The following is a 71,277-nucleotide window of genomic DNA, read 5'->3' as shown; positions in this document are numbered from 1 at the left end:
ATTCTGATGAAAAACAATTACTACAACTAATGATACATTTAATTAACACAATTTTTTTCCTGTAATTGTTGTACCCGTTGAATGTTAATCATATTTAAAGGGAATAACTATGAAATAAAGCTTTTTTTTTTTTTTCCTGCTACTAGAAAAGGTGGAACTGTATTAAATGGTAAAGAGCTGAGGGGTAGGAAATACACCAAGAGCTAATGGCAGAGTCTAAAAATTGTCATTTTTCAACTTATTTAAATGATGCTGCATGAAAAGAAGAAATGTTTTTACACTGGATCTTTCTCACTTAGAATGAGAAGCTTTTTGGAATAGAAGATGTTTACATGTCTGTTGCTTGTCATCTCTCCTATATCTTAAATATTTTAATATTGGAAGAGAGTAGTGTTTGGCCTAGTGGGTTTCTGCTAGTCCATGGAATGCCCTAAAACTACTGAATCAGTCTTTGTTTTTGATGATGTTTCATGTTGTTTTCTTGAAAATAAATTAATATATTGTTTTCCACCTTTGGGGTTGTTGTGTATATTTATTTGATGATTGGTTAATATCCACTAAAGAGCATGTTTAACAAGGTAATTCTAGCATTTAGAAAAATACAAATAAGCACATTTATAGATATACATATACCTGTCTAAAAAAATGTCCATCCACTGAAAAATAATTAAACTTTCACTTTTGGGGATGTTGGGGAGAGTTTTTAGAGTGATAGGGAAGAGGATATAATGGAAGATCGATTTCAGTTAAATTGGGTACAACTATTTTAAAATTTCAGTTGAGAATAAGTTATTTTATAGTTGCTTGCTTTATTCATTTTTTTAAATCAAGATAGAATTTAGAAAAAAGTGTCATGTTACTAGTATCATAATTACTTGATTAATTATCAAATGCCAAAGTTTTTGAGAAGCTATCAGTTCTGTTTTGCTAAAGAAATATTGCCTCTACTAGACAAATGGAAACTGATAGAAATCCTAAGGAAAATAACTCAAAGGACATCTTCTGCACCATTTTTTAAAATAAAACGTATTTTAAAACCAAAGTGAAAAACATTTCAAACAAAAATAATAAAAAATATGTAGTCATAAAAATAGAAAAAGAATACAGAAGAATATAGAATAAAAAGTGAATACAGAAGGGTATAAAATAAAAAAATGAATTCCTTTCTCCAGAGATAGCCACTTATTTGGTGTATATTTCTAAGTGCCTTTTCAAGCGTTGATATATATATACACACATACATATATCCTACTGCAGAGCTGTCCAATAGAATTTCTGCAATGTTGAAAATGTTCTATATCTGTGCTGTACAAAAATGGTAACCAGCTATTGAGCACTTGAACTATGATGGTATGACTGAAGAAATGTTACTTATTTTTAATTTTATTTAGCTTTAATTAATTTAAATTTAAATAGCCACATGTGACTAGTGGCTATTGTACAGCACAGTTATAGGTACACATCCATTATGCACATGTGCTTGGGTACACAGTAGAAATAAAAAGACACTGGCTTTTTTTTTTTAATGATTTGATTATATAGACATATAATAGAAATTATATCTTTTTGCAACTTGCTTTTTTGGGGATCTTTAAAATTAAACTTAATTTTCAAATAGTTTTACAGAAAAATTTCAGATAGTACCAAAAGTTCCCATATACCCCACACTGAGTTTCCCCTATAATTAACAGATTATGTTAGTATGGTACATTTGTTAGTGGTCCAATTATCATTATTATCCAATATTCACACTTTATTTAGATTTCCTTAATTTTTATTTAATGTTCACCCCCTCTTCCCCAGGATCCCATCCAGAATACCACATTACATTTAGTCATCATATCTCCACATATCTCTGGGCTGTGACTGTCGGACTTTCCTTGTTTTTGATGACTTGACAATTTTGAGGGGCACTGGTCAAGTATTTTGCAAAGTGCCCCTATTTGGTTTTGTCTGTTGTTTTTCTCAAGATTAGATTGAATTTGGGGGTTTGGAGGAGGAAGACCACAGAGGTAAAGTGCCATTTTCATAATATCATATCAAGAGTACATACTGTCAATATGACTTACCACAGTTAATGCTGACCTTGATCCCCTGTCTTAAGAGGTGTTTATCAGGGTTCTCTACTGTAAAGTTACTCTTTTATCCCCTTTCTTTTCAGTATTCTTTGGAAGGAAGTCACTATTCACAGCCCACATCTAAAGAGTGAGGGATTACACTACCCTTATTTAGAGGAGAGTATCTACATAAATTACTTGGAATTCTTTTATACAGATTTGTCTCTTTTCCCCAATTTATTTATTTATTCAATCATTTATATCAACATGGATTCATGAATATTTATTTTATATTTTGGGTTATAATCCAATACTATTTTTTTCTCAATGTTCCAGGCCTTGGGTAGCTTTCAGTTGGCTCCTGAGTTCCTTTGACATACCCCCATCACCATGGGGCTTTTTCTCAAACATTTTCTTACTTTCTCACACTACAAGATGCTCTCTTGCTGTTTTCCTATTCAGTTTTGAGAATAAATGACAAGTACAGTAGTCACGGCCTGAGAAGTACATGGTAATCTGAGGCTTAGACCTTCAGGTAGAGTTTGGTTCACTTCACCAAGTAAGCCGTCTGCACTAGCAGAGGTGCTAATGAAGGATAAGAATCTGAAATGAAGAAGAGGAGACACTGAGTGCCAGTTATGGCATTGAGACTACCTGCAATGATAGAAGATACAGGTCATTTTACTAATCTTCCCTTCATAAGTTTTCCCCAAGAAAAGACCCCAGATCTTGGAGGAGCTGCTTCCTAAACTTAAAGGAAGAAATAGATCAAGCTTCTCAAATATGGATGCTGCACTGCACAAATGGGATCTCCCCAGGACTGAAGCCATCAGCCTTCTCTGAGAATTTACCCTTACTCTCACCCAAGGTCACATCCCATCTGGGGTCAGCCTGCATGCAATGCCTGGATGAGGTAAGGCTATAAAGGAATTTGTACAGAATTTATATTGATAAATTTGGGGGGTAATTAAACCTCAATAACATTGAGCTGTTAATATGTCTATTTATTCAGGTCCTCTTTTATGTCCTTTATTAATATAGTTTTTCTTGCATAAGTCTTGTATGTGTCATGTTATGTTTATTATCATGTATACAGAGTTCTTTGTGCTGATTGGGAATGGAATTTTTAAAGACTATTTCTATTTTACTATTGATAATGTAAAGGAAAACAATTAATTTTGATCCCGTATGTGGATTTTATTAAACTTTTTCATGATTTCTAATAGTTTCTCAATGTGTTACATCTCATATTTTCTGGTACTTATCTATAACAGTTTTGCCTTTTCCTTCTCAATATTAAATCACCTGTCTTGTTTCTTTTTCTTGTCTTCTTACATGGGCATAAATTTGCACTACAATTTTATTTTATTTATTTATTTTTTAAACGCCTATAGCACCTGGTATTCGAAGGTGGACTCTCATCCAAGTACTAACCAGGCCCGACCCTGCTTAGCTTCCAAGATCAGATGAGATAGAGTACGTTCGGGGTGGCATGGCCATAGACTACACTATAATTTTAAATAGTAGCAGTGATAGCAGTTATCTTTGAGTCCTCGACACTACAGGGCATGTTTAACTCTTCTGCACGGTGTTAGAAGTTTAATGTAGATGTCTTACCTTTTACTGAGGTAAGAATCAAAATACCAGAAAATGAACATAAATCAAAATATATGATCCTTTTTTTTTTTAATATTTGTTATCTTTTTTGTTGTTGCTTGATGGAATAATGGATGATTTAGTTTGTAAATTTTTTCTTTATAACTGTTACTTCAGAAGGTGAAAGGAAAATGTCTCATTTCTAATCTTCTTAAACAGTAAGAATGTACTATAGCAGTCCATGTCAAGTGGGAAACTGGAGTAGAGATGCATTTGAACAGACTATGCAAACATTTGGGAGTTTGGGAAGACTAATGCCCGAGCTGGAAGTTTTCTAATGTAATTGCTCCCTCTTCTGGTCAGGATGGCTTAGGGATTAAGTGATCAAGCCAATGGGAAAAACAGTAGAAGTCAGCTCTCTCCCAGGGCCAAATTTTGACCTTAGGAAGAAGACTAACAATGTCTCTGAGAAGAGGAAGTTAAAGGGTGGAGCTGACCACACTCACTTGTCTATGAGGAACACTTGCAAGCTTTGAAAGTGGTGGGCATCTATGATGGCTGTCTGGAAAATAAACCTCTAGTAGTCCTGTTGTGGGCCCAGGAAGCCTGACCTACATCTTGGGAAGCATCCTGGGGACTGTGTTAGACGAGTGGACTGAATAATATAAAACTAAACAGTTCTTAAGAAAAGAAGATAAAATTCAAAAATTGAGAGCAAGCAGCAAGTGTCAAAATGTAGAAGTGAATTTCAGGTATAATGCAATCAGGACATGAGGATATTAGGCTGAAAAAGTTAGTGCAAGATGATGTGAATTATTTATGAACTTCAGGCCATTTATTTCAGCTAAAGTATATTATTAGTGAAATTCAGGCCACCAGCTGTACACAGCCAAAAATGTACAGTTCTAGAGGGCTTTCTAAAAGAGTTCTATTTTGATGTAATTTTAGACTTAGGGAAAAGTTACAAAAACATTACAGAGAGTTCTTGTAGATCTTTCGCCAGCTTCTCCTAATGTTAACATCTTACATAATCAAAGTTCAATTATCAAAAATAGTTTTGTTTGTTTTTTAATTTTGTGCTGGCTGTGTGTGGAGAGTCGGAATCAGCCGACTTTTACCTTTGCACATGACAGACCATATGAGTAAGGTGAATAAGTCCCAATGACCTGTATGCCATCACAGTAGACCAAATGACAGCAAGGGGCTGGTATCAAGTGATACTTCCTGATTAAAAGTATACTATGGAAAGGAAAATTCTGTAAATTCTCCATTTTACTCTGTGGAAATGAGATAAAAGAAAGGGATAAGAGAGAAGAGCAGATTCATAGCCATATTGTGGAGTAAAAGCAGGTGTGTGGCATTTAAAATGTGTCCTGAATTTTACAGATCACTGGTTGGAAGATTCTAGTTTTCTCAGGATTTTACTAAGTAGATTTAATGGGTCGTGAAGAGCTAGGAGGAAAAGCACCGAATTCTGCCACGTCTACACATTTAAACTCTGGAGCTTTACACCTTTGGTGATCCCCTTCCACATACCTCTGAGCAGGTGAGGCATGATAACTCCATGATTAGCATTAGCATGGTGACTTTCACAGATGGCTCAACAGGAAGAACTTGAATTAGATTTTCCAATTGCACTGCTGTATCAGAGATGACCCAGGGGAAAAAGAATGGTTTAAAGAGTAACCACAGTAATAGCTTGAGATTCTTTTGGGGTAACAGTTACAAAAAGCAACAGAGTGATTTAAATACACTCTAGGCTTGTAGAGAAACATTTGAAAATGTAAAAATTTACTAAAACACTGATGTTGCAGTCATTACCATATGAGGAAATTTTCCTATCTGGATATGTGATCAAGAAACTTTTCTAAGGAATGGTGGGAATCTGGGCAGATGTCATTTAATAAACTTCCAAAACAAAAAATGGGGTAAAGAAATGTTGTGTTTTCATAGGTTTTGTGAGTGGAAAGATTCCATTCATTCATTTATATATTTAACAAATAAACTGTGCCAGGTTCAGGTTCTGGGTGTATAAGTTATACATTAAGACTGGTAGATCTTTAATATTCTAGTTGAAGGGATAGAAAAATTACCAAAAAAAAAAAGTATCAACAAACAAGATAATTTTAGATAGTGATTAAGTGTTGTGAAGAAAATAGAATAGGGTGAGGTGATACAGGTCAATAATTGTGGAGACGGAGGAGCTTCTTTAGATTAGGCTGCCAGGCAAAGCCTCTCTGCAGAAGAGACATTCTGAAACCACAGTTTGCCAGCTGCTGCTGATCACAAAGGTTGTAGCTGGATGTTAAGACTCACGTTTACCAATGCGTTCCTGGATTTTGTTAAAAATTCAGCCAGTGAAGGGATCCTTGGAGAAAAAGCTGATTCTAGAGCTTGGGAAGTCAAAGTATAAGTCATATGTGTATGGAGGAGAAGTTTTTCTTCTCTTTCGGTAAAAGTCAAAACTGATAAGTGCAGAAGGAATGATGGAGTCAAGAAATCATTAAGATTGCTAAAACTAGTGGGTGAAAGTTTGATGAGAAACAGAATATTTATGTAGTTTCAAAATATTTCCCCACAGATTATTTATTATAAACATACAATTTAACTGTACAGTGAACAAAACCTAGAGACATCTTTGTAATCAAGTGATCAAAGTTACATCACTAACGCTGAGACAAATTGACTCATGATGTTGACTCAAACTGGCTCAAATTGACTGATGAGAGGCACTGAGAAGAACATAACATCACTTTTGTAATATTCCAACCAAACGGAATATACTGAATTTGTAGTTATGAGAAAACATCAAACAAACCAAAAGTGATCAAAAGAGTACAAAATAACTACTCTGTACTCTTCAAAGATACCAAAATCAAGAAAGACTGGAGAATTGTTCTAGATTAGAGATTAATGAGAAATGAAAATCAATGCATATGTGATCCTGGTCTAGATCTTTAACTGGAGGTATAAAGAAAAGCCAAAAAGGACTTTACAGGAACAACAGGAAAAAGTAGTCTATAGACTATGGATTAGGTAACATTGTTGTGTCAATGTTAAATTTCATGATTATATAAAAAAATTTTCTTTATACTTAGGAAGGACGAAAGTTTTTAGAGTATAAGGTACCATGATGTCTCCAAATGATTTAAAATACTCTCAAATGGTTCAAAATTTTACACACACACACACACACACACACACACACACACACACACTATGGGATGTATGCAAAGAATTGGTGGATCTGAGTAAATGGTATAAAGGAGTTCTTTGTACTATTATTTCAATTTTTCTGTAAATATGAAATTATATCAAAATGAAAAGTTACCAAAAAAACTAACCAACTAAACCAAACAAACATACTACTTTTTAGAAAAACTTAACAAAAGAGAGAGTTGGAAATGTGCTTTGATTATCTAGAAAATTTGCTAATGAGTAATAAATAAGGATATATAAATCCACCTGTAAATGCAATCACTTGAAAATGTATGACTATTCAAAATTATTAATATATGTTAGTAATACATCATAATGTTAAAACTTAGTCCTCAATACTCCAAAATCCACAGCAGGTTATGGGGAGATTTAGCCATCCAAAGTTGTCAGGGACCCTTCAAAGCTAAATAAACAAGGAGAATGAGTTGACCCATTCAGTTTTTTATTAGAAGAATCTGCTGAACACCCAAATGTGCTGGGTATCATGCTGAGCACTTTAGATAAAAACCCTTAAGACCTGGCCTTGCCTAATGGCATACTCTAACTTGAAAGGACAGAAACCTGGAAGGATCTTCTCACTTAAAGAGTTGGAAGTGATAAAGTAGATGAAAAATTGCTAGACTACATCCAGATGGGCATACTCAGGAGAAGTTAGCCAAAATGGAGAGAAGGATACAGAAAGGTATGTAATTGGACACAATTATGACAAATTAGCTGATTCATCAATAGAAACAGGAAATGAAAATTAACCTTCTACTCTATCTCTTCCAGTTAGAGGCAGATAAGATAGACAGGTAAGGTGTACGATAACTTGGTAACTCAGCCTGTATCAAGATGCGTTGACCAGAAGAGATCAGAAAATGCACAGAGTAAGAAGTTAGAAATACCACAAAAAGATACTCAATCAAGGAATGACCTGGAATCAAAACACAGGAGAGAAATAGGCAAACTGGAAATAGAAACGTGAGTGCAACTGATAGAGGGGCCAAATTTAGAGACTTCTAAAGAAGCGAAATGATTTAGGAGCTGATTTTTTTTTAACCCTGGAAGAAAAATTCCATCCCTCTACACCTACCCTAAGATGTCAAAAACAAAAATTTTGGAGATGTTATCTTTGTATCATTACTGCTCAAAGTATAATCATGGTCACAATACACTATGCAATATACCATACAAGTATATCAACTAAATCATGATCAAAGGGAGGATGTAGATGATGAAGATCAAGCTCTTCCCCTACCACAAGCATGTCATGCAACCCTAAATGGAAAGACAGTGCACATGTTGCTAAGTGCATTATCTGCAATGTTTGGAATAGATCCTTCTCCTTACTGTGTGATGCACAGCCACTATATTACAATTCCTTTGTCTAGAGAGGAAGCTGCTTTCCCTTAGATATATGTAATGACCATCAATCAAGATCTAGATATGTTTGAATGGCTCTTCCAAGCTACTTCCATGCCTCAAAATGTCTACAGTATTCACCTAGATAAGAAGACCACAAATGAGTTTAAAATTGCCATGGGGCAATTTTTAAAATTTTATTTTTCAATTACAGTTGGCATACAATATTATTAGTCTCAGGTGTACAACATTAGACATTTGTATACCTCACAAAGTGATCACTCTGATAAATCTAGTACCCATCTAACACCAACCGTGGGACAATTATTGAACTGTATTCCAAATAATTTTATATCCTCAAAATCTGCATAAATTACTCATGGGGGAATATCCAGACTCCAAGCTGGCTTGATCTGCATGAGAAATATAGCTTTAGACATTCATTAGAGATATGTCATTAACATATGTGGTCATGATTTCTCCCTAAAAACAAATATGGAGATAGTGCAGTATTTGAAAACATTGAATGGGAAAAACATTACTTCTCACTTAGTGTCCACTTTGAAATCTGCTGAAAGGATCACATGCACCCATAGAGAACGGAGAACCAGAACACACATTTTTGTCCTAAAAAGACATAAAAAGAAGAGCCCATTGCCAAATCAACTCAAAATCCACTTTGTTTTAGCTTCCTTTACATTTACAAGGGAATTTGTCCAGTTTGCTCTTTTTAAAGAAAATAGCCACTGAGTTACTCTAGTATCTAGTTCCAAGATATCTATAGTCCTGATAAACTTTTCTGGATTGCATTTAAGATTACAGGTAAATGTGGTTTCCTTTCTTTCATTATTAATTTTTTATTTTTTAATCAAGGCAATGTATCATTGTGATTTCAAAATCAAATATTATTAAAAGGCTTATTATAATGAAGAATTGAGGACCATGTCTCTCCCCACATACAGTCCCAATTACCAAAGGCAACTGTTAACACATTTTAGCTGTTTCTCCCATTGTTTATTTCTACATAAATAACATCTATACTACCATTTATTGATATATCAAATTTTAATATTAAATAACAATATCCTGTTATAATTGTTGAGAATTAGGTTTCCATCTTTTACCTGCAAACTTTCCGTCACTCATCTTTTTAATACCACAATTTTAAATGAATACTCAATTTTTATATATTATAACTATGAACTATAATTACAGCTGAGAAGTACTCTACTATAATTACATTTACTTCTCTTAAACATTTATTTTTCCTAAGGTTAATTGCCTCAGGTTTTTTTTTTCAGTTACTTATTTTTATGTATATGTATCACTAATATTTTCAAAATGCTTAAACTAATCTGTCAAATAAAAATTATTATTTTTCAAGTATTAAATTCTTTACCATCTCCTTTTCTCTCTCAATCTAGATATTTCTCCCCTTAAGCCTGTCGTCAAACTCTTAGCCTAGGAATTCCCCCCTAACTCCTAGGTTAGATCCTATATTTCATAGAATCTATGTTCTTATCTTTTAAAGATACATCCTAAAATATTTAAGAACTTCGAGTAGTGAACACACAATGCAATAGACATATATTATTGAATTGTACACTTGAAACCTATTTGATTTTATTAATCAATGTCACCCCAATTATTTTAATATAAAAAAGGATTAAATAATATGACATCACACATTTGTTTCAAAATAATCAGAGTAAGTGGGGAAGTGAATCATGACTGGCTCTTTTTTTATAATTGTTGACCTTGGTTGATGGTTTCATGTGAGTTAACTTTTTTGTATATTCTATGTGTTTGAAATTTTCTAAAGTAAAAGGATTTTAAACTTTAATCCCAGATATTTTACTATATTCTTAGTTACTATAAATGAGAGCGTATCTTCAGTTATTTATTTTACTTATGAAGTCTGTTAAATGTTGTATATCATATTTTGAACCTAGCCAAGTTACTAAATTTTCCCATTTATTTTAACAGTTTTAGTTGATTCTCTTGGATTTTTCATGTATTTGATTATAATCTGCAAGTAAATGATAAATTTACCAAATTTCCAATTATAAGGTTAATTTCTTTATCTTATCTAAATTGTTAACAACCACCTCCAGGACAATATAAAATAATAGTATTGATAATAGGAATTCCTATCACGTTCCTAGCTTTAATAAGAAATGTTCTAGGTATGTATTTGGTGACTCTGTACTTGTTTGTTAGTGAAGAGGGTAGCTTTCTGTTTTTTCCATAGTAATATCTATTTAGACTTTTAATTCCTTCTGGAGTATATATGGCATCCTGTACTAGAGAACTCCATTCTTTTAAGGTTTCGTCTCCCATCTGCAGCTGAAACTAAGTATTCAGAAAGGCACGACAAATTTCAAGTAGGCCAGCCACTTCTACTTGATGAGTTATGTGGCGAGACCAGTTATTTCTAGGAACAATGAGCTAATTGCTGAACTTCCTTTGTTATGAATGAGTTCCTCCATCAGAAGGATCAAAATGAATTCCTCTATCTTTGTATGACATAATGATAGATAAGCTATTCTGTGAGGCCATGGATTGTGGTGCTGGCACAAGCATTATGAGCAGAGAAGACAAATCCATATTCTACAATCAAAATATGTCTCTATTCCAGTGAGATCAAATCTCTACTCCTTCAATGCTGAAGGAGGTCTAGCACCAGATGGCTGACTGGTCCCTTAGGGAATAGCACCATTTCAGGGCTCAGGGTTATGCTTTACTGTTAGCAGATTAGGCATTCAGCAGTAACACGGGCCAAGTCAGCGTTGGCGATGGAAAGTCTTTATTGTTGAGCCCATGTGTAGCTTCTATCACAGCCACTTTGTTCCCATTAAGGAAGCACTGGCTGGGGAAAGTGGCTGGCTGAAAGACACAGAATATATCATTTGCTTCACCTGTTAATTAAAAGCCTCCTGTGTAGTATATGCTTTTCGGTGAGCTTCTACATGGGACACAAATAATCTTCATAGCCTATGCCTATTCTGAGAGGTCCATCCACATACCTCTTTCCCAGACTTCCCTGTCACCAATCTTCCAATCCTATTTCTTCCAAGTCCCTAACATCCAGCTCAACTATACAACTGTTTACACAATGAATATAGATCCATACTTTTGCCGTCTGTCCCTCCAGAACTCAAAGTGTACTCAAAGTTTTGCCTATTGGAAGATTTTCCTTCATCACTCTCCTTCAGGGTAGCCCTTGATTGGTGCTATAAACCCACAGCTGTATACCTTAAGCGGTACAAGCATATCGTGTACACCAAGAACCCTGTCCTTAGAAAGCATTCAAATTTGTACTTCTATCACTAGCCCTAACTTTCTCCTCAGATCCACATCCAGATATTTTTCTGGTATAATTATTTTTAACATTTTAATATAAAAACTTCCAAACATGCTTTAAAAATAGAGTATGATGAACTCCCATAATCCTATAATCGGTTTTAACAATCATCCCTAAAATGTTATACTTGAGTCAATTATTGTCCTCCACATTCCCTTTAACTTCAATATTTTAAAGCAAATCCTGAACCATTATGTCTTTTTACTCCTAGAAACATCAGTATGCATCCGAAAAGAATACAAAGTTTTCTCACTCAACATGTGTTACCACGTGTAACAAAATTAGCAATAGTCCTTTAATATAATTAAATACTCAATTCAAATTCAGTTTTCTAATTATCTAAAAAATTGATGCGGTTGGTTAGGTTGTTGAAATAAGGATGCAAACAAGTTGAATTTGTTTATTATGTTACTTAAATCTCTTTTAAGTTTCTTCTCTTCTAGAACAGCTCTTCTGTCATGTAGAAAATCCCACATTCTAGATTTGGCTGATTGCTTTTAGTTTTGTTTTTAACTTATGTCTCTATCCCACACATTTCTTGTAGACTGAAAATTAGACTTAAAAGTTTGACTAAGTTTCAGTTGGCCAGGAAGGCAAGAGGATTCTCTTGCATGGACTCCGGATATGTCTGGTTGTCTCCCTTTCAGGGATACTAAAATGCATAAGTGACATCAGACAGATCCACTTCTTTTAACTGTCCCTGGAAATATCCCCAGAAAAATCCACTCACGCACTCTCAAACTGCCCTTCTTCCTTTATGTATCTTTACTCGACAGAATGTTCTGAGATATTCTGAATTGTTCCCTTTCCATTGATTCCCATATTCAAATTAGTTTTTAAACAAGGAACAATTAATTCTTATATCAGATCTTTCCTCTCTATTCGTACCATATTGTCTTAGCCAAAGAAACTTCCATCCATTATCAACATATTTGAATAGGCTTTAAATACACATAAATATCTAAGGACACAGGTTCATTTCTCTGACTCTCTCAGGCAGAATAACCACTCCATCCCCTTATTCTCATATCACTTTTGTTATTTCTTTATGATTGGATATTAAATAGACATATTTAATATCTATTTCTCTTCATATCCGGGTGGAATCCTTTTAGAAGAGACTAAGTTTTATTCAATGTCTAAATTCCTTATATTTGGTTAAATCAAATATTATAACAAATGTTTTCCTTATAGTTAATACTAAAATTTTGAATAAACTATGAATAAGTAGTTTCTTTTCTAGCTCTTTATTAAATTATATTTAAATGTTTAAAATATTAAATCCAGTTTTGTGCTAATAACTTTAATCTGATGTGAGACATCATAAGAAAAATTTACAATCCAATATTTCACAGACTAGAGCAATGATGCTCAGGAGGCTTTGGGGCCATGTTTGTAGCAAGTGTTACCATTGTGTCAGTCCCAGCCTATTGGTACTGATGCTATCAGTTAGGAAAGCATGAGAGTACTCACCCAACTGGGTTACTCGCAGACATCAATGTTGTGGCTGGACTGACCCTTATGGTTCTTACGGTGATTGCAGCAGGCACTTCAGCAAAAAAACCATCAGGGAACTTTGAGGAACAAGATTTATTACTCACAGGTCCTGGAAGGTATGTGGCATGCCCCAAGGCACGAAGAGAGGTCACAGGTAGAAAGAGAATGCTGTCCTGAGACTCTGTCTTTATCAGGTCCAAAAGTGGAGTGTCTAGAGTTTCATGGGTTCATTCTTTATCAACTAATTTAAAATGTAAGTGCAAAATTGGGGTAAAGGAAGAGAGAAGCAGGGTCACTCGAGAGGTCAGTTATCTAGTTTACCCAGGACTTTCTAAAAAAGGGAACTTCATGGGTGAAGGTGATCTGATTCCTTATTTGGTTGTTTTGCTAGTAGCTGTGTCACTTGGCTGGAAATATGTTCATCAAGGTGAATGTCTTCTGAAATGGATGCCTCAGCGATCAAAAGCTTAACGTCAGGCACTTAACACTATAATCGAAAAGTTTAATGTCTGGCTTTTACACTATAATTAACTACAAAGTCTGTATGACTCCAAAAAGTTCATGGTCATATTCAGAGAGAAACTAGAGTTACTCAAGATCGAATTTTTGGATATATACAGAAGAATCACTTGCGGGGCCCAAAATTGTTACTAGATTAAAGAGACTAGAGATAATGCCTTGGATCCATGTAATAATACCAGGGAAACATCAATAATTAACATTTACTGAATTCTTAGTATGTGTCAGGCACTGTGCTATGTTCTTTTTAAGGACCATCTCATTTCGGCATTGGAACAATCTCATGCAATAGTGCCAATTATGATTTTCCTTTTATAGATGCAGATAGTGTCACACAGATAACAAGCAGTGGAATAAAGAATCAAACTAGATAATTTAGTATTGTGGGGGAAGAAGAAATTTTATTCCACCTTTCTAGGTTCTTCCAACTGGTCTAATAATTAAATTGGCTTGAGACAGATTAACAAGAGAAAATAACCAAATTTAAGTATATACATACAGGAACCCCACATACATGAGAGTCAGAAATCCCACATACATTCAGAAAGGGAAATTAAGCAATATATAGTATTCTGAGCTAAGGATAAGGTTAGTTGCCTTGGGGCATCAGAAGGGAGAAGGTCATTCACAGGATGATAAGAAGTGCAGATGTTTAGTAATTAGATGTTTGCCTTGCCCTATAAATAGGTCATACAAAGTCATTTCGGGTAATATCTTTTATTATGGGCAAGGCCACTAATTTAAATTCTTTCAGAGAGAAGCAAAAGTTCCTCTTGAGCCTTCAGGGTCTTGACTGTGTGGGCGAGGAAGAAACTTTTCTCTAGCCTCTAGGTTCTTTCGGTTGGTTTCATAATCAAATAGACATGAGAGAGATTAACAAGAAAAAATAACCAAATTTCATTACACTTGTACATAGGGGACCCCACATATATGAGAGAGTCAGACATTCCATATATAGGAGAGTTTCAGAGACATATAGGGAAAATGTGGTATATATGACATTCTGAGGTAGGAATGAGGTAAGGCACTATGAAACTTTGTAAAGTAATTGCAGGGAGAACATGTGTTCAGTAATCAGTAGTTTGCCCTACCACAGAGATAGGTTACCTCTCATAATCTGTTATTATGGGCAAGGCCCTAATTCAAACTCTTCTAGGTAATTGGTGGTGGTTGTGGGGCAGAAGTTTATCTTGAGCTCACAGAGTCTTGGTTGACTTTAGCTCAAAAAATCCACATACCACAGAGGCATATCTTGAGGTGACTCATTCTGAACCCCCACAACTGCCTTCAGCTTAAAATAACTCACATGTCAAAGTGAAACACCTTAAGAAGGCCTTTTCTAAACTCTTTCAGCACGCAGCAATTATTTCTGACCCAGTTCATGACAGCATAGTAAAATTTTCCATTTCTAAGACAATCTAACATTTCTTTTTGATTGCAAGGATGCTATCATGTTAAGGGAAAGTTTTACAACTGTCCCTCAAATCTGTCCACTCTATCAGTGGTTAGAAGAACAATAATTCAATCCAACTACTTTTCATCACCTTACAGCTTTTCTAACCACTCCTACCACATTTGTTTTACACCTTTTTTTTTCTCTTTCTAATTTCCCCTTCTCTACCCATCTCTTTCTACTTTCATTTTCCTTGCCTAATAATTCATTTCAATCTCTCTTTTGCCAACATTCTAAGTTTTTTTAAACTCTTTTTCTTTTGGTTACACTGGTCTAGAAACCCCCAATCCTGGAATGGACTCAGATATCTATCATCTTTATTCCTATACTTAGGCTGCTGAGTATTATTGTAGAAATTGTATATATAACCAGGTATAATGCTATCATTGTATGTTTCTAGCCTATTTCTGTGAGATCTCAATACCACTCAGGCTTTTATTATGATTTATTATGTTTTAGCAGTCAGCACATTTCCAATACCTGCAATGATGATTTCAAACTTTCTCCACTTCTCAAGCCTCCAGGCTTCCCAGACAACCTCACTTTCTGCAGATAGCCTTGCCTCCAAATTGACAGAGCAAATAAAGTCAATCAGATGGAAATTCCTTCAGCTTCCTATCTGAATTTATATACATTCTCTTTTTTTTCCTGCAACAATGGAGAAGAATGTTTTCCATCCAAGATCGTTTCCCTTATCTATGTTCTGAATATCATCATTCATTCTGACAGCTGTGGTCTAATGTAGGTAATGTGACTCAAAAAAGGCCTTATCAAGGCAATGACAAAAAGAAATCTGAAGGACAAATGGGAGGTTGGGCCAGAGAAACAAGGGTGAGGTGGGGGTTGGTTAAAAAAAATTGTAGGCTGAGAGAAAAAAATCTGGATGTTTACACCTTAAGACAAGTAAAGTTATACATGTTCAAGGAAACTTCTTTCTCAGGAAACTTGCACCAGTGATGATTCTTTCACTTCTAAATCTTCAAACTATCACATTTTAATGGCTTATTTCATTTTGCATTAAGAAAAATAAAAATAAAGAAAATAAAAAATAAATAAGATCTTGCTTTAGCCTCTGTGTTCTTCTAAGCATGGTGGCCCCTCTCTCCACATCTAGCCAAAGTTCTTGGAAGAGCTGTCAACAGTCACCATCTCCAATTCCTCTCATGCCACTCTCTCCTCAACTTACCTCATCCCAATTCTGCCATTCCCCCTCTCTTCACTCTTTCTTTCTAATGGATCTCGTAAGGACATCAATGATTAATCAAGTGGTCACCCTTGAGTCAAGTGCTATCATACTCCCTGTTCATCCTACCCACTGGCAATGTCTTATTTTGTCAGTTCACATTTATCAGAAGGTGGCCTGAGACCTCTCAATTCTAATTCTATCAACAGTGTCTAAGCCATGGGTCAGCAAAGTTTCTGTAAAGGACCATAGAGCAAATAATTTAGGTGTTGCAGGCGATACAATCCCTGGGTCTCCATCACTACTAAACTCTATCACCATACCTTGAAAGCTACCAAACGAGTGGTTGTGGCCATGTTTCAATAAAACTTTATTTACAGACATGTAATTTGAATTTCATATAATCTTCACTTGTCAGAAAATATTATTCTTCTTTTTAATTTTTTCCCCAATCATTAAACATATAAAAATGATTCTTAGCTGGTGGGCTGTACAAAAACACATGGCTGGCCCAGGCTAACAGTTTGTACTCTGTTATCAGTGATCTCCTCCATACTTGTGGCTTTAATCACCATCTATATACAAGGATTCCCAAATTTAAATCTGTAGCCAAAATATATTTTTGAAGATCCAAACATATACATCCAACTTTTTGCTCAACATCTCCTCTTGGATGTCTCCATGGTACCTTAAAATGAACACATACAAGATGACTCTGATTCCTCTTCACTCTAAAAATCCAATCAAGCACAAGGTCCTATATATCCTACTTTTTCTTGATGTCATCCTTTTCTCACCATTCATTCTGCAATCATTCTAATCCAAACACCTTCATCATTTGCTCTACTGCAACCACTTTCTAAATGGTCTCACAATATCTCCTCCTGTCTCCCTGTAATCCATTTTGCAGCCAAGGTAATATTTGAAAACACTAATCTGGTAAGTAAACTTTCCTGCTTCAAGCACCTTTGCCACTTTGCCAAAAAGTCTTTCACTCAGGTTAAGGCCTGGAAGTTACAACAAGATATGCCCAAACCCTGTCCCTCCTTCCTCACCTTTGCCTCTTAACCTCCTCTCTTCCCTTACTTCAGCCATACTGATATTATACTGGTCTGTACATTTTAAGCCTTCTTTCAGAAATCCTTACTTACCCTAAGACCATAAAGATATTCTATTAACAGTTCTGCTGTTTTTGATTTTCACAGTTACCACTTTAAGATATCTGGATATTACTGGGGAGGTATAATGAACAAATCTAACATTATCTTTATCTATTTGTGTAGCCAATGTGTCTGAAACCATATATTGCATGGTGTTGATTTCTAGTGCTATTTTCTTCCCAGTCTAAATCCCTTGGGTCATTTCCTAAGCTCTCTAATTTTTTCCATTGCTCTAATTTTCTAATAGTAATACAATAATTTTTGTTATTATGCTCAAAATTTTGTTGACTATTTTTAGTCTTTACACCTGCAAATTAGTATAAGGATTGGCTTATAAAGTTTTGATAAGGATCCCACTGTGATTTTTATTGGAAGATATCAATAAAACACAACCTCATTTTGAGGATAATGTCCAAAGCCACAAGGATGAGAACTAGAAACTCTAACTTCAATAAAACTAGAAATTGAAACTAAACCACAAGGAAAGTGGAAGGGCTTCTGAAGCAGTAAAAATAGAACAGTGGTGCATGTGAGAAGAAGCAGAGAGGGCATTTATATTTCTTCAAATCTCAGAAAGAGCAAAGTATATTTATCCAAGGTGAAAAGTAAAAATTCTCCCTTTTTCTATACCAATGATATCAGGGTACCTGGACTGGCAATAAGAATGTCAATAAACCTGGTTTGGTTCCAAAGAAGCAAAGGAGATGAGGCAACTGAGAAAACTCACAAATAAGGTGAATTTATAACAACCTATTGAAAACCTACTGCAACACATTAATGGAATATGGACTCACGAAAGTATTTTCTTTAATAAGGATGACCACTATCACTCTTATTTTAAAGGAAATTGTAGCCAGCTGAATAATACAACAAAAAGAAAAAAGGTATAAAAATTGGAAAAATCAATTAACTTGTCATTATTTTCAGACAGTGTTTGTCCAGATAGAAAATAAGCTGAGAGTCCACAGGAAAGCTACTAGAATCAATAAATGAAGTTAGCAGGTTGCTGAAATAAAGTAAGATAGTTATATATAAGTGAATGGTATTCATATATGCCAGTAAAGTATATTTATAGCAATGATAAAAAAAAAGCCACTAAGCATAAATCTAACAAATGATGTATAAGACCTTAACAGATAAATTTACCAATTTTACAAATTTTTTAAATGGAGTGCTATACCATTTCAAAATGGATCAAAAGACTGCATATTTTAAGGAGAGCAATTCCCCCAAATTAATTTATAAATTCAATGCAGTTCCAACAAAAATCACAACAGGATTCTTAACAGAACTTTACAAGCTGATTCTAGTACAAATGTGCAAATATAAGGACCCCAAACGAGATGTCTCTATCGTTCTGTTTTAGTTGTCTTTGTTTATTAACTGTTTTCTTAGGTGTTAGTGCTTCTGTTTATTGAATTTGGGGTTTCTCTTTCAAGTTTTAGTTTTCTTCAATTGTTATTATTTGTTGGTACTTCTGCTTCTTTATTTTTAAGATTTCTTCTCCTGTCTGTGGACATTGCTTATATTCATCACAGCCTGTGATTTTGGGAAAAGGGCAGACTATGCTTTCGGCTAGAGGACATTGTGCCCTTTCAAATATATCTCTGCTCTCATTCCTCCTATGACCAGCCATTCAGATATTGCACAACTTTTCTTTCCCAGCTATTTATATCAAGGACCAGCAAACTTTCTATAAAGGCCCTGATAGTAAATATTTTAGGCTTTGTAGGCCATGTATGGTCTCCGTCATATATTCTTTGCTTTTCTAATACTTTAAATGTAAAAATGTACATGTAAAATGTAAAAACCATAGTTACCTTGCAGGCAATACAAAATAGGTCATAGGCTGATTCGGCCTGTGGACCATGGTTGCTGAGCCCTGCTCTGCTTCTACACTCACTGCTCCAACCTGGGACAAATGCCTCTCCTTCCTGTTGCTCAATGTAAGTGGAGGAGGAAAGAGAGGACTGACTTACCAGGTTTCTCATAATTTCGTTTTCCAAACAATTACTCTGACATTTGCCCTAGGGCTCCATCTTTTTTCTAAACTTTCTTCTGTGTCTGAGCTTGATGCAATCTCAAGATCTTTTCTATTCTAACCAGAACGTATCCTTTCTGTAAGTTTTAAACTTTGATTTACTCTCTTAAAACCTGTTGCATCTGCTCTCTGTCTTCTGAAGAACCTTTTGATATCACTCTTTATTGTTTTCCAGTGGTATTAACGGTTAATTATATCTAAAAATATATATATCTTTTCTAAGACAGAGACCTTTTCTGGCATAGGTAGAAATTAGGGCAGGAGGGAGAATATCTCTACCTCTATTTTTAAGGAAATTTTATTCACAGTTATCATGAGTCTCAAAGAATGTCATCAACAACTACTTAGACAACATTTAACTTATTTTTGTTTGCTATTTTTTCCCTTATATTCCATTTCTCTCTTTCTTAGATTAATATTTTATTGGGTTGGAGTATATCCTAGTGTAATTATTTATAAATGTTCTGAAAGTGGTATAAACTATTTGAGTTCTTTCAACTGATTTCATTCTTGAATGATAGGTTAATTGGATAATTATGGATTTAAAATAATTTCTTTTGGAACTTTGCTTTGTTCACTTTTAGTATCAAGTGTCACTAATGAGGAATCTGTTACCAAGAACATTTTCTTTTATAAGTAATCTATTCTCTCTCTTCCTCTATATAGAATTCTTTAGGATTTTATCTTTGACTTCAAAGATAAGAAATTTCATCAGAAAGTAACTTAATTTTTTTCAGTGATATGAAGTAGGGGTCTGAATTCATTCTTTTCCATGTAAACATTCAATTATTCTAGTATTATTTGTTGAAAAGATTATTCTTTCACCCTTAAATTGTCATGGCAACTTTGTTGAAAAATCAATTGACCACCTCTACTCCTATCTCCCTCCTAGATATGCTCCAAGAAGCAACCTGAGTGATATTCTAAAGACATAAAACAGAACTTGTGAGGCCCCTCCTTGAAATCCTTTAGTTGCTTCCCAATACAATTTTAATAAAATTGAAATTTTTTATGGTGACCTAAAATCTCTATCTGAATTTACTCATGACTAATACAGTAACCCATGCATTCTCGACAGGGAACAACATCACAATGTCACCCCGCAAAGAGGTGAAAATTGGTTCTTGAGAGTGGAGGAGGGAAATGAAAAAAATCTTACTCTTTTCAATGTATAAAGTATATATAATATTTATGGAATTAAAATTTCATGGGAGGAGGGCATGGAATGATTAGGAAAAAATGTCTAAAAGGGCTCCTGAAGGGTGCTGTAATGAAAAACGGTTGAAAAACACTACTCTAATTCCACATCAGATCCCTCTTCCCCTTATCTACTAGACCAGTGTTACACAATAAAACTTTGTGCAGTGACAGAAATGTTCTGTAATCTGCACTGCCTAATATGGTAACCCCTAGCCATATGCGGCTATTGAACATTTGAAATTTGGCTACCGCAACAGAGGAAACAAATTTATAATTTTCACTAATTAAAATTTAAATTTCAATAGCTACATAAGGCTACTGCATTAGAGCAGCTCTAGACACAGTGATCTATCTCCTTTTATTTCCTAACAAAAAATATGTGTAAATGTCTGTATTTTCATTATTAATATTTTTTGAATTTTTTACATTGCACAATTCAATGAGGTTTTTTTCCAGTTATAGTTGGCATACAATAATATATTAGTTTCAGTTGTACAGCATGATTAGAACTCGTGATCAGAGCTCGCGATCACTCCACTAAATCTAGTACCTCTCTTCCTCTTACATATTTTTTCCAAATTGTTGACTGTTTTCCTTATGCTACTATTTATATCTCCATGACTATTTTGTAGCTATCCATTTGTACTTCTTAATCCCTTTGTCCTTTTCCACCATCCCCCCAACTTCCCTCCTGTCTAGTAGCCCTCAAAATATTCTATGTATCTATGAGTTTGCTTCCATTTTTGTTGTTGTTGTTTATTTTGTTCTTTAGATTCCACGTGTATGTAAAATCACCCACTATTTGTCTTTCTCCATCTGACTTACTTCATTCAGTGCAACACCATATATGTCCATCAAGACAATATCTTTTTCTATCCCGTTCCTTTTAGACTGTGTGTGTCTTTTTATAGGAAGTGAGTCTCTTGAAGGTAGCATATGTAGGGGTCTTGTTTTCTTATCCAGTCAGCCACTCTATCCTTTGGTTAGAGCACTTAATTCTTTTCCATTTGAAGTATTGCTGATAGATATGTAGTTATTACCACTTTTTATCCATGATTTTAATACATGGTTTTGCTTCTTAAAGAAGTCCCTCTAACATTTCCTATAATACTGGCTGGTGGTGATGAATTCCTTTAACTTATTTTTGTCTGGAAAGCTCTTTTTCTGCCCTTCGACTCTAAATGATAGCTTTGATGGATAATGTATTCTTAGTTGTAGAACCTGGGTTTTCATAACTTTGAATATTTTGTGCCAAGCCCTTCTGTCCCACAAAGTTTCTTTTCAGAAATAAGCTGCCAGTCTTATGGGAGCTCCCTTGTAGGTAACTAGTTACTTTTCTCTTGCTGCTTTTAAGATTCTCTCTTTGTATTTAATCTTTGGCATTTTAATTATGATGTGTCTTGGTGTGGGCCTCTTTGGGTTCATCTTTCCTGGGAATCTATGAGCTTCCTGAGGTTGTATATCTATTCCCTTCATCAGGTGAGGGAAGTTTTCCAAAATTCTTTCTTTTCCTTTTTTTAAATTAAGTTTATTGAGGTAACATTGGTTAATACAATTATATAATTTTAGGTGTAAATTATAATTTGATATCTATATATTCTATTGTGTGATTACCACTCAAAGTCAGTTTCCTTCAGCTACCATATATTTGATCCCCTTTACCCACTTCACTCTACACCAAACTCCCAATAATTGACCCCCCTTAACCTGTCTACCTTTCTCTTCCTCCCCCACCCTCGAGTCTCTGGTAACCATTAGTCCATTGTCCATGTCCCTGAGTCTTTGTTTATCCTGTTCATTTATTGCCTTTAGTTTTATATCCCGCATATAAGTGATGTCATGTGATTTTCTACTTTTTCTGTCTAGCTAATTTTGCTTAGCATGATTATCTCAAGGTCCATCCATGTTGTCGCAAATGGCAGTATTTCATCTCTTCTTAAGGCTGAGTAACATTCCATTGTATATATGTGCCACAGTTTCTTTAGCCAATCATCATCGTAGGACACTTTGGTTGCTTCCATGTCCTGGCCACTGTGAATAATGCTGCTATGAACATCAGTGTACAAATATCTTTTTGGATATGGGTTTTCAAGTCCTTGGGGTAAATACCCAGTAGTGAGATTGCTGGATCATACGGTAGATCAATTCTTAGTTTTTTGAGGAACCTCCATACTGTTTTCCATAGTGGCTGTATCAATTTGCAGTCCCACCGGCAGTGTATGAGGGTTCCTTTTTCTCTGCATCCTCTCCAACATTTGTTATTACTTGTCCTGTTGTTTATATCTATTCTAACAGGTGTGAGATGGTATCTCATTGTGGTTTTGATTTACATTTCCCTAATAGCTAGCAATGTTGAGCATTTTTCAAATATTCGTTGGCCATTTGTATGTCCTCTAGGGAGAAGTGTCTATTCAGGTTCTCTGCCCATTTTTTTTTTATTAGATTGTTTGTTTTTTTGTTGTTATTGAGTTGTATGAGTTTTTTGTATATTTTGGATATTAGGCCCTCATCAGAGGCATTGCTTGCAAATATATTTTCCCATTGAGATGGTTGTCTCTTTATCCTGTTGATGATTTCTTTTGCTGAACAGAAGCTTTTTAGTTTGACATAGTCCCATTCATTTAATTTAGGTTTTACTTCCCTTGCCTTTAAGGTCAAATTCATAAAATCCTCTTCAAGTCCTTGAGTTTAGTTCCTATGTTTTCTTCTATGCATCTTATTGTTTCAGATCTTATATTCCGGTCCTTAATCCATTTTGTGGTGATAGACAACATTCTAGTTTCATTCCTTTGCAGGTGGCCTTCCAATTTTCCCAGCACCATTTATTGAAGAGGCTTTCTTTTCTCCACTGTACGTTTTTGGCTTTTTTGTCAAAAATTATTTGCCCATATAAATATGGGTTTACTTCCAGACTCTAGGTTCTGTTCCACTGGTCTGTGTGTCTGCTTTTCTGCCAATACCATGCCGTTTTGATTACTGTCGCTTTGTAGTATAATTTGAAGTTGGGCAGAGTGATACCTCCAGCCTCGTTCTTTTTTCTCAGAATGGCTTTGGCAATTGGGGTCTTTCGTGTTTCCATACAACTCTGATGATTTTTTGTTCCATTTCTTTAAAAAATGCCGATGGGATTTTGATGGGGATTGCATTAAGTCTGTATAATGCTTTTGGTAATATGGTCATTTTAACCATATTGGTTCTTCCAATCCAAGAATATGGAATTTCTTTCCATTTCTTTGTATCTCCTTCAATTTCTTGTATTTTCATTATATAGGTCCATCACATGTTTCATTAAATTTATTCTTAGGTACTTTATTCTTTATGTTGCAATTGCAAAAGGAATTATTTTTTCCACTTCTTGTTCTGACGTTTCATTATTAGAATATAAGAATGCTATGGATTTTTTGAACATTGACTTTTTATCCAGAGACTTTACTGTATTTGCTTATTGTTTCTAGTAGTGTTCTTGTGGAGTCTTTAGGGTTTTCTATATAGAGAATCATGTCATCCGCAAATAGTGACAGTCTGACTTCTTCATTTCCTATTTGGATGCCTTTTATATCTTTCTCTTGCCTCATTGCACTCGCTAGGATATCCAATGTTATATTGAGTAACAGTGACGATAGTGGACAGCCTTGCCTTATTCCTGATCTTAGAAGGAAGGTTTTTAGTTTTTCACCATTAAGTATAACGTTGGCTGAAGGTTTGTCATAGATGGTACTTTCCTTCTTTACCGATTTAGTTAAGTGTTTTGATCATAAATGGATGCTGTATCTTGTCGAAGGCTTTTTCTGCATCTATTAATACGATCATACGATTCTTATTTTTTAATTTGTTTATGTGGTGTATCACATTAATTGATTCGCATATGTTGAACTATCCCTGTGCCCCTGAGATGAAGCCCACTTGATCATGGTATATAATCTTTTTAATATGTTGTTGTATTCGGTTCGCTAGTATCTTATTTAGGATTTTTGCATCTGTGTTCATGAGAGATATTGGTCTGTAGTTTTTTTGTGTGTGTTATCTTTACCAGGTTTTGGTATCAGAATAATACTGGCCTCATAAAATGAGTTGGGAAGTATTGCCTCCTCTTCAATTTTTTGGAAGAGTTTGAGGAGAATATGTATTAAATCTTCTTTGAATGTATGGCAGAATTCACTGGTGAAGCCATCTGGTCCTGGACTTTTACTTTTTGGTAGATTTTTGATGATTGTTTCAATTTCCATACTGCTGATCGGTCTATTTAGATTTTCCAGATCTTCTTGATTAAGTCTAGGAAGATTGTATTTTTCTAAGTAGTGGTCCATTTCTTCTAGGTTATTAAATTTGGTGTTATATACTTTTTCATAGTATTCTTGTATGATCCTTTGTATTTCTGTGATGTCAGTCATAATTTCCCCTTTTCATCCCTGATTTTGTGTCCTTTCTCTTTTTTCAATTTTATTAACTTTCTCAAAACCAGCTCTTTGTCATATTTATTTCTTCTATTGTTTTTTGTTTTGTTTGTTTTCAATTTCATCTATTTCTGCTCTAATTTTGATTGTGTCTTTCCTTCTGCTGACTTTAGGCCTCATTTGTTCTTCCTTTCCTAGCTTTTTAAGATGACGCTTTAGGTTATTTGTCTTGTTCTTGTTTTTGGAGATAGACCTGTGATGATATGAACTTTCCTCTTATGACCACTTTTGCCATATCCCAAAAGTTTTGGTATGTTGTACTGTCATTATCATTCATTTCTATGTATCTCTTGATCTCTCTTTCTATTTCTTCTCTGACCCAGTTATTCTTCAGTAGCATGTTGTTTAATCTCCATGTATTTGTGGTTCTTCCTGATTTCTATCTGCAGTTGATCTCTAGTTTCAAAGCATTATGATCAGAGAATATGGTTGGTATGGTTTCAACCCTCCTATATTTGTTGAGGTTATTTCTGTGTCTCAATATGTGGTCAATTCTTGAGAATGTTCCATGTGCCCTAGAGAAGGATGTTTGGGGATGGAAGGCTCTGTAAATGTCAATTATGTCAAGTTGGTCTAATGTGTTGTTTAAGGATGTTATTTCCTTATTGATTTTCTGTTTGGATGATCTGTCCATATCTGACAGTGGGGTATTTAGGTCCCCTACTACGATAGTGTTTTGGTCTGTTTCTCCCTTTAGTTCTGTTAGTAATTGACTTTACATATTTTGGGGCTCCCTCATTGGGAGCATAGATATTAATAAGTGTGTCTTCTTGGTGCATGATTCCCTTTATCATTATGAAGTGTCCTTCAATATTTTTCTTTACATTTTTTATTTTTAAGTCTATTTCGTCCGATATTAGTACTGCTACTCCCGCTTTTCTCTGAATGCCATTTCTTTGAAAATATCATTTTCTACCCTTTCACTTTGAGTCTATATTTGTCTTTTGAGCTGAGATGTGTCTCCTGGAGGCAGCATATGGTTGGGTTTTGTTTTTGATCCATTCTGCAACTCTGTGCCTTTTTATTGAGTTCAGTCCATTTACCTTTAGGGGGATTATTGAAATATGAGGTCTCCTTATAGCCATTTTATCTTTTGCTTTCCAGTAGCTCGGTGTTACCATTGCTTCCTTATTCTTGTGTTTCTGTTTGCTTTATTTTGGTTGGCTTTTGTGGGTTTTGCCTCTGATTCTTATTTTATGTTATATACTTCAGTTCTGACTCTATGGCATGTGATTACCATTACAAATCTGAAAAAGATAGTTATATACATACAGTCGTCCATTTCCTCTGTGCGTGCCTTATCTCCTTTCCCCTTTGCGAATTTGGATCTTTGAATACTCCCCTTTTCAGTCATTGTTATCTCAATTTGTTTCTATGTATGCTGAACATTCATTACTATCTTGCTATAGCAATTCTCTTCTTATTATTTAAGCTTATAATGCCGTATTCTTAGTAAGGGTTGCACTCCTCTGCTTCTATTTGCCTGATAGTCACCTTACTCCTAATCATGTATTTTGTTGTTGTTATTTTGTTTTAGGTGAGCTGATCCCTTTCAGAATTTCCTGTAGTGCAGGCCTCGTAGTGGAGAATTCCCTCAATTTTTGTATGTCTGAAAAGATCTTAATTTCTCCTTCATATCTAAAGGAGAGCTTAGCTGGATACATTATTCTAGGCTGGTAGTTCCTTTCACTTAATAGTTTAAATATTTGATTCCATTTTTTTCTGGCTTATAAGGTCTGCGCTGAGAAGTCCAATGATAATCTAATGGGTTTTCCTTTATACGTTACCGTTTTCTTCTCCCTGGCTGCCCTGAGAATTCTGTCTTTGTCATTGGTTTTTGATAATTTTAATATAACGTGTCTTGGTGAAGGCCTTTTTGGGTTGAGATAATTGGGTGTTCTGTTGACTTCTTGAATTCCAAGTCCAGCTCATTCCTTAGATTTGGGAAATTCTAGTCCACTATTTGTCTGAAAATGCTTTCTAGTTCCTGTTTCCTCTTCTTCGCCTTCAGTAATGCCCATTACTGGAGATTTTTCTCTTTCTTTCTGAGATGCCTTGTTGCCTTGGTTGTTCATGGTGTTTAATGGACTATTTCTCTGCCTAGGCATTAATGATAGTGTATTCTGTTGTTTTTCCAGAAAGATTTACTATATAAAGGTCTCTCTTTAGCCTGCTGCAAAGAAGGCACTTTTCTTTTGGTTTCAAGTAGGTGGCATCTACGCCTCTTGGATCCCTGATTTATAGAGACTAACATCTTTTATTGTAGATTTTAATCACACTTGCTCCTCTCAGTTTCAATCTCTGTCAGTGTTAGCAACAGTTTTGGTAGTGTTTGCTCAGATTCCCCTGGGGCTATGTGGTGATCAGTCTCGGAGGGTATTGGGTGAGGGGCCCTCTGGGTTGGGAGTTGGGGGGCTGAGGCTCAGCCTCAGTTTTGCAATCGCGGCCAGTAGAAATCAACTGTTCTCTGCAGTCCTGTACCGCTTCTCTGCTTTCTGCCCTGATGACTGAGCTGTCCTGCCGGCTGTATAGAAAAGTCCCGGCACTTAAAAGCAGGGCTGACCAGGGAAGTCGCTGCACCTTCACCCCTCCTCCTCCTCCTGCAAGGAGCTCCAGCAGCTGTGAGAGGTAGCTTCTTTATTTGTCCTAGTCCACTGCCCGACACCTGGGCTTCTGACCTGTGGTAGCTCTTATGTGCAGATCTCATGCTCAAACCTGCTGGTGTGCAGTTTGGGTGTTTTTTGTTTAGTTTTAGATGTTCAGCTTATTGTTGTTTCAAGAGGAGAGATCTGAAGATATCTCTCACTCCACCATGTTTTCCCAGAATTCCAACATTACTTCTTTAAATAACTTTTCAACTTCCTATTCTCACTCTTCTCCTTCAGGTATCCCTATGACACATGTGTTTTTACATTTAATTTTGTCCCGTAGACTCCTTAAGTTATTATTGTTATTATATTTTTTCTTGCTATTCTGCTTGAGAAAGCCTCGTCTCTCACCCAAACCAACAATTCAGCATTCCACTCTGCCCCCTGAGCAGCCAACCCGGTGCTGGTGCTCAGACTGAGCAAGGCTATCACTGGTAAAGTCTGGTTGTGGTCACAGCTCCTTAAAGAGGAATATCCAAAGCTTCCGGCTGAAGGTGCCAGAGCCTCTGTTCCACTCAGCTGCTCAGGATCAGGCAGCCTGTGTCTTTGCCCACTCCTACCTCCTATTGTTGCAGGGTGGTTTATTTCTCTCCCTAGTTGTAGGGCTTCTGTTAATCCAGACCCCAGGCAACTCTGCTTGCTGGTTGCTCCATGTTTCCATCACAAATTTGATGTGGTCACAAGAGAGATGAACAAAGCCTCTATAATCTGTGCCATTTTGCCTGGTCTCCCATTACTCATATTGAAACATATTTCACCATTATTTATAACACAGACAACACCTGCAGCTCTAGTTCCTTCTAGAACTCTCTAGTCATCTTGAAGCTCTCACACAAAAGTGAAACCATGAAGCTCTGAAAAGCATATGGGAAAAAAAGTTTTACTTGGTGCAAAAGCAGTTATCGTTGGCTTATCAGCATTTTCCTTTTTTCTTTCTCTTCAGAGCTAGTTCTATGCTCACTGGTAATTTTTTTTTTTTTTTCCTCAACTCACATAGAACTTTTCTTTTTATCTCAGGAATGCTACATATTTTAGAAAAGCCCTGACTGGTATCCTTTTGATTCAAGAACACCAAGCTCTTTGCACATTCTAACTGTATCTGTTACAATGCTTTTGCTACAATAACAAAAATTTAGAGTGGATTAAAGATTAAGAAAATATATTATCGTACATAATAAGTTCAGATGTAGAGAGATTCCGGTTGGCTAATTCAACAGCTCAGTGCCATTGTCATGAATCCTGGTTCTTTGCATCTTCCTTCATTGTCATTCCAGTGGATTGGCACTGCCTTCGAGTTGTTTCCCTAATGGTCACAATATGGCTGCAACAATGCCAGACATCATAGCTAAACCTAATGTCCAGAGAAAGACAAGGCAGTCACCTTTCCTTTGTTTCTCCTTTTTAAAGTTAGGAAAACTTCTCACATTTCATTAGCCAGAATTTTGTCATGTTTCTATAAAAACTAATCACTAGCAAGAGGAATGGGACCACTACATGTAGATCATATCATGCAAGAGCCATTCCCTGGGGCCAGATGTGGTGCTGGTCCCTAAAACACGTAGCTTTATGAGAAGAGTGGATACCTAAATAGGTGAGTGCTCTGTAGGAAAGTGGGGAGTTGCGCACCTTGTGTTGGGATAGAGAACATGAAAGGAGAATCTCACCCTCTTTCCTAGTTAGAACTAAACGGAGCCAGTTGGGAATTCCCCAATGTCAGTGGTTCTCAAAGTATGGCATCTGCACTAGCAGCATTGGCATTTCCTAGGAACTTTTTAGAATTGAAATTCAGCAGGTCCCACCCAGACCTAAGGAATCAAACTCTGGGGTAGTGCCCAGGAATCTGTTCTAACAAGCCTTCCAGGCAATTCTGATGCACCCTAAAGTTTGAGAACTATTGCCCTACTCCAGTGGTTCTCAAATGGGGGTAATTTTGTACCCAGGGGACATGTAGCAACCTCTAGAGAAATTCTTGTTGTCACAACTGGAGTGTGGAGCACTACTGGCATGTAGTGTCAGGAATCAGGACAATGCACAGACAGCCCCATGACAAAGAAGTGTCCAGCCCAAAATGTCAACAGTGCCAAGGCTGAGAAACCCTGTCCCTATGCTATGAGGCTGAGGAAGCTCCTTTACAGGGGCTGTAGCCCACCTGGCTCTCCATATTGGATTCAGCTCTTTACGCCTAGGTGGGACAAGGATTAATGTCTTAAGGATTCTCAGAGCAGAAGAGTCTGATCAACTCTTCTTAGCAACAAGTTTTCAGGCCTTCAAGTCACCTAGGTAAGTCCTAGGGGTCTCACTTAAGTATTTATCTATGGCAAAGCAATAAACAGTATTTATCTTCAGGACAAAACACACACACACACACACAAACACACACACACATTTTATAATGAGCACAGTCAATACACTCATTGAAGTTTCAGAACTGGCTTTTATGGGGGCCCAATTCCTCTCTTAGAAGGCTGACATGAAAACTTCCACGCTTAGGAATTTTTCTGTTCAATTGAGACAAATGAGCTTCCATTGTATTCTACTATCTAGCTCTCCTGTGAGAGGCCTGAGGGTCAGAAAATGGAGATCAAACATCTAGTTCTAATCTACATTTCCTATATATACAAGATGCAGGTGAGAAACCATGCATCTCTGTAGATAAGATTTGTCTCTCTGAGAGTTTAACATTAGAGGAAAGTAGCAAATTATATCAGAGTAGCTAAGGCCACAGTCAGTTCAGGCCAGACCACCTCATAACCTATTTTCGAATGTCTTACAGTACAACTTGTTCTACCACGATCTCCTCTGGCATTATTAACACACTTCTGGAAATGGATGTGCTGGTAAAGTTTATTTACATTATGTTCTATCATATCAATCATATTTAAGTCTTGGAAATTTTATATTTCCATACAGAACCCAGTAGTACACTCCTGGGAAAATATATTAAAAAAAAAACAAAAACAGGATACAATTAAAATGATAATTGGGTAGCTCAATGAACATCTGGCTTCTGAAGGGTCTCGTCTGGGATTTTAGAGTGAACTGTATCCAGAGGCTGCCAGTGGCAATTCATGAGAGAGTCGTAGAGTTCTTCACTTTTCACCATAAACTCTTTGTTTAATTCCTCGATATTCAAATGAAGATTTGGATCTGCCAAAGCCAATAATGCACATGAAAAAAATATATAGTTTTACAGGACATATATTAGAAATGTCTCACAATTAAAAAAAAAAACATTAGCAGAAAATATTGCAATGTTACAAATTTTAATTTGTGTCTTTCCTTTCAATAAGACTTGAAAATAGAAACTGCAGCTAAAAAAGAAGTAGTACTACCAGACTCAATGAGTATCTGGATGATGAATGAGAAGGATAAAATGGGCAGAATCAAGAGCACTTTTGGAGATGAATGGACAATATTTGGAGATGAAGTCAATTTGGGGTAAAGAGAAAGGGAGGGTTAAGGATGATTCCTGAGTTTCTGACATGAGCACCTGGGAGGATGTGGTGCCAAACAGAGAACCAGAACCAAGTCTCTGATAGGGTTTGAAAACATAAGCAGGCCACTTTATCTGCTTAGTTAACAGACTAATATAAGTGAATAAATTATATATAGCAACTAATTCAGAAACAAAGGGGGAACCTGGACTTCCTTATCTAAAACGTGGAATCCTGTGATGAGGAAGTGGTGTTGTTATCATGAAAGCATCAGACCTAGATATTTATTTCAAGTTGCCAGGTTGCCAAGGTCTCCAAGGTAACTGACTTTTCAAATGTAGTGTTTATTTTTCTCCTTGTACTGAATGTATCTGAAGAAGCCCTGTCTGTTTTCCTTTATAAGTTTTGCAAGCTTTAGTTCATTCAGGGCCATAATTTGCTTTCTAACACAAGTGTTCATGCTATTTATTTGTATTTATATGCCTGTTATAGACTGTGCTCCCCACTCCCAATTCATATGTTGCACCTCTAACTTCCAATGTGATGGTATTTAGAGATGGAGCCTTTGGGAGACAATTAGAGTGAGATGAGATCACAAGGGTGGGACTGTAGTCCGATGTGATTAGTGCTCTTATTAAAAGGACACCAGAGCTTGAGATGTCTCTCCCCACATCACATGAAGATATGAAAAGGTGGTTATCTGCAAGCCTGGAAGAAAGCTCTCACCAGAAACCAAATCAGCTGGCACCTGATCTTGGACTTCCCAAGTGTCCGGAACGACAATAAATAAATTTCTGTGGTTCAAGCTACCCAATTTGAAGTAGTTACAGCAGCCTGAACTAATACAATCTCCTTCTGATTTTATCATTTTAGAACCAAGATCATCAAATAGCCCCTGCACATCATGTCTCATGAGCTACTTCTCATTTTCCTTCACTGGAACCAGATTGTGTTGTCTAATTCTTGTTCTTTAGACCAGCAGTCCCTGACATTTTTGGCACCAGGGACCAATGCTCCTATGAGAATCTAATGCCTGGCGATCTGAGGTGGAGCTGAGGCAGTGATGCTAGTACTGGGAAGCGGCTGCAAATACAGGTGAAGCTTCGCTCCCTGGCCCTCGCCTGCCACTCACCTTCTGCTGTATGGCATGGTTCCTAGAATTGGGGACCCTTGCTTTAGAGTGTCCCTTCTCTTTTGAACCATCTTTCTTTTGAGGCAGTTTATAAAATTAGATGTTTCTATTTTTTTCTGAACTTTCTGAAATTTTCTTTCCTAAAGTCATGCCCCAGGGTCCTTTCCTTCACCCTCATGGACTGTTGTTTTACTAGAAGGCTCCTGACTGTGTGTTCCTGGTGGGGAGAGAGATGTCAAGACCATATGCTCATGAGCACTCTTTCTCCTGTAATTTGTGGCTGAGAAAACGAATACAGTATGGTCAGCTAGGAACTCCAGATTAATGATGTAGGCCCTTCCAGTGATGTTGACCATAGGGGTAATAGAAGCCTATAAAACACAAATTAATTACATCTTCCCTAAACTTTTGGACTCTCTAGACCCATGCTGTCCAATACAGTAGCCAGTAGCCATGTGTGGCTATCGAGCACTTGAAATGTGGCTAATCCTAGTTCAGATGTGATATAAATATACATTTTGATAACTTAGTATTAAAATAATTTATCTCATTAAATTTTTAAAAAATTAAATTTATTAGAGTGACACTGGTTAATAAAATTATATGGTTAAATGTAATTCAGTGATACATCATTTGTATATTGCATTGTGTGTTCACCACCCAAAGTCAAATCTTCCATTACCATATATTCTACCCCCTTTAGTCTTATCTACAATTAAATTTTTATATTGATCACATGTTGAAATAATATTTTTTGATATTTTAGGTTAAATTTAAAGTATTACAATTAATTTTTTTTAATTTGGCTAATAGAAAATTGAAAACTACCTATGTGGGTGAATTTGTGTTTCACATTATATTTCTACTGTACAGAGCTGCTCCAGATCTGTAAATAGCTAACATTTGAGTGATTATTATGTGCCAGACCCTGTTAAAACACTTAAAAGCACTAAGGAGCTATTGTCCTCACACTTCCTATAATGTAGGTTTTAACCTCCCATTTTACAAGTGGGGACACCAATGCACTGGAGATAATTTGTTTGGAATTACAGAGCTAGTAAGAGATCTGAACCCGGGCAGTCTAGATCTATAAAGCACATTCTTATTATATGTCTTCCTCTTGTTATTTTTATAGACTGTCTGCAGAACTGATGAAAGCAGAGAGAATACGCTCACGCTTAACCCAAATGAAATCCCCCTCAGAGCTAGAATGAATATCTTTTATTCATATTTCAATCAAAGTACTAAAAGGTAGAACTGCCCCATAGCATTTCTATTTAAACACCAAACACCAACTAACATGAAGACTTTAACTATTAAGATTGATGCACTCATCTTTGATAAAACCACAAAGCAGTGGGTGGGTTTGTCTTGTAGGGATGGGGTAAAGATAGGGAAAGAGACCAGATGGACATGTGATAAGAAAAAGGCAAAAGTGTTCTCTGTATTTTTCTTCTATTTCTTCATCCAAACGTTTTCTTTCCTTCCTCAAATAAGACACATTCAGAAACAGGATTCTTTTCTGGGCAGACACACTTTGTTGTTTTCAAAACAGACCAAAAACTATAGGAAGCACCACCAGACACTGTAGAGGGAGCCTGTTAGGTCCCCCAGGAACTAATAACCCTAAGGAAACTAGGAAGCCAAATCCACAGTAACTGCCTCATGCTTTTAAGAAATCAAAAGTAAAGCATAAGTAATCCCAAATTAAGGAGGAAATGGATCTCGACCCAGAGAGGAGGCTTAGCTAAAGCAATTTCCAAAAACTAGACATATTGCTAAAGAGAATGGCTTAGGCAACCTACACTGGTATTTTCCAGTATGATCTCTCAGTTTCTAGCCTGTTAAGTAAATGAGGAAACTGGAAATCGAGTAAGTTTCGTTTTTCAACTACTGCAACGCAAGATTTATGTTACCTTCTAGTGGGTCTTCATCTTGGTTTGCAGCCAGAGCTGTGGTTTCCTGTAATGAAAATCAGTATTTTAGGAAAAATTATTTTACTTAAAGATTTATTATCAACACGTGCTTTCTTGGAAAAATCTAGCTCTCAAAAATAATATCTAAAACACTAAACTCCCTTCAGATCAAATTTACTCTGAATTTTTATTAGAAGAATCTTTAAATGGTTTAATATTATAATTATTAAATAAGTGAACTGAGTCAACAGAAGAAAAGTAAGAAAAGAAGAGCAAGCCTGACAAAGGCCACTGGCCTCTCTGAAGTTTCTGAGAATTAACTGGTATCCTAGGTCCTGGGCTAGGAACCAGATCCAGGGGCCTTGGCATCCAGACTCCATAGTCCTTGTACTAGATGCCCTGGAGCTCTGCTCTTCCTTCTAGGTGACAATCTGCAAAGTTTCCATGAGCACATCCCTTTAGAGCCCTTCTAATGACATTCCCCAACTCCATGGCTCAGCTAGGGACCAAGACAGTAGCTGCTTGAGGAAATGCAGAGGCTACAGAAAAGCAATCCAATCAACCATCTTCTTACATAACGAGAGAACTAAATTCCAGAAGCTCTTCCAAAATATATCTTGGATGGTTAATTCACTTTCTGCTGGCTCTACTGGGGCAGTGTAAGTTTTTATGACTCTTCTTTATAGGCACCTGCTGGGAACCTGTCTTTGTTATGGATGTACAGCTGTTCCAAGGAACCACCCCATTCCAGAAGGGCTGAGTTAGCTCCTGGCTCCAACGACCTTATGTCAGCCTCCCTACCAATAAGAACAAGATTATATTGAAAGCCAAAGATTTATTATCTCTTCTTTTCAATCTATCTGAAAGTATGCCTCCCTTTCACTCTGAAACAGGTCCTGATCTGGACAGGTGTGGACATGTGGACATGTGTGTGCTACTGTGGAGGAAGTGAGCAATAAGCTATGACATCTCAGAGAGGACACGATTTATTAGGGAAGACTCCAGAAAGGATGTGTGAGTGAAAAAGACACACCACAGAGCCTTACCATCTGGAAAATAAATGATAAGGTTACCATAAATTTAATCACACAATCAGTGTTTTGTTTTTTTTCTATTTAGAAATGGCCAAAACAGCCAGAATCTGTGCTTATAATACAATGTCCAAGTAACCTCACATTTCCTCCTTTTCAATGCATGCACTGGTAAATGTGAATCCTAACTCACTAGGTTGTGGGGAGCAGAAGTTGTCTGGAGACAAGATTCTCCCTGGTCTGAGGTTCACCTGGGCAGTGCATGCTGCCAGTAGTCCTTAAAGAAGGGCACATCTACAAACGGTTTTCCTCTGTTAGAGGCAGTTTGGGAAAGTTGTGCTGATGGACCCCAAAGACCTGAAAATCATTTTGAAGACATCCACTGCCTCTGATATTAAGCAAGACACAATGTCAAACTGGAAAGGGCTCTTAAGAGGCTAACCCCTTCGCTTGGGGAGATAAGGGCTATGGACATGTGTGTGCTACTGTGGAGGAAGTGAGAAATAAGCTATGACATCTCAGAGAGGACACGATTTATTAGGGAAGACTCCAGAGAGGATGTGTGAGTGAAAAAGACACACCACAGAGCCTTACCATCTTGAATTTTGTCATTACTGGAAGCTCCCACCAGGAGAGCAAGCAGGTGGCACAAGAGTGGTAACCAAAACCATTGAAGAGAATATATTTATAATTCTTGAATGAAAAAGTGCATGTTATAGTAATAATTTGACTAGAGAGAGAGATGAAAAAAAAAAACAGAATGTGTCAACAAAAATGAGAAGAAAAAGGAGGGAAGGAGTGGCAAGGGGAGATAAAGAGATAAAAGGGTGTTGATTTCTTAGTTTTTTTGTGAACAGAGAGATAAAAAAATACTTTCATTTCTGGAGTTGATAATACACTCAAACCTATACTTCTCCATTTAAAGACATAAAAATAACCACTAGAACCATCTCCCCCGCCTCCTCCCCGGCCCCACCAAAAGGAAGGGGAAAAAGAAAAAGAAAAAGAACTATATAGCGAAACATTTTCTTTAAAAAGATGATGTAGTATTAAGGATCTGCTAAAAGGATAAAACTCAAATTGGGTTTTAAAAAAAGAAAATCCAAGAAATCTAACAAGATATTAAGAGGCACACCTGAAACAGACTCAAAGAACAAAATGAAAGTCTGGGCAAAAAAATACCAAGCAAATGCAAGTTTTAAAAACTGAAGGTTTAGATGTTAAACTCGACTCTTGTGTTTCTTGTGTTAAAGACAAGGCTATCACACAGAGTGTCACTGTACACATTAGGAAATAAACTGGGGAGAAAAATCTGTAACAGCTGGAACGCAAAGTGATAATTTCCCTAATACATGATTATTTTACATGGTCAAGAAAAAGGGGCATAACTCAACATAAAAAAGGTAGGCAGAAGATATCAACTAAGCACACAGCACACAGATACCAATAAACCCTTGCACAGGTGTTTGCCATTAATAATAGACAAATTCCTTCCTCACCTGTCCATATTGGCTAATTGCACTCACAAAAGCACAGAGAAGCAAGCACACCTACAACAGCAGTGGAAAGCATAAACTCAGGCAGGCTTTTTTGGTAAGTCACTGTTTAAAATTTTAAGTGTTATATCTTTTAATCCAGATCTTTCACTTCCAGAAATTTTTTCTTAGCCAAAAAACACTCAAATGCTTGAAGATAGGTAAAAGGAAGTTTGTTAAAGGACAGAGAACATTTAAAATGTCAGTAAATAAGGGATGAACAAAAATCATTGCACAATAGAATGAGCAACTTTTATAGAAAGCTCTCCTGATGCAACCAGTAAGCAGACACAATTAAGGAGCAAACCAGTATACACTGCAGAGTCCATTCCTGCCCAAGGAACCACCAACTTCTCAAACCGGAAAAAAGCCCAAATACACTGATTTAGCTAGAGTACAAGGCAAAAATCTAGAAGACAATACTTGAACAGTATTTTCTCCTAAGTGGGAAAGAAATAGAAGAGCAGGGAATGGTGGAGGCTTTCCCTCACACCAGTACAACTCTGTGTGGTTTCAAAAATAGATTACTTCAGTAATCGAAATATTAAAATATCTTTTTAAAATGTGTTAATGTTCACTGCTATAACAAAACAATACAAAAACTACCTCCTGTCCTAATTTGTGTTTAAGAATAAAATCTGGTAAAATTATTGGAAGATGATAACCTAAAATTTAATAGCAAGAATTTAGACACATACTTCATCAGCCTATTTTTGGAAGACAAAAAGGACTTAAATTGTTTGTAAGTCAAAATTTCTTAGGTCATCAGCTTTTACTCTCTGGTATTAAAACATGGAGCAAAAGCCATGGCTGTGGGAATGTGAATGACAGGATGTAGAGGTGTGAAGACAGGAAAAAGATGTTTCCGTGATGGAAACATGAACGACACAGGATTCATTTTTTAGGGAGGGATACCTCAGGTGTAACCGAAGTTTCAGCTGTGTGTCCAGAGGTCCCACGTGCAGAAAGGTTGTGTTCACTTCCATCCACTGTATAACCACAGCTGTAGCCAGAAAGAGGACAACAGCCGTGTTGTTGCTCATACCAGATGCCAAAGGGGTAACCCTGGCAGGGCTGGAACTCCTGCTTCACTCTAACAGCCAGGGGAGACAATAGGAATGACATCACCAACTGAGGCAGAATCATTCAAAACCCTAGGACTCTTTCTTCTTTCCCGGAAGTTACAAGTAAGGATCATTTCTGCTTTAACTGTTTAAGAATTTCTATTTTCAAAGCAGTAGTCTGTAAATTGCCAAAAATTATGTGATAGAACAGTGCCTTCATTTTAATTCAGAGTAGGAAAAACAGCTCACCTTTGCCAGTACCAGTAATAATTATTTTGTTGAGATGTGTCAAAACCTGCAAAACTCTCTTGTCCAGCCATTTATCCAGAAACTTGATAAAATGAGACAAGGAATCAAGAGTTATTATTCTGGCATCAAAAATCCCAGCTCCCAGCCTAAAACCTTTCAACCTGACAAATAACTCACAACTGCCTCAGAGAGAAACTACATTTAGTGGCAATGCCTGCTAGGCAATTAACTTCTCCACTTTCTGACAATGGAGTTAAAGGGTGGGTGGAGGCAGGAGTGCATTGAGGTCACCTGGGTTCGGAAATTCTGCAAATTCTATTGCTGGCTTTCAGTTGCCAGCCCCCTCCCAGTGGTCAGGCCTGATGAAACTTTCCAGTACCCAGTGGGGATGGAGAGGGAGTGTGTGTTGGGCAGCTGAGAAGGACAAAGAAGTATCCACCCTAACCTCCAATAATAATATTAAGAGAGTCACTTCAAATACCACAATTTGATGTTTCCACCCTCAGTTTAGCTATCTATAAATAGTAATGATTAGAACCAGCCTCTTAGTGGATTTTTAAAAAACCTATCTCCTACAGGTTGAAATCATCCCAACCAGCTAGCTGGTAGGAAGAAGTGGTACATCTCTCACTCGCTTGCTCGCTTTCTCACTTTCTTAATGGGAGAACAGAAAAAAAAAAAAATTTCAGTGGTTCAGTATTTTTTTTTTAAAGCACAATAAAGGTTCCCGAACTTTAACGCACATTCACATTACCTGGGCATGTTAAAATATAGGTTCAATAGATTTGGAGTAGGTCCTTAGATAATGCCTTTCTAGCCAGCTCTCGTGCACTTTAAGTAGCAAGGCTACATAAAGTATCAAAATTTAAGAGAATTTAGGGTTTGGCTATTTTCCTGAAGCTTGTTCATAAGTAACTATTTCACTATTCAAGTGCTTGATGTATTTTATATGTACCTGTAATGTGAAAAATAATAGTCACAAGAAATTTAAATCATTCACCCATTATTAGTGAGCTCCTACTATATATGTGAGGGTAATACTGGTGATATAATGAAGCTTATACTCTAATGGATTTCCCTGTCTTCAAGGGAGATGTCATTGATTAGCAGCTCTAGCAAACATTGCTAGGGGCCATCCAGTATTCAGCTTCCTTTTCTTCCTTAATAACAGAACCTTGATTTTATTTGGGGGCAGCAATAGGCCTTGCTAAAAGACATCACTTCCTAGCTTCCCCCCTTACAGGGAGATGTGGCCAGGTAGCTAATGTATGGCTAATAAGATGTAAGCAGAACTATTACAAGGAGATTGAGGAAGGCTGTGCAAAGGGTGTTTGCTTAGCTGGAAGGCCTTTTTGTCCTCCATCTTTTCCCTAAGCCTAGTGCTAAGATTACAGATATGATGGCTGGAGCCACAATAACTGCACCTATCTTGGCCTGTGGGGTGACATCAAGGAGTAAGTCATGTACTACAAATACAAGAACTGAAATACAGAATGCATCTGGGTCCCTGGTGGCTGAATTCCCTGTATCAGCACTTGACTGGTCTACTTTTGGATTTCTTATAAGAAATAAATGTCTTGTTTAAGCCACTGTCATTTTAAGTTCTATGATGTTAAACATAATTCTTAATTACTATAGCAGTTTAGACATCAAATAAAACATCAGTTAAGGATTCTCTTTTTGTAAAACTTTAATTTCGGGGTTTTTCCCCTTATTTTAGAACTTTTTTTTTTGTAAAAAGAAAATCAGAATTTTGACTATGAATGGGTGAGAGATGAAGCTGTAGTTGGAAAGGAGTGTAGGAGCTGAACATTGAAAATAAGGTGGTAAGGAGGCTGAGGAAGGGAGAAACCAGTGGAATAGGAAGATAGCAGAAGCTGGGGCACAGAGGACTGTTAGCAAGGCTCCAGAGATGAGGATGGACATTCAGGGCTTTGTAGGTGACAGCAACAAGGAAGGGTTCTTAAATATTATTTTGCTCTCTAAAAGCTTCAAATGAAAACTTCTCATATTTCATGTAAACTATTCCCATGAAGCAGATTAAACAAATTTATATCCGGACAGGCCAGTGGCCAGTGTCCAGGGGAAGTAGCCCACTCTCTGCTTCCCTTAGCTCTATGTGCAAAGGAGATCCAAATCCTCTGGGAAAGCATATGCAACCTCTGTAGTCTTAAAGTTTGACTTTCTACCTGTTACATTAAGAAAGGAGGGTAATTGGGCAGGAATATTAGACTCACATGGTATTTCGAACAGGACTGACTTTTCTCCACTGTATCTTGCTTTTACCCCTGTATATCCACTTCACCACCACCCCATTCCCTAAAAAAAGAAAAATTGGGTGTTTGTTCTTTAGCAAATCAAACAAAGCCACACACTCCAATATTTGTTGAAAGGATAAATAAATCAACACATGGCTCAACCATAAAAAGCTTTCAATTAGTAATTTAGGAGCAAAACTAAAAATACTGTTTAGTGTTAAGAAACTGAATAGCTGGTTGTTTCTTGGCAACTGAAGTTTTCACATGAGATTAAATAGCTTTTTACATCCTGTGTTTGGAAACAGAACAGGAGGTTTTTCAGGAAGTATGCTCAGTTTGAATCCAGTTGAACAGGTATAATTTTGTATTGTTTTTCTTTAGACAATGAAAGCCATTGTTCTTCTGTTGAAAAGAATGTTCAAGCCCAAGGAAATAAAAAAAGCAGCAGCAGCACTGGATCTACCGTTGCTTAGTTATGTGGTTTTGAGAGTTCTTTCTCTGGACCTGTTTCAATATTTGTAACTTTAGACTCCATTAGTGTATTTTAACCTTAATGTAGCCCTAATCTTTTTGAAATGTAATGAAATTTTCTCAATGCTCTCCTCTAAAACTGTACATATACAGTTTTGCACGAAATTTCAAGGGGTTCAAAGTCCCCAGAACTTATCCATGAACTCCCACAGGTTAGGAACACTTGAACTAGATGCTCTCTAAGGTCATCTGAGCTCTATAATTGGTTCCACTAATTCTCAACAGTAAAAAAAAAAAAAAAGACTAAACCACTTCGAATTATGTTTATGGTGCTTACACTATGATTCTCATTCTAGAACCAACTGTATCCTAAAAGATTCCTGATTGCAGCAAAATATTTTTCAAAATATTTTTCTTTTCTAAAATGTGACAAATATTTAGCAGGTAAAAGTGTGACAATATGGTAACAGAAGTTGAATATAGCAATTATCCTGTTATAGTTACATGTTAAAATTAATTTAAAAAATATGAGTACAATTCTTCACAAATAGCAGTTGAGATTCCTCTAGGGTGACAGGCAGGGCACCAGGGGCATTCCAAAAGCAACAGAATATATAAATCACATGATTTTGAAACACGGTTTTATTCAATTTTTTTTTCTTTTTGGATAAGAAAATATTTCGCATTAAAATAAAAAGAAATGTCATGGAGTAAAATACAAATAGTCATATTTTTTTAAAAATAAAATATGAGATGCCAAAGAAATGTCCTGCTTACTCATTCTTTGTTCCATTCCCAGGGGACACCCACTTGAGCAATTTACACTCTTTTGACCTTAGTGGTTTTCTGGTGGTAATAGTTAAGAAGTAGTAAATAGGAAATAATTTAAATAGTAAAATAACTTATGACTCTTTGTAACATAATGAAGATAACTAGCACAAAGCAAAGTAATTACTATAAAACAGTGAATGACTATCCAAAGTGAAATCATTTCTACAAGACCTATCATCTATTAAAACAAACCTTAAAGACATACTGACAATTCAGAGCATCAGAGAACAAATGTTCTTGGAAACAAAAGGATCTAAGTGCTACAGAACTGACACTAAATGGAGTTTGAAGAATCGACATTGATGTATGCATCTAATTCCTGCTTGTCAAATCGACCTGCTGTGGCATTTGCTGTGGCAAATTATACATTCCAATATCTGTTCTACTTTTAAGTTTGTACGAAGATGTCATTTCTAACACATTCCTGAATCTCCAAACTTAATGAAAATCTCAAATGTAAATTCAGGCCATCTAGCTTTTATTAACGTTTGACTTTGCACTTAAACTGGGAAGGTGGTAAACTTAAATACACCAGTCCCTCAATTTACGCGGTATTTTTTTACATGAGTTTTTTTATATGCAGTAAATATTCCGTTTATGTGGACTTTTTATATACGGATTCCATTTACACAACCTCCTTTCACACGGTTCTTTCTTCATTTCCATTATTGGCGATTACACTTTCTAAAAAACAATAGCTTACTCAGCAACGTACAAAGAACTAATACTTACCAACACACAATTATTAATGCATTAACTTCCCATTCATTAGATGGCAAATAAAGCAAGGGTGACTACTGATGTTTTTTGGTATTGGTTTTACAAATGTTTTGCTGTAGAAGCTGAAAATTATAGGAAGGAAAAATGTCTCCTTTTAAAATATTTTTACTTTTAGATAATGCACCTGGTCATCTACACAATTTAGAACATCCAAATATAAAAGTTGTATACAGTATTTGCCACCAAATACAACTTCCTTGATCCAACCTTTAGATCAAGGCATTATTTCCTCCTATAAGATTAATTATGTTAAACGGAGTTTTAATATTTTTAATAAACTTGAAGATAATGACTAACAGTTACAGAAGCCTGGAATACACAATTTTAAGTTGTATCAAGAATATTAGCTTTGAGTGATATAAAGCCATAAACTTTAAACGCTTGCTAGAAAGCAATACGGCCAGAAGTGGTTGTACCAAGGGATATGGTTCCAACCACTGAAAATTAACTGGCATTATTAATTTATTAAATAAATTTCTAGCATTATTAAATTAATTGGTATTATTAACTTATTAAATTTCAAGAAGGTTCTGATAATTTGAATGGAGATGATATTAATGAATTACTGGTTGATCACCAATTAACTGATTATGAATTAATTCATTTAATATCCGAAGCCCGTCCTGCCGATGAACACAGCAGTGACCTTGAACTAGTTTTTCACTGCAGAAAATATTTACAAAGCTCTGCAATTGGCCACAAAACTGGAAACTGCAATTCCGTATTGATCCAAACATCTAATGAGCCTTAAAATTCTGAAAAGATTTTTTAAAATGTTGTAGTGAATACTCAAGAATTTATGAAAACTTAGAAAAAAATGGGGATGGAAATGATCATCCAAAAACATAATGAAACCGAAGTAGTACTTTCAAATATTTTGAGCAATAACAATAACGACTTTGTGCCAATTAAAGAGGTTGATTGTTTTAGATTACAGTAGAGACACCGACAGCGAATAAAATTTATTTTGGTTTTTCTGAATTTTCATTAGCAGTTTTGTGATGTTAAATATTTTTGTTACTTATATCGGCCTATTTAGTACTTTTTTTCGTACTCATGGACTGTTTTTATGCAGTTTTCTTCCACGTTAAAAAAAGAAAAAAGACGTGTGGAATGGACAATCCGCGTAAATCGAGGGACAGGTGTAAATGAGATTTTCCTCTGAAATGCTCACCAAGAATGACTACGCCTTCCTTTCTTCAAGTAGTCTGTCTTTATTCCCTTCAAGCAAAGGGTCCTCCTCCCTCCACAAGATGTGTCACAACGCTGCTAAATGGACCCCAGAGTTAGACAAGTGAACCAGACACGAAGTAAAGGTGTGCAGGGCCGGATTACCTGGCCTGGGCTCGCGGGAACGCGGAAGTGAACTTTCAGGGCCTGGACTTCGCCGCCTGCTCTGGTAACTGCAAACCCTAAATCCCACTCCCTGTTTGCCCTGCTACCAGACAATGAGAGAGAAAGGATCACGCCACTGCTTCCAGCCCCTGAACGAAACCTAACTCCTACAACGCATATCACAGCCCACAACAAACACTAGCCTACACTAACAGAACCACACCGCCAAGAGCCTAAACCCAGACCAAAACTGCCTCGCCCCTTCCTTAGACGTGACGGAAATGAGGGGCTTCCGCCAAGAATGTCCCGCCCACTCCCCTCAGACGCGCGCAGCCCACAGCTTCCTAGAATATGCCTGCTTAGCTCCATTTTTTTTCTCATAACAATGAAAACCTCCTCATGTGGCATCCTTTTTTATTCTCTGCTTAGAAATGTCGCGCGATCTTCGAGCGCCGAATCTGTTTCCACTGATGCAGGCGCCTCAAAGGCAGCTTCCCATCGTGACGTCATTTGTGCGCCGACAGCGGAAGGGCCCTCTCCGTCTTACATCCGCTTTCGTCTCCGCGCCCCCTACGCCGGGTGCCGCACGCTAAACAGCACGTGCGCTGCTGAATGGAGCTGGTTGCTGGTTGCTACGAGCAGGTCCTTTTTGGGTTCAGTGTACACCCGGAGCCCAAGGCAGACGGCGACCACGAGGTAAGAGCCGACCTGCCAAGGGACCACCGGAGCTGTGGTCGGGGGAAGGGCAGGTCAACTCACATGACCCAGGTAAACACATCACCGGTGGTCAACACATCGTCTTATCCTTTAGAGATTAATTGACGAGTCAAACTCACGAAACCTAAGGTAGCTTTTTAAATCATGGAGTAGGCATTTCACAAAACGAGGTAATGTCTGTTATAGCAGACATTTTTGACCACAGTGCACGAAGGAAGCTGGTATTTCTGCAAATTCGTTGCGTATGGATTTAAGGGTCGCGCCCATAAGTTGACAGCCAGTTTAGGTGTTCCGGATTTAAGAAAAGAACAGTTCGTTCTTTCACTGAGTTTCTGTCCTGGAGTTCTACAAAATGTTAGAGTTAGGTCAGGATAAATCCTTCATTGATAAAGTGACACCAATTCATTATTATTATTATTTGCATGCAGCGAAGGTGCAAAGAAGCTAAAGGTATGATTTCTGCACTGGACATCTTCTCAACATAAGAGGGAGAGGATTGGGAGACAGATGCATGGAGAGAAATTACAACAAAATATAAGTATATTACTAGACGTGTGAATAAAAAGTAAATTAGTCAAACAGGTAGTTAGGCTACAACCAGGACTAGAAAAGAATAAGATCTTTTAGTCCAGGATTATTCTTCCCCCTAAGCAATCCTAGGTATTTAAAAAACCTATTTCATTGAGCGCTTCTGTATGGAGAAGTCAAGGTGTCGGTCTTGAATTAACTAGAAAATTGGAAGCATATGACTTGACTAATTGTTTTTGTTTATTTTGCTTTCTATTCTAGTAATCTGTCTTTGGCTGAAAGACGATGTTTAGAATATTTAAGAATGGTGCTACTGATTGTGTTCTCTTTGTAATAACGTTGCTTACCATGTTTCAAACACATGTAGTCCTCAACAATCTTGTGAGGCAGATACAGTTATCCCCATTTCATAGATGAGGAACCTGAAGTTGAGGTAGGTTAAGTGACATGCTTAAGGCCACTCACAGTTAATATTTGGCAGACTTGGGATTCAAATCCCCAGGTGTCTCTTGACACTTGAAATTCTTAACCATTACCCAATACTGCTTCTGATCCTAGACAGACAATAGCCCAGATAACCAACATTCCTTCTGTAATATGAACAAGCGAAGGTTATTTGATTTATGGCCATAGCAGCCCTTCAGGAATATTGTACCTTTACTTGAAAGAGGCTCCCTCGGTTTTTATTGATGGTGGAACTGTCTGTTGCTGTAGTTATTTAGGAATTAGTTTGCAGTAACACATCTTCAGTGTGTTTAGACACTTAAGTTTTGGTGTTTTTTTTTCTTCCTTGGTTCATTTTACTAACACTTCCTGATGCAGCTCCTTCAATTTGAGATATGCATGTGCATGTATTCTTGGCACTTAGCCAATCATACTTATCCAATCCAAAAGTTACATATCAGTTAAGTGTAGAGTTCTTGAGATCTTATCATTGGTCATTCTTTAGGGCTTATATTGGTACTACTGGGAACCCTCTTAATCCTATTTATTTTTGCTTATGGGACTTGTCATTATACTTATCTCTGTGTGACATATTAATTTATTGTCTTTTTTTTTTTCTGCAGCAATGGCAGCTGCATTAGAATAAGGACTTTTATTTCTTGTATTCACTAATGTATATCAACTGCTTAAAGTGATGCCAGGCACATAGTAGTCATTCAGTATTTCAGTAAATAAATTCAAATTCAGTTTGAACATTTGAATGAACAGTATGCAAGTCTGACATATAAGTAAATATAATTAAGAGTTAAGAATTTGGGTGGGACCTTAAAGTTCCTGTTGTCCAGTATCCATAATTGAAGTCATGATACAAAACATTGCAGTCCCATCTCTTTGCTTTACCTTCCTTATTCAATTCTCAGTTCTTTGTTTTACTTTACATATTGTGTAGTTTTTTTCTCCATTTGTAGGTTCCATTGGTAGTTTTCAAGGATTGTGGAACCCCTTATCTGTTTCTAGAGAGCTATATGATATGATTGTGATATTGATTGTATATTTTACTCCTCAGCAGAAATGGACTCCTGTGGCTGACTTCACTCACCATGCCCACACTGCCTCCTTGTCAGCATTGGCTGTAAATAGTCGTTTTGTAGTCACTGGGAGCAAAGATGAAACAATTCACATTTATGACATGAAAAAAAAGATAGACCATGGGGCTCTAGTGCATCACAATGGTAAGAAAATGATATCTTTTAACATAAAACTGTTGAGGCGTTATTATTTTACAATTTGTGAACTTCAGTTACCCAATTCATTAAGTAGATTCTGTGCTAGGAAATACAGAAACGAAAAGAAAAAAAATGTGGTTCTTTGTCCTTAAGTTGTTCACAGTCTGTGTCGGGAGACAGAAGGCAAGCACTTAAGTCACTCTGTGGAAGTGGGGGAGGAAATGAATTTTCACTGAAAACGTCCTTAAAATGACATCTGAATTACCTTAAAAGAGAAGTATGAGTAGTTATCCAGGTGAAGTTTGCAAAGAGGGAGAAGGGATATTCCAGGCAGAGCAAGCAGCATGAGGAGCACAAGTAGCATCATCATACTAATAGCTAACTTTACTAAGGGAGTATCATGTACCCAGTAGTGTGCCAAAAATTATATCTTCAGTTCATAGAAGAGAAAAACCTTGCTTCAAAGATATTATATGACTTACCCAGAGTCACAAAACAGTGTATCTAGAACTTGAACCTCGGTCTATAGCCCATATTTTTAACCACCTTTATGCACGGGGAACTGTAAGTAGGTCAGTATTATGAGAAGGTTAGAACGAAGGTTGGGGTGGCTGGAGAAGTAGATGGGGCAAGATCCTGGTGATCCTTGAGTGGAGGATGTTAGTGATTCAATGGGAGGGAGAGATGCAGGCTGAGAAAAGTGCTGGCAGTTCGGGTATGAGAATGATGCTGACTAAGAACAAGCAAAATGACTGATGAGAGCCTGCCCAATTGAAGTTGGAGGCTATGGATTGAGTAACATCAGTTTGTAATAAGCTACAGACGTTTCTGTAGAGAGGAAAGTTATTTGGCGTGTACAATAGAAGGATTGATTTGGGGGGAAATTGAGGGTTTCGGTAAAAGAATAGTTTAGGTTTTTAGCCTAGAGAAAATGAGGTTTAAGGGTCTGCAGATCTCTGAAATAAGAAAGCAGTTGGAATGTGAGTGAAGGAAGGCATGAAAGCTGGAAAGGTGTGAGGTTGCAGTTAGATAATAGATTCTTCGAATTCAAGAGTTCTGATGTGGAGCAGCTCTAGGTGATAAAGTGTCCTGGTTGTGAGTGTGACAGTCCAAGGTACTGAGGAGGCAAATTATTTATTAAAGATCTTTGGCTTTTTCAGTACAAAGGGCAATGTAAAGGATTGACCAGGAGGTATGCAGATAAACAATAATGACCCAGGGGTTTACTTTCTTATTCTGTAAATGACCCAATAACAAATATTTAGGCTTTGTGGACAAATGGTCCCTGTTACAATCCCTCACCTCTGTGCTACAGTGAAACAATATAGAAGCAGGCCACTGGTCAGATTTGGCCTGCAGTGTTTGGCTGACCCCTGAGCTATAGGGCAGTTAAGCTGTTGACACAAGCTTTAGAAAATAAGAATTTTGAGAGTAAATGTATAATGGCATAGGCTGCTTTGGGGAGCTAGAAGAATGCTGGGTTCTTCCATCACCTCACTTCTTTTCAGCCATTTAGTATTTGAGGACAATGAACATATCTCCCTGTCTCAAGCTTTAGGGGCATTTCATGGGAGATCCAGGCTTCATTTTGGGCATATGGGAGTGGAGTATTTTGTGAAGAAATTGAAAAGATGTAGGAAATGTTGTTAATTATGGGAAGGAGATTGCGGAAGGCTTAGTGGAAGAGCGTAACCATTTAAATTCTTACGACAGTAAATGAGAACTGTGTAAAAGTCTATTCAAAAACAGCTCTGTAATGATAATTATATTGTGGGTGATTGTGTAGCTAACTGACTTCTTACAATGGACTTTAAGGTTTATTTCAGGAACACTTACATTGGATGTTTACTTACTGCAACACAGCCTTCAAACCAGAAAGAGAATTTGCATTCAAGATGAATGTTAATTTTGCCTATTTTGTTTTTCCACAGGCACAATAACTTGCCTGGAATTCCATGGCAACAGGCATTTAATCAGTGGGGCAGAAGACGGACTCATTTGTGTCTGGGATGCAAAGAAATGGGAGTGCCTGAAGTCGATTAAAGCTCACAAGTAAGTCCTGCCCTTTCCCGTGGGCAGTCTCTAAGTGCCAGTCAAGTTGGGTGCTAACTGTTGGTTTCCTTTTAGAGGACATGTGACCTTCCTTTCTATTCACCCATCTGGCAAGTTGGCTCTGTCTGTGGGTACAGATAAGACACTAAGGTAAGTCATTAATGCCCAAGAGCATCTTTACTGAGTCATGGTCTTTGTTCTCCAAGTACAACAGGAGTCCTTTGCCAGGGTATTGTTTGCTACAATAATCAGATACTGTTTCTATATTGTCTCAGAGCTGTCAGCCATTTAAATAAATAAATATATCACAAATTAAAAATATCATGATGTAAACAAATGTTGAAAGCTAGTGAACCTTTTCATAATAGTAGGAAAAAAATGACAAGCTCAGTGTTCAAACATGCACATTACATTTCAGTCACTGTAAGCTGTAAAGAGGAGTGTTGTCATAAAAAATGTTTTAGGGGGTAAAACCTTTTGAAATTGTATTAAATATGTTGAAGGGGTTGTGGGAGTACCTCTTTAACAAGTTAATCTTGCTTAATAATAAATATTTCAGATGTCATTTAAGGAAGATGGCAGTTCTAAATAGCCAGGTATTTAGTAAATTGTCATTGAGTAAACCTTCATTATGCTTACCTTTACACCTAGTAAAAGTTAATGATCATGCCACAAGTGAGCTTCTTATTTTGCAGAACATGGAATCTTGTGGAAGGAAGATCGGCATTCATTAAAAATATAAAGCAAAGTGAGTTATTTTTATTTGGAATGCATTTTATAACATCTTGATGGAATATGAACACACACACACACGTACATGCATGTACACATTTGTTTACCTGCATGATGGTAGTTAACTCTGAGAGCTTTAGGTTACATTTTCTGTTTTAGATTGGGATTCTTGTGGCTCTGCTACCTACCAGCTCTGTGACCTTTAAGGATTCTTAGAACCCAGTTTATTGTCTAAAATTTAACTCACAAAATATGTATCATAAGTTTGTTGTGAGTATTCAGTAGGATAATGAATGTGAAAATATGCCGTTTTTTAAAATAAATGTTTGCTATTTTCATTATTATTCTGATCATTTAATTTTTTATTTATGAAATTAAAAGGCTTTGTTCTTTTAATTTACAGATGCTCACATAGTACAGTGGTCCCCAAGAGGAGAGAAATACATAGTTGTCATACTGAATAAAATAGACGTCTATCAGCTTGATACAGCATCAGTTAGTGGCACCATCACAAATGAAAGCAGAATATCTTCTGTTACATTTCTTTCAGTAAGTGATCAGAAATCAGTGATAGAAGTTTAGTGTCTGCATGCTGGTTGGAACTGTTGATGACATTTGATGTTCTTTTTCTCCTAGGAGTCTGTCCTTGCAGTGGCTGGAGATGAAGAAGTCGTAAGGTTTTTTGACACTGATTCACTAACGTGCCTCTGTGAATTTAAAGCTCATGAAAACAGGTCTTCTTTTTTTTTATTTTTTAACCAATCTCTGTGTATTTGTAGGGTCTCAAAAACATTTTATATACAATAGTTTCATAAAGCAGGGTATATATCTTTTATGAACAACTGCAGAGGTAGACATATCTGCATATATATGATATCTGGAGTTGGGAGGATGGTAGAAATGTCTTCTTGGCCTTAGTAATGTAAAAATGAAGTTGTCATCAGGATTAATCATTTGCACAAGATAATTTCCCAATAATTTTGTTAGACGGGGCCTGAAATCAACCATATTTGAACAGGAAAAAAAAAATTAAAACAATCTTGAGTTTTGCCCCAACCACTCTTAACTTTTTACTTTATTCCCCTTGTCTACTTCTTCCCCCTTTATACCCCATTTATTTTTCTTGCAGGAGAAATAAATGACATTGTTGACTTCCGTTTTATGCCAGTCTCTGTTTCCTCTTACTGCTTACTGTATTTCTAGGGGTAGACACTGAGTCTCTCAGTAAATGAATAAGTGACTTGGCCAAGATTACCCCACTGTTCAGTGATGGAACTGGGATCCAAACCCAGTTCTACCTGACTTTGCTCCTGCTTTTTCTACTATAATTTTGAAAAAGAAGATAATGTACAGAGTTATATACTTTAATGTTTTTCATTTATATATTCTACATCTTAAGTCTTAGTTTTCAGTTTCTAAATAATGAGTTTTAAGAAATCTCTCTTTGTAAATAGTACTGCAATCAATATACAGGTCCTAGTTAAGATGATTAGAGAAGGGGGAGTGGGACCTTAGGGATAAAAAAGGCACTATTTCTAAAAAGAGAAGAGAACTGCAAGCACACTGGCCCTAAGGGAGGAAAGAGCTGAGTGTATTTAGGAACAGATTAAAGACTGTATTACTAGATCTAAGTGAGCCAAATGGTGCACAGCCCTGTAGGTGGTTGTTGTGGAGTTTAGATTTTATATTAAATGCCTTTGTAGATTTTATTGTGTTTCTTATTATGGGAAAAATATAAAGACAGATAGACCAGTGTAAGGAAGCAACTACTATAGACCTACCACCCAGCTTCAGCAGTTATCAATTTATGCTCAGTCTTGCTTCATAAATATTCCTAGCCATTTCCTTTCCCATGTTATTTTAATGCAGATCCTAGCTTTGTAGGTTTCTAAGACTGGGAGTAACATAATTTAATTTACATTTTAAAAACTTGTTAAGGGGCAAAAATGGAAGCAGAGAGGCCAATTAGGCCACTTCATAATTCAGAAGAAAAATGGTAGTAGTTTAGACTAGGATTGGTGACACTGAAGATGAGAGGCATGGATATATAGGAGTAAGCCTTGATTCATCTCTTGTTTTCTATCTACTGAACTTGTAGTTTCTTAAGGTGAGGGGCTTTGTTTTAAATATCTTTCTTTCCTTTGTGATAATCTCATTATTTATAGTTATAATCACCTTTTAAATTTTTTCTTAATGTATAGTTAACAGTCAATTTTGTCTTAGAATTTCAGCCCTGAAAAATGACTCACAGGATGCGTAGCACATTTATATTTTAGTACCATTCATTGAACAGTTTGGAAGCACTTGAAACATTGAAAAATCAAAAGACTGTACATAGAACCTTTATAACAGTATCATACTATTTGAAGAAAGGACCTTTTATGATGTTAATATTTTTATCCTAGGGTAAAAGACATATTCAGTTTTGAAATTCCAGAAAATCATGTTATCGTTACAGCATCGAGTGACGGTTTCATCAAAATGTGGAAGCTTAAACAAGATAAGGTCAGTGTCTTAGTATAATACAAGTATACTTTAATGTAAGTCTTACTATCAGTATTGCTTTGAGTTAAATGAAGTGGAATTTTAAAAGTCAGACAACTTTTGAATAAGCTTTTTTAAAAATTTTAATTAGTTTCAAGTATACAGTACATTGGTTAGACATCTATATAGTTCATAAAATGATCCCAATTGCTCCCTCTCTCCCCTGATCCTCTACCTAGCCAACATATTAATGCTAACTGCATACCCTATGCTGTGCTCCCCATCCCCATGACCATCCATCAACTACTAATTTGTACTTCTTTAACCCTTCACCCATTCTCCTAGCCTCCCCTCTCCTGTGTCTGTCACCAATTTGTCCCCTATATTTGTGAATCTGTTTTAGATTAGTTTGTTCTTTAGGTTCTTCATAAGTAAATCATATGTTATTTATCTTTCTCTGTCTGACTTAAATACCTTCTACGTCCATCAAGGCAATATCTTTTTCCATCCCCTTCCTTTTAGTCTGTGTGTTTTTTTAAATCCGAAGTGAGTGTCTTGTAGGCAGCATGTCGGGGTCTTGTTTTCTTATCCATTCATCAACTCTCTTTTAGTTGGAGCACTTAATTTTTTCCATTTGAGGTACTTATTGATAGGAATGTTACCATTTTTTATTCCTGTTTTTATACATGTTTTTTCTTCTTAAAGAAATCCTTCTAACATTTCCTGTAATTCTGGCTTGGTGGTGACAAATTCCTTTAGCTTATTTTTGTCTGGGAAGCTCTTTATCTGTCCTTCAACTCTAAATGATAGCTTTTCTGGATAAATTATTCTTGGTTGTAGATCCTGGGTCTTCATTCTATGGAGTATTTTGTTCCAAGCCCTTCTGTCCTGCATAGTTTCTTTTGAGAAATCAGCTGCCAGTCTTATGGGTGCTCCCTTGTAGGTAACTGCTTTTCTCTTGCTGCTTTTAAGATTCTCTCTTTGTATTTAACCTTTGGCATTTTAATTATGATATATCTTGGTGTGAGTCTCTTTGGATCCCTGGTTTTGGGGATTCTCTGAGCTTCCTGGAGTTCTATGTCTATTTCCTTCACCAGGTTAGGGAAGTTTTCCATTATTATTTCTTCAAATAGCTCTTCAACATCTTGTTTTCCTTCCGGTGTGCTGATAAGACAGATATTTTGACCTTTAATAGTGTCCCATGTGCTCCTCAAATTATTTTTACAGTCTTTGCTTCTTTTTTCTTGCCATTCTGATTCAGTGTCCTTGGCTTTCCTGTCCTCTATATAGGTCATTTGATCCTTTTCTTTATTCACTTTGTTTATTCCATTTAATATAGTTTTCATCTCAGATAATGTGTTCTTCATTTCTGACTGCTTCCCCTTTATAATTTTCATTTCCATTTTTATGTTTTTTATCTCTTTGCTCAATTTATCTACACTTCCCAAAAGTCCATTGAACATCTTTATAAGCAGTCTTTTGAACTCTGCATTTGTTAGATTGCTTGACTCCATTATTTTTGGATCTCTGTTCTGTTCTCTCATGTGGTTTCTGCTTCTTTGTCTTCCCATTTTGGCTGCCTTTCTGTATCTCTTTCTATGTATTAAGCAAAGCTTCAAAGTCTTCCAGTCTTATTAGTGTGGATTTGTGTAGTGGGTGTCCAGTGGTACAGTCCTGGGAGGGGTTCAGCTGCCGGCCACATTTCCCTCAAGCCTGTGCCCCTCCGAACCACCTGTTAAGATTTAGCCAGCAGTCCACAGATGCTGTGCATCTAGTTGCCTCAAAGGACCACACCAGAAACCGAGGCCAGTTTCCTCCAGTGTGAGTCTAGGTGCTGTTCAGCAAGGAACACCTGACTCTCTGAAGATACACCTGGATGTAGCTTGGGTGGGGCCCGAGTTGGGGGAGGCGGAGTTTCAGGGAATCCTCTGGACAGAGTGACCACTGTTATCCAGTTTGATGACATCACGGCTATGGCAGTGCTGTGTCTGTGCACTGGGAGCGGGGAGGGCTCAACAGAGGAACAATGGATACCTCTGGCACTTCTGTAACTACAGAGCGAGTCTCACCTTGGCCCTCACTCCGAGAATGTCTCCCTGTAAGTCCCTGGTACCCTTTGCACAGCCGAACCGCCACTGGTGCTCAGAGCGAGCGGGTCCGTCACTGCTAAAGTCTGATCCTGAACACGGCCCCTTTAAGAGGCATCTGCTGCTGCTGCTGCCATAGCCTCTGTTTCACTCAGTCGCTGGGGACCAGGCAGCCTCGTGTCCTCGCCCCATCCTATCTTCTGCCATTGCAGGGTACTTTCTTGGATTTCTCCCTAGCTGTATGGCTTGTTCATCTACATCCCAGGTGATTGTTTCTTGTTGTTTGCTTCTTGTTTCCATCACAACTTTGATTTGGTTGCCAGAGGGATAAACAGAGCCTCTGTCATCTATGCCATTTTATTTCCCTCCCCTTAAATAAACATTTTAAATATTTTCCAGTCCTGATTGATATTCCTGGTTTTAAAGTTAGAGTTCCACAGAGTTCCCTCAGGGTTTGCATTAGTAAGTCAGAGCTGGCAAGATCTCAGCATTACTGCTTTTTCAATCAAAGAATTGCTACTTCTTTTTCTTTTGTATATTGAGGTTCTATGTAAAATTTTTTGTTTTTATTTATGCCTACAAGTGCCTGGTCTTCCTAGGTCGTCTCCCATCCACGTACTAACCAGGCCCGACCCTGCTTAGCTTCCAAGATCAGACATGGGGCTTGTTCAGGGTGGCATGGCCATAGACCATGGACTGTGGCTCCACTGGGCTGCAAACCCCGAACTTTCTGTGTGTAAAGCAGTTGCGCTAACTGCTATACTATGGAACCACGTCCTGTAAAATTTTTTTAGATAAAAATACTGCCATTATTTTAAAAAAAAAAAAAAAAGCAGAAACTCCTGATTGATTATAGAACTAACAATAGTTTAAAACTAGGTAATTGGAAAAATTAAGTTCTCTTCCATGTCTCCCTCTCATAGATTATCTTGGTTTATTATTCTTAGTTCTCTCATAAATACATTCCGTGAATATGATTTGTTAAGTGCCTACTTTGTGCAAAGCTCTTTGTTAAAACCTAGAAATGAACAAGACATGGTCCCTTTCCTTAGTGAATTTTAATTTGCTGAGTACTTAGGAATTAGCTCTGTTAAAGATGTAGTCAAACCAATCATAAATCAGTAATTTCTTCTAAAATTTTTATTTTGGAAGCATATTTTATTCTCAAGAAAATACAGTGTTTTAAATTAAGGACTTGGTTATGGAAAAAGAAAAGTAATTATTTAAAATTCCCCTAATGTTTTTATGAATTTTTCTTTCTTGTTTTAGAAAGTACCCCCATCTTTACTCTGTGAAGTAAACACTAATGCCAGGCTGACATGCCTTGGAGTGTGGCTGGACAAAGTGACAGACAGGAAAGAAAGCCTTCCTCCAGCTGCAGAGCTTTTTCCTGGTAAATGAAATCGATCATTTAAAAAAACTGATAATCATATTGCTTGAATTGTCGAAGTGAAGGAGATCCAGATAACTTTACTTTATTGTCAGCCTACGTTTATTTCCAAGAGAAAAAACACTCTTTAACTGCACTCTCTCTTGTGTTTCAGTAAGTAAAGAACAGTCCAAAAGCAACAAAAAGGATTCTGGCCATGTTGTGCAGGAAGAAGAAAAGCAGTCAAAACCTAACACAAAGAAGTGTGGTTTAACTGGTGTCAGTAATAAGCCAACAAAAGGAAGTAGCCAGGTGTTGACCAAGAAGAGGAAAACAGTAGAAATGTTGGGAAAAAAGAAAAGAAAAAAGAATAAAATATGAATAATATAGTGATTCCCAGATTTCTCCTAAGAAAAACTTTTTAGATGAAATCATTCTTTTCAAATGTACCTAATTTTTTTCCCCTGAGTAAAAGCTAGGAATTTCTTCTTTAAATGTACACCTTTTAAAAAAAATCACTAAATCACTTTCAGGTTTTTTTGTTGTTGTTTTATAAACAGTGGTAAAACTATTTTGGGTAGGCAACATTTCATTATGTATCATGGTGACATATGTTAATGTGTAATATGTAATTTTTACTGTTGTGTAAAGCAAAGATCTTTCTCAAAATAATATAGTTTAAAATAATATAAAATCTTGAACACATTCTTTACCAGAAGTAGATGAGTTGTTTTTCAACTTTTTTCCCTAAATAGGGGAAGAATGAAAAAAAACTGCCTTACTTTAGCTTCTTCAAATGGTTCTAGTAATTTTAATGCAGATTTTGTTCACTTGGGTAACAAAAGGTATAAAAAAATTTTCATACCAGGGCGTCTGGACAAACTTAAAATTATAGACATATAAATAGAGCTTTATACATAAGAAGATTATTAGAGAGATTGCCAAACTTTGTTCAATAATTTTGTTTCCAAGTTGTGGATGATATAACTTCAAGGCAGGAAATGACATTCTAATTTTTTTTATCCATTTAGCTAATGTAACAAAAGTAGTCTTAAAAAGTTCTTTGCATATTTAGGATAATAAGCTTTTATTAAATGTACCTTGCAAATATTTTCTGTCTTTGGCTTGTCCTCTCATTCTCTTGATGTTATCTTGTAGAGCAGAAATTTTTAACTTTAATGGAGTCCAGCTTATCAATTATTTCTTTCATGGGTTATATCTTTGATGTATCTGAAAAAGACTTCATCATACGCAAGGCCATCTAGGTTTTCTCCTGTTACGTTCTAGGAGTTTTATAGTTTTGCAATTTAAATTGAGATCTATAATCCATTTTTAGTTAATTTTTATGGAAGGTGTAAGGTCTGTGTATAAATACATTTCTTGTACCATTTATCAAAGACTATCTTTGCTACATTATGTTGGCTCTGCGCTTTTGTCAATGATCTGTTAACCATATGGTATTCTATTTATGTTCTCTATTGAAGTGTTTGTTCTTTGGCCAATACCACACTGTCTTGATTACTGTAGCTTTATAGTAAGTCTTAAAGTCAGGAAGCATCAGTTCTCCAACTTTGTTCAATGTTGTGTTGGCTCTTCTGGGTCTTTTGCCTCTGCATATAAACTTTGCAATCAGATTGTCAATATCCATAAAGTAACTTGATGGGATTTTGATTGGGATTGCATTGAATCTATAGATCAACTTAGGAAGAACTGATATCTTGACAATATTTGAGTCTTCCTATTCATGAATGTGGACTAGCTCTCCATTTATTTAGTTCTTTGCTTTCATTCATGAGTTTTGTGGTTTTCTTCATACAGGTCTTGACAAATTTTGTTAGATTTATACCTAATTATTTCATTTTCACGTGTGCTAATGTAATGATGTTGTGTTTAGAACTTTAAATTTCACTTGCTCATTGTCGATACATAGGAAAGCAGTTGACTTCTGCATATTAATCTTTTATCCTGCAGTCTTGCTGTAATCACTTAGTTCTAGGTTTTTTATTGATTCGTTCAGATTTTATGTATAGGTGGTCCTGTCATATGTGACCAAAGACAGTTTTATGTCTTCTTTCCCAGCTTGTATACCTTTTATTTACTTGCCTGTTCACGTTGGCAAGGACTTCTTGAAAATAAGTAGTAATTGGGTCTTTTTTTAATTCAACTTTCTGTTTTGAGATAATTGTAGATTCACATGCAGTTATAAGAAATAATACATGGAAATTTCATGTACCCTTTATCCAGTTTCCCACAATGGTACCATCTTGGAAGCTATAGTAAATTATTATATCTGGGATATAGAAAATGATAAAATCAAGATACAGAACATTTCTATCACCACCAGGACCCCTCATGTTGGGAGACCTGTGTTTTACTCCTGACTCTATCACCAAACTACCTCCATAACTCTGAGGCCTTTATCCTTTCTTTCCTCAGAACTTGACATGTATTCTGTGAAATTTTGTCTTGTTTGTTGCCAGCTATCCCAGTATATTAGCCTGTTCCATTTGCACTTCCTACCACCATCTATAAATTTGAGTCATTCAGTTTGACAAGTTGTTAATGAAACTAGTAGATGGCAGTGTCAGTGTAGCATAATCTCTTTTTAGGTTGTTGATCCATGAACCCCTGTTATTAAATTTCTATTCTTACAGAGCATACATTCATATTCTAGTTAAATAGCCTGTGTTTACTTGCTTCTTAATTTATATTTATATAGTCATCTTAAGCTTTGAAATTTCACTTATCTTGCCAATGGCTGACCTTTAAAAAATTTGACAGTTTTAAATTTTTTTTTTTGGAGGGGGGAATAATTTTAGGTTTGCAGACAAGTTGCAAAGTTCACACAGTCTCCATAGACCCCTCACCCAGCCCCGTCTAGTGTTAACATCTTCACCATGATACATTTATAAAAACTAAGATATTAACGTTGCTACAATACTGTAAACTACAGTGTATTCAGATTTCAACAGTTATTACATTAATATCCTTTTCCTGTTCCCGGATCCAATCCAGGACACTACATTGCATTTAGTTGTCATGTTTCTTTAGTCTCTTTCCTTCAATCTGACATTTTTTCAATCTTCCCTTGTTTTTCATGAACTTGACAATTTTTTATATTATGGTTAAGTAGATATACCATAAAATTTGTCATTTAAATCATTTTTAATTGTACAATTTAGTGGCATTATCATTGTTGTATAACCGTCATCAATATGTACAAAACTCACCACCCAAACAGAAACTCTCTACCTATTAAGCAATAATTCGCTGTTCCCCTCTCTCCCCAACCCTTGGTAACTTCTGCTTTCTGTTTCTATGGATTTGCCTATTCCAAACATTTCATATAAATGGAACTATAATCATGTCCTTTTATATTTGGCTTATTTCACTTAGCTTAATGTCTTCAAGATTCATCCATGTGGTAGCATGTGTCAGAATTTCATCCCTTTTTATGGCTAAATAGAATTGTGTACATAGTGTACATGTTGTTTATCCATCTGTTGATGGACACATGGATTGTTTTCACCTTTTGCCTACTGTGAATAATGCTGCAGTGAACGTTGGCATACAAGCCTCTGAGTCACTGTTTTCACTTTTTTGGGGTACATATATAGGTGTGGAATTGCTGGGTCACATGGTAATTGTATCTTTAAGGAACTGCCAAACTCTTCCACAGTGGCTGCACCATTTTGCATTCCTATATCAGTAAGACAAGGATTTCAATTTCTCCACATCCTTCCTTACCAGCACTTGTTTTCTTCTTGCTATTATAGTCAACCTAGTAGGTGTGAAGTAGTATGTCATAGTGCTTTTGATTTGCATTTTCCTAATGACCAATGATGTTAAGCATCTTTTTATGTGCTTATTGGCCATATGTGTATCATCTTTGGAGAAATGTCTGTTTAAGTCCTTTGCTCATATTTTACCTTAGTGGTTTGTCTTTTTGTTACTGAATTGTAGGAGTTCTTTATATATTCTGGATTTTAAACTCTTATCAGACATCATTTGCAAGTTTCTTTTCCCCATCACATGTTTTAATGACACTTATTTATAAGCTGTTTTGCTTTTTGACACTTTTTCCCCATGATAGCCCCATTGCCATTTCCTTCTCCTTTTATGCTTTTAGCTGTGTGGCTCATGGTTGGTCAAACTAAACCTGCACCTCCCTTTACAGTAGTGGCATGGAGGGCAGACCAGGTTGCCCTCCCTGTGTAGAAGGTGTTGAGAGAAGAATGCAAATCCCAATCACTAAACGTATTTGTTTCTCGCTTCTCCTTTACTAGGAATTCTGTTTGGCTCCTGAAAAAAGAGTTTTTGTTGGTCTAATTAAGAGGCTCAAGATTGCACCATCTAACTTGGGCTATGGCAAAGACAGCAGGGTTTGTTGTTTTTTGTTTTGTTTTGTTTTTAATGTGGCATTGAAAAAAGAACAGTTGGAATAGGCATTTGCTTTTGAGAATATTTGATTCTATTAAAGATTAATGTGTAATCCAGGAAAGCTTTTAATATGAAAGTATAGATAACTACGTAGTAAACAGTTTGTTAAACATAGGCAGAATTCATAATGAGTTAAGATAAGTAGAAAATAGAGCATGTGTTAAACAAGGATCGAAAGGAACAGAAGGTCTGCAATACCCAGGATTTTGATTTTGTTTCCTTTTTCCTCTTAGGAATGTGTAGTTTGCATACGGCCTCAATCATCTTGGGTGTTGAATTATCTACTTTGATACTTATGTATGAACAGATTCTCATCACAAATTCACTCCTCAATATTTAGAATGCCCCATATGCCATGTATATATTCCCCCTCCATTTGTTGATATAGTAGCCATATATTGAGTGTTCACTGTATGCCAGGAATTATTTCAGATTCTGGAAGCTGGAAGGAAAAACACGATTCTTGCCTAAAGGACAAAAGTTCTGGTAAGTAATTTATTGCATGCAATGGCCTGGGATGGTTGGGGCACATTTACTGATGACTTTTGTAAAAGATTTGAGTTTTGGAACAAAGGATAAAAAGGCATTTCTGGCAGAAGAAATAGGGTGTTATCTTGTTATCAGTTTAAAAAGACTCAGCTGCAAGAAACAAAAAGCAACTCTGGGCATCTAGAGCGGGTAGATTTATGAGAAGGACACAGGTGTCTGACAGAAGTCAGGGCAGGCAGATAACCAGAACCCAGAAAGGGGTAGGGTGCAGCCATGGCAATCTCTCACTCTTGCTTCTGACTCTGCATGTTTTCTTCATTCTTTCTGCAGACCAACCTCTCATTTCTCACTCTGCATCTACTCATCCATTTAGCATGCTTATTGAGCACCCATTATGTGCCAGGCATTGTTCTAACAAATGTTCTAAAATCCTAACTCTCATAGAAATTGCATGCTAGAGTGAGAGGTGACTATACCACTAGGAAGTTACATGGCATGTTAGGAGGTAAGTGGCATGGAGAAAAATAAGCTATAGAGGGAAATGTAGATGAGTGCAGTTTTAAATGAGATAATCCAGAAAGGTCTGGCTGAGTTGATATTTGAATAAAGTCTTAAAGGTGATGAGCGGGGGGCAGTATCTAGGGAGAGGGTTCCTGGCAGATGAAGCTGCATATGTGAGTGCTTAGAGGTAGGAGCAAGGAGACTGGAGCAAAGGGAGAAAGGAATACAGAACAAGGGCTGTGAGGTAGGTGTATAGGGCTTTGCAGGCCATTGCAGGAGATAAGAGAGCCATTGGAGGGTTTTGAACTGAGGAATAACACAATCGGACTTGTAACAGGAGTTCTTCTGGTCACCATATTGAGAAGACACTAAAGGAGTTAGGTCATCTCTGCTATGTACTAACTTTGTGACCTTATACCAGTTAGATAACCTCTTTCTCCCTTAATTTCTTCCATATTTAAAAGCAAGAGATAATAGTCTTTGCTGATAGGGTTGGTATGAAGATTAAATTAAATGAGTTCATCTATGTAAAGCATTTCAAACAGTGTCTGGCATATAATAAGCACACGGTGTTTTTGCTAATATTACTATGGCTCTAACACATGAGGTCCTAGAATATGTGGCATATAGTATAGTTAGAAAAAAATGGCATTTTTTTCATAATCTCACTAATTTCTTAGAGAAATGTTTATTGAATGGATGATATCTCTCTTTAAACAAAGCTATAACCCTAAAAACCTAGAAATTGGAAATGGAACTCATTTCCTCACACAATCTTGCTCATACCCCACTGACACATTTGTGGTTCAGGGTTCTAGTAATTTCAATGGGCTTCTAATAGCTTAATCACACTAAAATGGTTTTACACAATGAAGGAAACCATCAACAAAATGAAAAGACAAAATACTGAGTGGAAGATGTTCACAAATGATATATCCAATAAGGAGTTAATATCCAAAATATATAAGAAACTGACATAACACCAAAAACAAAACCCACAATCCAATTAAAAACTGGGCAGAGGAACTGAATAGACACGTCTTCATAGAGGACATAGAGATGACAAGACTTATGACAAGATGCGTAATATCACTAACATCAGATAAATGAAAATTAAAACATCATGAGATAACACCTCAAATGTTGGAATGGCTATCATTAAGGAAAAAAAAAAGTGCCGAAGAGGACATGGAGAAAAGGGAACCCTTGTGCATTGTCGAGATTGTAAATTGGTACAGTCATTATGAAAAATGATATGGAGATTCCTCAAAAATGTAAAAATTGAGCTGCCATATGACCCAGCAGTACCACTTCTGGGTAGTTATCTAAAGAAAACAAAAACTAATTCAGTAAGAAATGTGCACCCCTATTTCATTAAAGCATTATTTACAATAGTCAAGATATGGAAGCAATCTAGGTGTCCATAGATGAATGCATAAACATGATGTGGTATACACACACACACACACACACACAGCATATATGTATATATACTCAGTAAAAAAAGGAATGAAATCTTTGTATTTGGGACAACATGGATGGACCTAGAGGATATTGTGCTAAGTGAAATTAATCAGTAAAAGACATACCGTATTCGACTTATATGTGAAATCTAAAAAAACATATAAACAAACACCCATAGAAACAGCAAGCAAAAAGGAGAGGTGAGGATGGGTGAGGGGAAAAAAGTTGAACTAAAATATGTTAATGCCAACTAGAAACATTACTAAACACAAATCATTGTGTGGAACTAATTGAAATGGAGCAGAAACCAGCTCCTTTTATGATTTTTTTGCAATTGTGCTGGTTGAGATATGGAATAAGCAATGTGACAAGGCAGTCCATAGGAGAGTATAAATGTGATTAGTACAAACTGGACAGAATGTGAAAAAGTCTTGGGAAATATTGTACCAAGTCCTTTTGGTTGCAATTCAGAGACCCTACTTTATGATATCTTATGATGGACCGCACACACACAAAAGAGCTATGTGTTTTTGGTTGAGGAATGACACTATTAAGAGGCAGAATAATGTGGATTTAAGGGTAGGGGACAGGCCTTTTTTCAAATACAGCTCTACCAAGGACTAGAACGGTAGGAAATTTAATTTTCTGTGGTTCAATTTCTTTAAATCTAAAGGGGCAGAAGGAGGATCATTGGGGATATAACTTAAGGTTTGCAGCTTGCACCTGTATAGAGAGGAATGAATTGCTAAGTCGATCCCAGAGGTTAAAACAAGACTGGTTTTTCAGGAGAGTCTTCTATTAAGTTGATGAGGGTCTGGCAATTCCAGTAGGAATGGTCAGAGTTCTTAGTCATCAACTTTGGTGGTTTAGAATCAGCTATGGTAAACACTGATCTAAAATTAGCTGCTGCAAGTAAAAAAATTTTCTTTTATAGTATATATGTGATGCAATTTCCTTTCTACTCAAGATTGTATTTATAAGATTTATCCATATTGATACTTGTAGAGGATGACACCCAAATTTTGGTGTACAGCAACGGAGTGAATGGGGCAGGAAAAGCAGGGAAGAGAAGCAGATCTGGAGTGGAAGTAGAGATAATGTGTGGGCACTGGGACAATGAAGACGAAGTAGGAAATACTTAATTTACCCTCTCTCCCCCTTAAAGATGCTTTTAGATTAGCCTCAATCCTAAGACATATGCTCAAGTGAGACAATTGTCTAACCTGTGGCCACCATATTCCCTACAGGTAGAAAGTAGTCCGTTCCCATTGCAGGGAAACAACATGATGGAGAGAGGAGGTGGGTTGGGTGACAATCCTCCCAGATGGCCTGCTTCTAGCTTACACCTAGTAATGTGTCCCTCCATTAAATGAGTCCAACTCATCCTCAGACGTCCTCTTCGTGCTTCGATGGCCTCCTCCACTGGCCTGGCCCAACTCATATTCGGCCTCTTGCAAGCCCCGACTCAAACTCTCAGTTTCTGGCACTTGGCCAGCAAGGATTGGCGCTGGAACTAGCCTTGGTGGGACCTGTCCGCGTCCTTCCCGCGCCCTGCTGGGGCATTCAGCGCTCGCACTACGATTCTTCGCCCCAAGCCCCGCCCCATATCCGCCCTTTTCTATGCCCCGCCCCGTTTCCGGACGCTGAACGCGCGGCGTGCAACTCCACGCCTCAAGCCCCGCCTTCACGCTCCGCTCCGGCCCACAACCCTCCCGGTCACGGGGTCGGGGAGCTCCCATTGCGACTTTTCCGGCGACATTTTCGGCTCCAGGGGTCTGCCTGACGGTTTGCACGCCTTCGTCCACCGCCGCAGACCTTCGGGGAAGCGGTTCGGGTACTTGGAAATTGTTGTTATATATGCCAGTTTTGACTTTTTGGAATTATATAAGAGGTTTGCTGCCTCTTGCTCTTCGTCCCCTTGCTTCAGGCGGGGGCTTCGTGGTTGCTTTTCGCGCATTTTCTGCTTTCCTCAAAATAGATTGTGAAGCTTGTGGAAGTCTTGAGCTCTTGAGGCATGTATGCTTGCTGATACAGCGTAGTGCTGCTTGGTTGGCTGGAGGTTTTATTGCTTTATCGCCTTAAAAATCTCGGTATCTCAGTGCCACTTTGAATTAATGGATTCTGGGTGAGATCCCAGGCCTCCACTTTTTATAGACACTTAGTTTAAACAAAACAAATGGGGTATGTGTTGCTTTCAATCTTAGCGTCACTGGATAGCAAATGTATGTATACAAGAAATTAGGAGTTGCTTTGCCAAGGGTGTAGTGTCGTAATCATGACTTGAGTTTTCCTGTGTTTTATCCTCCTTCCCCCCCACCTCCCACTCTAACTAAAGAACTGAGTTGAATGCAAAAGTAAATAACCGTTTAAAAGCCTTACCAAAAAAAAAAAAAAAAAAAAAAGCCTTAAGTATTGAAATAATTTGATTCTTTGGACAGGAGCGAAAAGCAGCACTTTCCCTCCCTCCACCCCCTACGCAAAAAAAGGGACAATTAAAATAGTTGAATTAAGGGCACAGGAGATACTTGCTTTCTAATTTAGTAATATATAACTTGTTTAACTGTTGAACAGGTTAACTGATTACCTGTACAGAACTGGTCAGTGAATTTTGCTTATTTTCTTGTGGGCCTGTGTTATTTGAATTGAAGTTATTACAAAAATGGTATTTATTCAACATTTACTATGTGCTAAGCACTTTTACATATTACCCCACTTAATGCCTATAACAGCCCCAGGAAATTTGTACCATTGTTCTCCTCATAGTACAGTGAAGGAAACAGGCTTAGAGAGGTTGAGTAGTTGCCCATTACTTTTAGTTGTTAAAGAGTGGAGCTAGAACTTGGACCCACTTCTTTCTGACTGCTGGAGAGCTGTGCTGTTAACCACGTCTGATCCAGCCCCTCCTCTGCAGGTGCAGGCCTGGTGTAGTCTCCTGTCTGGACAGAGTGAAAGGGAACAATGCAGAAGGACTCCGGCCCACTGTAAGTGTATAGTGAATGGGAGTGTTATAGCCAGAGCTTCTGGAAACCAGAGTTCTTTTTTCCCATCTAAAAAGAGCACTAAGAGTAGACTGCCTGGATGGTATGGGGTATAGGAGGATGGACATGTAGGCCAGGGTTTGAGTCCCAGCTCTGCCACAGACTAGTTGTATAGTTAGGCAAGACATCTAACCTTTGGGCTTTATTTTCATTTGTACAAGGATAGGATTGTTCTGGGTTGATAATCTTTTAGTTCCATCCAATGATTGAATTTGTTTTTGTTTTTTTAAACATGGTTGGCACTGATATCTTACTCCTGTTTTTAGAGTGCCTTTACATTGGATTGGCTTTGGCTATGCAGCACTGGTTGCTTCTGGTGGGATCATTGGATATGCAAAAGCAGGTATGATTTGTGGTTATTTAACCTCTTAAGATCTTCATGTTGTTCCTGATGAAGAGAGGGAGTCCACAGAGTCCCCAGAGTGCAGTCTTGAGTGAATTTTGCTTTAGGCCCTTTAGCTTAAGTGAAGGCTTATCGTCAGTCCCGTAGCTCTTCCTACAGTATCTCCTTTTGCACTTGCCTTCATTTATCTGGCTGAGCTAAGCCAGGCTTCTTATCAAATTACTTGTTTTTGACTGTTTATCTACAGATGCTGGGCAGGGATGGTAGTCGATTATTATTATCATCAACTGCCATACATCAGCCTTGACCCCAGAGTGCTATCTCTGTGGTCTTTAAGTAGCAGGAGTCTTCACATACTCATTTTTTGGAGTCTCCTTGTTAAACTAGGCACGGATGTGGTCAGAGAACGTGCTCGTTTCTATCCCCTTCCATATCTCCACCCAGCACGTGCATGCAGGTGCATTAGTGTACCACGCACACACACCAGAATTCTTATTCTCCAAATCATTTTTTAAGTCGCTGACCCTACCTGCTAGAGGAAAGATGGATGGTGTAGTCTGACCTTGTCTTCTGTGGTGATTTTACCAGGGCTATTTAGCAAACTCCTGAAAACATTTTGTTCTTGAGAACTTGGTTGTGAACGGTGTTGAAAGTTCTCTTTGCTAGTTTCCTCCGTAGGGAAGGGAAGTCTGGTGGATTCTGTTAATGAAATAAGTATCTGACATTACAGTGCAGGCATGTGTTTGCTTTCCTCCAGGTAGTGTCCCATCCCTGGCTGCTGGGCTCCTCTTCGGTGGTTTAGCAGGCCTGGGTGCCTATCAGCTTTCTCAGGATCCAAGGAACATTTGGGTTTTCCTAGGTATGTCAGCTTCCCCCTGGGGTAAATATGTATCCAGAATGCTCTGTCAAAGGCCCTGGTTTGGTGGGATGTGGCAGGTTCTTCACATTAAGACAGTTTCACTGCTTCTGCCAAGTCCTAGAGAAGTTTTAAAATGGAGGTGGGTGGGGCAGTTGTGCTGGTTTCTGCTTATCTTTTATGTACAAAATATGGAAAGGTTTTTACACATCATGAATTTAGATTTACCCAGTGAAATTAGTATTAAACTCCTCATATAAGGCAAGTATATACCTTAATCATTGTGATTGCTCACTGAAGGCTGTGTGCTTGAGCATCACTAAAAGGTCACATCTGGGTTAAGTTTTCATCAATATTAAATTTTTCCCATTTTAAAATCATTAGCCCTTTAGCAGTAAGCTAAATGCAAAGGACAGGCCTTGCCTTCAAGGAGCCTATATGTTAATTGGGGACATAAAAAGTGACTCTGCAGGGCTGCTGAAATGCCTTGTGAGTAGCACAGATAGGAGTACAGAGAAGGAAAGATTACTTCTTATCAGGGTAGCTTTTGAAGTGTTTTTATTGAACTCACCTTTATGTCAGACACTGCTAAGAGTATGGGATCCTCACTTCCTCCACAAACCTATAGTGTGAGAAAATGTGCAGTTGTGGCCGTTATAAGTGTGGTGGGGAGAATAAGCTTGTTAACAGGGTGGTTTATACAAGTCAGTGTAGTCTGGGAGAGGAATCAGCGATTCCTGATTTGAGGCATGCAGCTCTCAGCTCTGCCTAATAGCTCCCTCACTCAAGCTGTGGAATGATTTTCAGACCTCTTTTTTTTATTTGTGATTCTGCTGCTTCAGTCTAACAAATCACCCTCACTGTCTACTTAAAGAAAAAACAGCAGCCATTATTTGGAGACTCCACGCCATTTACTTCCAAGCCTTCCCTTGTCCTGTTTCTCCTCTAAGGCCAGTCAGCCTCTCCCCACCAGCTTTAGGTCTCTTCTTCAACACCTTGGAGCTTTACAATGTCAGTGATGCCATCTCTTATTTGTATTCTACATTTCAGATGGATCCCTCTCACTGATGTTCAAATGCGCTCATTTCACCCATTTAAAAATAAAAGGACTTCTCATGGCCCCACCTCCTTTTCCAGTTACTGTTCTTCCCCTTCAGAATTTCTCTAAAAAAATTTATTATACTATCTTCATTTCCTCACCTTTCAGACAGTCACCATTTCTTTCCCCTGTCCTGGGAAATACATAACTCTCCCTGAGGCGGCCAGTGATCTGTTTTTTTCAAAATCCAGTTTACATTTATTAGTCCTCATTTAATTTGGCTGGTTAGCTGTTCTCAGCTGTACACACCAATCCATTATTCCCTATCCTGGCTTTCTTTTTTATTTTGTCATTCTCTTTTGTTGGCCCATCATCCTTTTTGGCCACTAAATATTAAAGTTCTTAAGGTCTGATTCTTTATCTTTTTTATACTTTCTCACTTGATAATGTCATAAAAGCCCAGGCCTTAAATTACTACTGATACACAAATGACTCACAAATGTTTATCTCTCCAGGCTTTACTCTTACATATACAATTGTCTACTTGAAATCTTTTAGATGTTTCAAGGCTGACTTCATGTCCTCACACACATTGGGTCTTTTGGTGTTCTCCATCTATTCAGGTCTTGATTGTACTCTCTCCCTTCATCTTTATGTCTTACTCATCAAGTGCCATCAATACTACTTTCAGCACATATCCTAAGTTGTCTCCTTCTCTATCTCCATGGCCAGTATCCCCATCCTAGTCATCCTTCTCTCTTCTCTGCATTTCTTAACATGTCCAGTTTCCCTGCAGTTCTCCATCGTACAAGATGAATTATATTTTCAGAATGCAACTTGCCTTAATGTCCTTTAATGGCTTCTTATTGCTCTTAAGATGAAGACCACAATCCCTAATACGGCCTTCAAGGCTCCATATGGTCTGGCCCTTCTTCCTGGCTAGCCAAGTCTTGACTTCTGCATTACTGGCCTTTCGCCACAGGGCTTCGCATATATTATTCCATCTGCTAGAATGTGCTTTCCCTCCCCTTTAGCTCATTAACTGCTCTTTAGATCTTGGCTCAGTCTACACTTCCTTAGCAAATCCTTTCATGGTCTCCCTGAATATACTGGGTCCCCCATTTATCATGTTATTGTATTGCATTAATTATACCTGTAGCACAAATTATACTTTTTTAAAAGTTTTTATTTGTGATTCTTTAAGGTCTGTCGCATTAAACTGGAGACACTGTTAGGGCAGAGACCTTTTTGATGACAGTTCTTTTCAACATCTAGTACAATAGGTATTTTAACAGATGTTGAGTGAGAACAGCATACAGGGTAAATAGAATTGGCAAAGAACAGGAAAAAATCTTATAGCAGTTTTGGAGGAAATTAAGAAATTTATGACTGAAGAGTGTTAGGAGATTAGGCTAGAAAAGTTGACCCAGTCTGCGAGGGCCTTATATTCCAGTTTTTGTACTTAGTCCCTTAACGATGTTGGTGGCCAGTAACGTTCCCACAAATTGGGAGGTAAGAGATGGGGTATGGCCCTTGAAAGATCGGTGGGACTTTGGTCACTTTTAATTCTCTCAAATACAAGATTTAATGATCTTTGACTCTTTATTTTTCTCATCAGTTACATCTGGAACCTTGGCTGGTATTATGGGAATGAGATTCTACCACTCTGGAAAATTTATGCCTGCTGGCTTAATTGCAGGTGCCAGGTACTTTCTGTTTTATTGCTGTTCTTTACTAGTATGGAGTTTACTAGTTCACTAGTTTGGGCCAGAATGCCCCAAATATTTTGTACATCCATAAATTTACTTGTTTCAGTATATCTGATGCTGATTTAATGTCAAAGTAGCGTAAGTATATTCATTCACTATGGAAATAGTTGCTCTCATACTTGCTCTCTGGTCCATCATGGCTCCTCCCTACAGTGGAAGAAGCTTCAGTGCAAAGCCATGACTGCAGCTCTTCTGTGACTTTCAGTGTGGGTTCTATATTTTTTAGTTGTATGGGTGCCCTTTATTATTGAAAATAATGCTAGCAGGGAATTTTGATTGATTCCTGTTTTCTTATTAACTTCGATTATAAAATCCAAACCAGATTACTTTTTAAAAATATACAGTCCTTAAGCATACATAATAAAGAGACTCTGAAGATAAGGGAATTTTAAAAAACCTGTTTTGGGAGAAGATTGCTTACCAGACTTTGATGATAGTTATGATGCTGTCAAGCAAAATGTTTTATAGTCAGTGTAGACCAAGGCCAAGAGCAGTAATTCAGAAGGCTGCTGATCTACCGTCCATTAGCTAGCTCTGTGACTCTGGGGAGGCCTTGGTCTCTCCAGCCCTCAGTTTTCTCATCTCTGAATTATTAGGAACTCCAACTCATGTGGTGTACTGTTTTAAGGCCTCAGCACAATATTGCCCCTTGGCATGGTTTTTCTTTGGTGCCTTCTAGGGTTGGAAGTTCCATCTCTGTCTGCTCTGCCATGGTATCTACTCCCCATGCAGTGAGAGAACTGTGGAGTCCTAGTCCCTTAATAGTCAAGTACCTGTTCTGTCCTTTACCTGACATTTTTGTTTATGTGTGTGTTTTCCTTTTAACAGTTTGCTGATGGTCGCCAAACTTGGAATTAGTGTATTCAGCAGACCCCATCAGTGACAGTCATATCCCAGCTTGGACTCATGAAGAATTTTAAAACTTCTACTACTTTTAGTGTATTAAGGGAAATAAGTTCAGGATTTTCACATATTCTGACATTTTACTTAAAAACAAAACAAAAAAGGAAAAAATAATACTGAACTTTGCAGAGGAAAAAATCAGCCCTTATCATTACAACCTTAAAGAGGTGGGTAGTATATAATGCAAGAGCTTATTATTATAATATCCTCATATAGTTTGATTTTTATATGTTGATATCTCTTTCTGTATCTTTCCATAAAGTCTCAAGGGGTTAAATGTTAGCTGTCAACATTGCGGGCTCTGAAACCCCACACCATTCTTCAAGGAACAGTAAAAAAAATCTCGTAGGAGATTTTGTTCTTTTGCTCACCTGTCTGTTCTTTTGCTCACCGTAGAGCACAGACCTACTTTGAAATTATGTTAAATGAAATAGCAATGAAAATAAAGTTTACTACAATATTTTCTATGTTGTCTTCATTGCCAGAACTGTTTAGAACATAAAATGAGATGTGGATAGCAGGAAGACATAGGAACATGAAAGCGTTTTATATATATTTACTTAAGAATTACCCATTTTGAATAAAGACCAATAATGACAGTTATTATTTGATTACACATTGCATTGAACTAGTTTTAAAAATGATCTGATTAAGTATTTCTATTCTAAGATTAGGACTGTGTAACCAAAGGAAAAAATAAAATTTGGTTAACTAGTTAATCTGTAAATGTGAAAATAAAAGACCTGTCTGGGACTCAGATTACCTAGGTTGGTCTCTAATTTGGACACATTAACTGGATACTGATACATTTTCACTATTGTTTTTTTAGCATTGAGAATTAGCTCATTTTAACCGAAAGCGATATCTGCTACTTCCGCCCAAACTGGTATTGAATTTAGAGTATAATTTAGTCACCTATTAATTTTATGTATTTGCTTAAGCCTCTTGAAAACAGCCCTAGTTTTCTCATCCTTGTTTTGTGCCAGGGCGCATTCTTAAAGCGTCATGTTTAGAGATCTACACCA

General features: G+C 37.0%; 4 protein-coding genes and 1 pseudogene across 10 annotated transcripts in view; 3 read left to right on the top strand and 2 right to left on the bottom strand.

Moving 5' to 3' along the window:
* Positions 1 to 514, top strand: part of GCNT2 (glucosaminyl (N-acetyl) transferase 2 (I blood group)) — an 85,485-nt gene extending 84,971 nt beyond the window's left edge. Inside the window, exon 3 of one of the 2 annotated variants that reach the window (XM_039858109.1) lies at positions 1 to 514. This exon is cut by the window's left edge and continues 1,803 nt beyond it. The gene's annotated coding sequence lies outside the window, so the exon portion shown is untranslated. The other variant, XM_039858110.1, reaches the window with a different exon arrangement.
* Positions 515 to 3,442: 2,928 nt separating this feature from the next.
* Positions 3,443 to 3,561, bottom strand: LOC120599008 (uncharacterized; annotated as a pseudogene).
* Positions 3,562 to 30,560: 26,999 nt separating this feature from the next.
* CUNH6orf52 (chromosome unknown C6orf52 homolog) lies at positions 30,561 to 44,059 on the bottom strand. Of its 5 annotated transcripts, none has more exons than XM_039858018.1 (6): positions 43,611 to 44,059; positions 40,334 to 40,415; positions 38,097 to 38,178; positions 37,699 to 37,876; positions 34,218 to 34,263; positions 30,561 to 30,882 (listed from the first exon to the last, which is right to left on the bottom strand). In XM_039858018.1, the coding sequence occupies exons 3-6, from the start codon at positions 38,165 to 38,167 to the stop codon at positions 30,725 to 30,727; spliced, it is 453 nt and encodes a 150-aa protein (XP_039713952.1). In that variant the 5' UTR covers positions 38,168 to 38,178; positions 40,334 to 40,415; positions 43,611 to 44,059; the 3' UTR covers positions 30,561 to 30,724. The 5 variants fall into 5 exon arrangements, with proteins under 5 accessions (XP_039713952.1, XP_039713951.1, XP_039713953.1 ...); XM_039858017.1 differs by having other exon boundaries at positions 43,772 to 44,058; XM_039858019.1 differs by lacking the exon at positions 40,334 to 40,415.
* Positions 44,060 to 44,304: 245 nt separating this feature from the next.
* PAK1IP1 (PAK1 interacting protein 1) lies at positions 44,305 to 57,563 on the top strand. Of its 2 annotated transcripts, none has more exons than XM_039858016.1 (10): positions 44,305 to 44,467; positions 46,530 to 46,692; positions 48,618 to 48,738; positions 48,814 to 48,888; positions 49,434 to 49,486; positions 49,874 to 50,019; positions 50,107 to 50,204; positions 51,876 to 51,975; positions 55,311 to 55,434; positions 55,586 to 57,563. In XM_039858016.1, the coding sequence occupies exons 1-10, from the start codon at positions 44,384 to 44,386 to the stop codon at positions 55,789 to 55,791; spliced, it is 1,170 nt and encodes a 389-aa protein (XP_039713950.1). In that variant the 5' UTR covers positions 44,305 to 44,383; the 3' UTR covers positions 55,792 to 57,563. The 2 variants fall into 2 exon arrangements, with proteins under 2 accessions (XP_039713950.1, XP_039713948.1); XM_039858014.1 differs by having other exon boundaries at positions 44,309 to 44,467; positions 46,527 to 46,692.
* Positions 57,564 to 63,987: 6,424 nt separating this feature from the next.
* TMEM14C (transmembrane protein 14C) lies at positions 63,988 to 70,715 on the top strand. Its single transcript, XM_039858022.1, has 6 exons — positions 63,988 to 64,138; positions 65,216 to 65,285; positions 65,609 to 65,685; positions 66,443 to 66,544; positions 69,199 to 69,286; positions 70,178 to 70,715. Exons 2-6 carry the CDS (start codon positions 65,263 to 65,265, stop codon positions 70,230 to 70,232), a joined length of 345 nt encoding a protein of 114 aa, XP_039713956.1. The 5' UTR covers positions 63,988 to 64,138; positions 65,216 to 65,262; the 3' UTR covers positions 70,233 to 70,715.
* Positions 70,716 to 71,277: the final 562 nt, after the last annotated feature.

The sequence above is a fragment of the Pteropus medius genome, unplaced genomic scaffold, assembly GCF_902729225.1.
Source record: "Pteropus medius unplaced genomic scaffold, Ma_sr-lr_union100, whole genome shotgun sequence".
NCBI classification, from domain to species: Eukaryota; Metazoa; Chordata; class Mammalia; order Chiroptera; family Pteropodidae; genus Pteropus; species Pteropus medius.
The sequence above is the reverse complement of the archived record's forward strand: the minus strand, read 5'-3'. Positions and strand labels throughout refer to the sequence as shown.

What these genes read in the sequence shown, in the direction of transcription:
- CUNH6orf52 (XM_039858018.1), bottom strand. Translation starts at nt 38,167, where the DNA reads ATGGCTGGACAAGAGAGTTTTGCAGGTTTTGACACATCTCAACAAAAT. An exon ending in AAACTTCGGTTACACCTGAG is followed by an intron (nt 34,264 to 37,698) that starts GTATCCCTCCCT and finishes TTTTCATTACAG; the next exon opens with GAAACCACAGCTCTGGCTGC. An exon ending in AGATGAAGACCCACTAGAAG is followed by an intron (nt 30,883 to 34,217) that starts GTAACATAAATC and finishes TGGCTTTGGCAG; the next exon opens with ATCCAAATCTTCATTTGAAT.
- TMEM14C (XM_039858022.1), top strand. Translation starts at nt 65,263, where the DNA reads ATGCAGAAGGACTCCGGCCCACT. An exon ending in CAGAAGGACTCCGGCCCACT is followed by an intron (nt 65,286 to 65,608) that starts GTAAGTGTATAG and finishes TCCTGTTTTTAG; the next exon opens with AGTGCCTTTACATTGGATTG. An exon ending in CATTGGATATGCAAAAGCAG is followed by an intron (nt 65,686 to 66,442) that starts GTATGATTTGTG and finishes GCTTTCCTCCAG; the next exon opens with GTAGTGTCCCATCCCTGGCT.
- PAK1IP1 (XM_039858014.1), top strand. Translation starts at nt 44,384, where the DNA reads ATGGAGCTGGTTGCTGGTTGCTACGAGCAGGTCCTTTTTGGGTTCAGT. An exon ending in CTTCTGTTACATTTCTTTCA is followed by an intron (nt 50,020 to 50,106) that starts GTAAGTGATCAG and finishes TTTTTCTCCTAG; the next exon opens with GAGTCTGTCCTTGCAGTGGC. An exon ending in AGCTGCAGAGCTTTTTCCTG is followed by an intron (nt 55,435 to 55,585) that starts GTAAATGAAATC and finishes CTTGTGTTTCAG; the next exon opens with TAAGTAAAGAACAGTCCAAA.